Here is a 71651-nt window from a genome sequence, read left to right on the forward strand (position 1 = left end):
TGTTTTTTGAAAAGGTCTATTGATTGGGTATCCATGAAAGAAGTCGATTCCTTCGGGAGGGATTTGCTACAAGAGCTTTCCGCTGTTCATGAGCAGGCTCGAAAAGCCATGTTGAGTATGATCCGAGCTTTATGGCTGGACCAAGTGCCGCCAAAAGGGATGGCCGAACTATCCGAACTATTCAAAAGAGCCAAGAGCCTTTTCAAACTATGGAAGATTTTAGCCTGTCGAGAAGGAGCTCGGGAAGCATGGGCCATGGTGAAGACCCGCTTCGACCGTCTTGGTCCCGAACACATGGCCCAAGTTGGTCTAGCAGGCCCTGATGGTGCCGAGTTACCACTACACCTCGTGTACGACCAAGTGATGCCAATTGCTCATCTGTCGCAGGAAGACTGTGCATTGGATACTATAATAGATGATATCAACCAACCAAGGGGGTAACCATGTGTAATTTTTATATTTTGTGTACCAAGACACTTCCCTTCAAATTTGTAACGTTTGTCATAAATCGTCCATCGGCTTCTACCTCCCGTGTTTAAATAACCCGGGAGTGTTTCATACTTCATACCCGATGATAGCAGGAATCAATTTACAAGAACAAGGCAATCCGGCCATGTGGTACGAACAGACAAACATGGTATGAGGGGATTATGTTATATTACGATGAAGCGTAAGAAACATCTTCCAAAAAATAGTTCCTTTATGGGTTCCTTTTTCCAGGTTGCTACATAGTCTGTAGTTGTTGAGAATGTATTTTCGACTAACACGGATGTGCGATGGCGAGGACTGCCAATTAAATTGACCTCATTCACTGCCGACCAAGTTGTATATTAAGATCGCTAGCTTTTGGCTTCTCCCGTATGAGGTACGAGTCCAGGCGAACTGGTCATATCAATCACAGAGGTGCTCCCTTTACTCCCTAGCCAAATAGATCGGGAACGTAGAAAGTAAGCACATGAGCGAGGCAACCCAGCTTTGCAAAGATCTTAAGTCCAATTGATGCATATCATGACGTGAATTTACTTTGAGTCGAGGTTTATACGAGACGGGTATGTTTAAACAAATCCGATTGCTTCGTTACGAAGCCTTGAGGTGTTATATTTGAATAGTCAAATTTAGCCTAGTATTCACGAAAATCAGAGTGTTCGATTAAACTGAACTCACCTCGAGATAATCTAGGAAGATCCTACAAAGAAAGGAGAAACATAAATGTTCGAAAAAGAAAGAGACAGGAAAAAAAATAGGGAACGATGCTGGTCTAGCCGTCGAAACATCGAAGGCGAGCCGCGTTCCATGGTTTTGGCTCCACGTGATTGTCTCCTGGATTGCGCAGACGATAAGGTCCTCCCATTAGAACTGCGTCGATTATGAAGGGGCCTTACCATTTCGGGTGAAGTTTATGTTTCTGCTTTTCTAGGAGGCAAAGCACTAGTCCGCCCGCATTGTATGTCTTTGTTGGGGAACGTTGCATGGGAAACAAAAAATTCCCTACGCATACGAAGACCTATCATGGTGATGATCATCTACGAGAGGGAGATCGGATCCACATACCCTGTAGATCGCTAACCGGAAGCGTTAATAAATGCGGTTGATGTAGTGGTACGTCTTCAGGATTCGTCCCATGATCCGTCCCGCGAACCATCTCATGATCCATCCCGATCAAGTGCCGAACGGACGGCACCTCCGCGTTCCGCACACGTACAGCTCGATGACGATCTCCGCCTTCTTGATCCAGCAAGAGAGGCGAGGATGTAGATGAGTTCCCCGGCAGCGTGAGGTGCTCCGATCGTGGTGGTGATCTATTCCTGTAGGGCTCCACCCGAGCTCCGCAGAAAACCGATCTAGAGGAAGAACTACGATCTAGAGGAGAGGGCGGCACTTGGCAAAGTTGTGTCTCAAAAAACCCTAAACCTCTAGTACATATAAGAGGAGGGAGGAGGCATCCTTGGTGCCACAAGGGAGACTCCCTTGGATCGGCCTAAGTGGAGGAGGGAGGAGTCCTCCTCCAATCCCACTTGGATTAGGACTCCTTCCTTAATTTCCCACCTCTTTTGGATTTTCCACTTTTTCCTCATGGGCTTTCCTTGGATGACTTTGTCAGTCCATTATGCCTTATTGCACATCCAATAAACCCACGCGGACCCCTTGGGGCGTGGTGGGCCCACCCAGTGGGCCCTCGGAACCCATTCGTCACTCCTGGTACACTGTCGGCAATAACCGAAAACCTTCCGGAATCCAAATACCAACTTCCTATATATCAATCTTCATCTCCGGACCATTCCGGAACTCCTCATGATGTCCGGGATCTCATCCGAGACTCCAAACAAAACTTTTGTTACCAACACATACAACTCAACTATACTGAAACGTCACCAAACCTTAAGTCTGCAGACCCTGCGGGTTCGAGAACTATGCAGGAATGACCTGAGACACTCTCCGGTCAATAACCAATAGCGGGACCTGGATGTCCATATTGGCTCCTACATATTCTATGAAGATCTCTATCGATTGAACCTCTATGTCAAGGATTCATATAATCCCGTATACTATTCCCTTTGTCCTTCGGTATGTTACTTGCCCGAGATTCGGTCGTCGGTATCACCATACCTAGTTCAATATCGTTACCGCTAAGTCTCTTTAATTATTCTGTAATACAAGATCCCGTGACTAACTTCTTAGTCACATTGCTTGCGAGGCTTATTGTGATGTTGTATTACCGAGTGGGCCCCGAGATACCTCTCGTAACACGGAGTGACAAATCCCAGTCTTGCTCCATGCCAACTCAACAGGCACCTTTGGAGATACCTGTAGAGCCCCTTTATAGTCACCCAGTAACATTGCAACGTTTGATACACACAAGGTATTCCTCCGATGTCTGGGAGTTGCATGATCTCATGGTCATAGGAACAGGTACATTGACATGCAGAAAAACAGTAGCAATAAACTAACACGATCATATGCTACGTTTATAGTTTTGGTCTTATTCCATCACATCATTCTCCTAATGATGTGATCCCTTTATCAAGTGACAACACTTGCCTATGTCCAGGAAACATTGACCATCTTTGATCAACGAGCTAGTCAACTAGAGGCTCACTAGGGACAGTGTGTTGTCTATGTATCCACACATGTATTTGAGTTTCCAATCAATACAATTATAGCATGGATAATAAACAATTATTATGAACAAGGAAATATAATAATAACTACTTTATTATTGCCTCTAGGGCATATTTCCAACAGTCTCCCACTTGCACTAGAGTCAATAATCTAGTTCACATCACTATGTGATTGTAATGAATCTTACACCCATATAGTCCTGGGGTTCGATCATGTCTTGATTGTGAGAGAGGTTTTAGTCAACGAGTCTGAACCTTTCAGATATGTGTGTGCTTTTACAAATCTCTATGTTATCCTGTAGATGCTGCTACTACGCACCATTTGGAACTATTCCAAATGACTGCTCCACTATACGAATTTGGTTTACTACTCATAGTTATTCAGACTAGTGTCAAAGCTTGCATCGACGTAACCCTTTATGACGAACTCTTTAATCACCTCCATAATCAATAAAAATTCCTTAGTCCACTAGTTACTAAGGATAACTTTGACCGTTGTTCAGTGATTAAATCCTGGATCACTCTTTGTACCCCTTGACAGACTCATGGCAAGGCACACATCAGGTGCGGTACACAGCATGGCATACTTTAGAGCCTACATCTAAGGCATAGGGGATGACCTTCGTCCTTTCTCTTTCTTCTGACGTGGTCGGGATTTGAGTCTTACTCAAATTCACACCTTACAACACAGCCAAGAACTCCTACTTTGCCGATCTATTTTGAATTCCTTCAAAAACTTGTCAAGCCATGCATTTTATTGAAAGTTCTATTAAGCGTCTTGATCTATCACTATAGATCTTGATGCTCAATGTTCAAGTAACTCTATCCAGGTTTTCCTTTGAAAAACTCCTTTCAAAGAACTCTTTATGCTTTACAGAAATTCGACATTACTTTCGGTCAACAATATCTCAACCACATATACTTATCAGAAATTCTATAGTGCTCCCACTCATTTCTTTGGAAATACAAGTTTCTCATAAACCTTGTATAAACCCAAAAGCTTTGATCATCTTATCAAAGTGTATATTCCAACTCCGAGATGCTTGCACCAGTCCATAGAAGGATCGCTGGAGCTTGCATACTTATTAGCATCCTCAGCATCGACAAAACCTTCTGGTTATATCACATACAACCTTTCCTCAAGGAAACCATCGAGGAAACAATGTTTTGACATCCATCTGCAAGATGCAGCAACTGCTAACATAATTCCAACAGACTTTTAGCATCCCTACAAGTGAGAAAGTCTCATCACAGTCAACTCTTTGAACTTGTCGGAAACATCTTTTCGATAAGTCAAGCTTTTCTTAACGGTGATGTCGTGGGTATAAGTCTGATAGTAGATGTGTAGGGTATGAAAGGATGGGCAGAGCCTTAGCTACGGCGAGGTTGTATGAGTTCAGGCCCCTCTACGGTGGAGGTAAAAGCCCTACGTCTTAGTGCTCTTGGGAGCTTAGTGTCGAGTGGAATATAGGATTTCAGTAAATGCCAACCCCTGCACCTGTGGGGAAGGGCCGCTTATATAGAGTGCGCTGCCCTTCATAATGGCCCGGTGGACAGGGGTGGAATAGTGGCGAATAAATGCCTACGTTACAGGTAACGTATGCCTTAAATGTTAATAATGGTGTAGGAAAATGTATGACCATTGCCCTCCTGGGAGGTTACGATGTACAGAGTGGAATCCAGTCGGTACGTTAAATACGCTCCGAGTGTTCATCACCGACTGGATGATGGGGGAGTCCTTAGTTCAGTCGGAACTTTCTAAGGGCCTTGTCCTCCATGAAGGATAGTCCTTGGGTAGGACCTATAGGGCAGGCCTATGACCCTACCCTGGGACTATAACCCCATCATTAGTCCCCGAATGGATCGGGGTTGGAACGACGAAGTGATGCCTGGAGTACGGATCCGACTGGTATGGATGTGACTTTGGCGTTGTTTGCCTCGATCCATTTTATCCTTTCAACCAGTGATCCGAGTGAATATACCAGTGAAACGAACTATCAGGGACCGAGTGCTTCCGTGGAATCTTTCGATGTGACCGGTCAAACTGACAGCGGCGGATTTTCTTGGGTCCTCAAATTTCGGTTGCCGCGCGCTCAGCGGGTATGACGACATCGCCATCAAGTAGTGTCTGCCGCCTCGATTACCGCGCCTTTATCTTCTCCACTAACATTGCAGCAGCCAGTCGGGGGGATAAGATTTCGGGGCCACCTGCTAGTGACTCAGTCGGAAGCTTATTTAAGCCCCTCCGGCGGGGATTTCTTGTTGCGCTGCTCTTCCTCACATTAACCTCGCTCCTCCCGTAGCTCCCTGCGCGCTCCAAGCCTCCTCCTTCCTCTCCTCCTCTGCAGATCTGTTGCCTTCACCATGACGAAGGGGCAGACCAGCAAACTCGAGTCACAGAAGAAGAAGAAGAAGAAGGGGGCGGCCCCTGCTCAGCGGCGACAGCGGGCACTGCCGGCAGGTTGGATCCAGGGGGATTTCCTACCCTCCACGGTGACGGCGGACGACTTGCTGGAGCTAGTGGAGCACGACATGATCGCGAACAAGTCATGGAGGCTGCCGGCGGAGGGCGAGACGGAGCCGGCGCCGCAGGAGGGGGAGCGCGTCCTGCTGCTCAGCCATGTGTTCAGGGGCTTCTCTTTGCCTCCCCACCCCTTCTTCCGAGGTATTATGAATCACTTCGGGGCACAGCTCCATCATTTTCCTCCTAACGCGATAGCCCATCTTACCGCATTCGTCACCCTTTGCGAGTGCTTTACTGGATGTCCCCCCACTGGGGCTCTTTAAGTACATCTTCTCCGCTAGGTCCCAAACCGTCAAAAAGCTTAGCCAGTCGGACGATAAAACCCATCTCCTCTAGTTCTGCGGGGTCTTAGGCTTCCAGAAGAAAACAAAGAGTAGCTACCCCCCTCTCAAGTTGTCCGAGTCAGTTAGGAACTGGCAGTCGACCTGGTTTTATTGCCAGGGCATCGCTTGTCCGAATGCTGCGATTGGGTTGCCACCTTTTAGGCTAGACCGTCCGGCCCCTCCCAGGCAGCTTGCGCTCTCAAAGGTGGAAAAGATCCAGATCCAACCTCTGGTCGATGCGCTGATAGCTGTCGTCCGCAAGGGAGTCACCGGCACGGATTTGCTGGAGACTTTTCTGGGTCGGCGCATCCAGCCGCTGCAAGCCCGACACCACGCCATGTGGCACTACGAGGGGCCTGAGGATTCCACTCGGACTCATCCAGAATGTGTGACTGGGGAGGTCGTGACAGCGTGGGTCCGCGGCATCACAGGCGCATGCGACAACCCCCAAGGAGCCCGGCGGGTGAAGCCCTTCCGCGCCGATAATCCTCCTCCGAATGAGGTGAGCACCTCTTGTCCAGTGCTTTCAATCTTATTAGATTTATCACTTTTCTTGTACCGCCTCCTGCCGACTGTGTTTTGTGCAGGAGTGGACCAACTGGCATTCTCCCGTCTCGAACGGGAATCCAGCTGAGGAAGAGGAGGGCAGCCAGGAGGGCAGCATGGATAGCGCCGAGTACGTCTCCGACAGTGGGGAGACGGAGGAGGAGACTGAAGAGGAGGAGGGGGAGGTTGGGGAGCAGAGCTTGCCACCTCCACCATCAGAGCATCAAACTAAGCGTCGTCATGAACCCGCGGCTCCGCCGGCTCCTCCAGCGGCCCCGAGTGCTCCGTCAGCCTCTCCCATGGCTCCGAGTGCTCAGAGCGTGAAGAGGACTAGGGACGCTGCTGCCGAGCCCACGGACCAGCCGTCCAAGGTGGCCAAACCTAGCGGGCCCAAGCCTCGGAAAACTTTGCCTCGGATGAGGATCGTTGTTCCAGTCGCCTCAGGGTAAGTGTCTTGTTCTCCCATCTTCCTTCAGTCTCTAGTTGAACTCATGCTTATCCGTCGAGTGGATTTTACTCGACAGAGCTGCTACCTCCGCCACCTCTCTGTCGCGCCAGGACGATGATCCCATGGATACGGATAATGCTGCCACATCCCAGCAAGGTACGTTGTCCCGACTCCGAGAGTTTGTATTATTGTTTCGCGAGTGTTGTCTTTAATCTTGCCCTTTTTCTGTAATTTCATATTGTTCAGTCGGGCTTCCTTCGGAGGTGATTCATCTGGAGGACGACGACCAAAGGGGGTCAGGGCCAGCTTTGGCGCCTGTCCTTGAAGTTGTCCCATCTGCTGCTGCTCCCACCACGAACGTGCCGCCGACCGAGACGATGCCGCCGACGGAGCTGGTGCCCCTCGCGGCGGAACCGACTGGAGCGGAGCTTGGGATTCCCAAGGAGTCTTCCGTCCTGCCGGGTCCGTCAACCGTTCAATATGACGCTCGACACCTCCCGGAAGACCAGGTGGGGGCCGCCAAGGAGGCCATGGTGCAGGTGGAGTTGATGGTGGGTGACGCCAAGGGAGCGTATGACTCCATCACGTCTTTGTACAAGAAAAGCTTGGAACTCCGGGACGATATTCGAGTAAGTGCGCTAGTAAGTGTTTACTTTCCTCTTGTTACCCACTGGGGGTTTCAGTGATAGACTCGAATACAGTAGGATGTTTTTTGCAGTGGGTTCACTCCGAGTGAACCCAGTGGGTGTAGTCCCCAAGACTTCTGTCGAGTGCTTGCACCGGCAGTTGTCTTTATATGCATTTTCCGTGACTTGATCAGATCGGAGCTGATCTGCCCGAATGGTACTAGTGGGGGCACTCTGAGTGCACCCACTGGGTGTAGTCCCCGAGAGTAGTTTTACTCAGGTCGGGTAATAGTAGTCTCATAGGCTTGTCTGTTTGTCATGTAGCTCAATAGGGCCGACCTGTTCGAGCTTCATGCCTGTGGGGTCACTCTTAGTGAACCCACTGGGTGTAGTCCCCGAGACCGCTGTCGATTGCTTGCATCGGCAGGGGTCTGAAGAACTTTGAGCTTTGATTGTTTTCCTTGTTGAATGTGTCTGATCTTCCCTTTGCACTTATTTGGTAGAAGACTTGCGAAATGGGATCCGCGTACAATGCTTTGAAGGCTGAAAAGATTCAGCTTGCTGCGGACTTGGATACGGCTGTGAATGACCTGGTTGGTGTGAAGGGGGCTCTTGCGGACCGAGAGAAGTCTTTGGAGGAGTCTCGGGAGACCAACAAGGCATTGGTAGCCGAAATTGAAAAATTGAAGAGTCAAAGAACCGAACGGATGGCTCAGCTGAAGTTGATGAACAGTCGGTGCATGGCGCAGGAGAAGTACGTCAGCGACTGGGCAAGGAAGATGGTTGCACTGCTCGGTGGTAAGCTTTTTGCCGAGTGCTTCTTGACTTTGGAGTTCATTCTGCGCTTACTTTCTGCTTGTCTTTTCTTTGCAGATTTTTGTCTGGACGCTGAGGCTAAAGCAGCCGACATTGAACGGTCGGTTGTTCCGAATGTTCCACTCGGCGACGAAGCCAACCGGGACTTGCTCCGAGCGCATATTCGCCTTGGCAGAGTGGGACCTTTCATTGGCCGCCTGAGAGAAGTCATCGGCCGGATCGACAAGGAGCTGTGGCCCGAAGACGATTCCCGACGAGAAATAGAAGGGTTGATGACTCGGCTGGAGGACATCCCGAGCAGAGTGCAGGCATGGAAGAAGTCTGCTGCTCGTTGTGGTGCTGACGTGGCACTATCTGTTGTCTGAGTGCATTGCAAGGAAGCTCGCGAAGAAAAGCTGAAGGCCTTGCAGGTCGCCAACACCAAGAAGCTTCGATTCGAAGATTTCATGGAGACCTTCATCGACACAGCCACTCGCATCCAGACGGGATCGACCTTGACACCTTTGTGGAGCCTGCCAGTCCTGGAGACGCTTGAAAATTTTTATGGTGAACGCACTTTTGCCTCGGAATGCCGAGTGTTATCTATATCAAACTTTGGCCACTGCTGTTGGCCGTCACATTCGTGGTTCGGTGTGGATAAGCTTGATCCACACCGAGCCGACTGATCGTCGATCCAACTTTAAATTCGAATCGAATATTTTGCTCTTCTTTCGCCAAGTTTTTTTGACATGATTTTGGCTCGTGGTTTTTGTTTGGCGTTTCTTGGTGAAGCCAATGGAAACATGCGGAGCATGTAGTTGTCAGTTGTCTTCACATCTACATGAGCCTCAATGAGGGTCTGCTAAGCCTCTGAGTGGATCTCGAGGATACACTGGAAGTAAGCTTTTTACTTAGGCGATTCTGGATCGTAGCTAAGTCCTCGAGTGCGGCTTTTAGTGCGCACTCGGAGCAAGTTTGTACTTAGGAGATTCTGGGTCGCAGCTAAGTCCCCGAGTGCGGATGTAAGCTCGCACTCGGAGCGAGTTGCTACTCATGTAGTTGTCAGTTGTCTTCACATCCACATGAGCCTCAATGAGGGCCTGCTAAGCCTCCGAGTAGATCTCGAGGATACACTCGAAGGAAGCTTTTTACTTAGGCGATTCTGGATCGCAGCTAAGTCCCCGAGTGCGCCTTTTAGTGCGCACTCGGAGCGAGTTTGTACTTAGGCAATTCTGGGTCGCAGCTAAGTCCCCGAGCGGCTATAAGCTCGCACTCGGAGTGAGTTGTTACTCATGTAGTTGTCAGTTGTCTTCACATACACAAGAGCCTCAATGAGGGTCCGCTAAGACTCCGAGTGGATCTCGAGGATACACTCGAAGGAAGCTTTTTACTTAGGTGATTCTGGATCGTAGCTAAGTCCCCGAGTGCGACTTTTAGTGCACACTCGGAGAGGGTTTGTACTTAGGTGACTCTGGGTCGCAGCTAAGTCCCCGAGTGCGACTTTTAGTGCGCACTCGGAGAGAGTTTGTACTTAGGCAACTCTGGGTCGCAGCTAAGTCCCCGAGTGCGACTTTTAGTGCGCACTCGGAGCGAATTTTTTAGAACGGAGTCTGCAAACGAGGAAGAATTTTGAACCTACAATAAATCAATCTACTTTGTATTACTTCAATGATACTTGTTCTTTACATTGCCCCCGTCGGCGGTCACGTGTAGAAGCGCTTCAGGAGATCTCCGGTCCATGCTCGCGGCTCGTCCGTTTCCCTTTCGAGGTTGTAGAGTCGATATGCTCCGTTGTTCAGCACCTTAGAGATGATGAAGGGTCCTTCCCAGGCGGGAGCTAACTTGTGAGGCCTCTACTGGTCCACTCGGAGCACCAGGTCGCCTGCTTGGAATGTGCGACTCCTGACGTGCCGCGCGTGAAATCGCTGCAGATCTTGTTGATAAATTGTTGAGCGAGTCAGTGCCATCTCGCGCTCTTCTTCTAGGAGATCCACTCCATCTTGCCTGGCTTGCTCTACTTCGGCTTTGGAGAAGAGTTCGACTCGTGGAGAGTTGTGAAGCAAGTCACTCGGAAGGACCGCCTCTGCTCCATAAACGAGGAAGAACGGGGATCGCCCTGTAGATATATTCGGAGTTGTGCGGAGGCCCCACAACACTGAAGGCAGTTCGATGACCCATGCGTCGGCGGCATGTCCAACTTCTCGCAGGAGTCGAGGCTTCAACACTTGAAGAATAAGTCCATTCGCCCGCTCTCCTTGCCCGTTTGTTTGGGGATGCACCACAGATGCAAAATCCACTCGGATACCTTGGCCCGTGCAAAAACCTTTGAATCTGTCTGAGTCAAAGTTTGTGCCATTGTCGGTGATTATGCTGTGTGGAACCCTGAATCTGGCGATGATGTCTCTGACAAACTTGATGGCCGTAAGGGCGTCAAGCTTCTTGATGGGCTTGGCTTCAATCCACTTGGTGAACTTGTCGAGTGCTAGCAACAGATGAGTGAATCCCCCTTGGCCTGTTCTGAATGGTCTGACTGTATCTAATCCCCACACTGCGAACGGCCAAACAAGAGGGATTGTCTTCAGCGCAGATGTTGGCTTGTGGGACTTGTTCGAATAGAACTGACAGCCTTCGCATCGGTCGACCATATCTTTTGCCATTTCATTCGCCTGCAACCAGAAGAAAACAGCTCTAAATGCTTTGGCGACGATTGCTCTTCAGGAGGCATGATGGCCGCAGGCTCCCGAATGAATTTATTCCAGGATTAACTGTCCCTCCTCAGGGGAGATGCACCACTGAAGGACGCCTGAAACACTTTCCTTGTACAACTGACCATCAATGATGGTGAAGGACTTCGACCTGCAGACGATCTGCCTCGCTTGGACTTCGTCTTCTGGTAATTCTTGCCTCAGGATGTACGCAATGAACGACACAGTCCAATCAGGGATGAGAGCAAGAATCTCCATGATCAAAGCAACCACAGCAGGGACCTCGACTTCAGTCGGATCTGTTGAGCTCTTCGGTTGTGCTGGTTCCTCTGTAAAAGGATCTTCTTTCACCGTGGGGAGATGTAGGTGATTGAGGCAGACATCACTCGGGACTGGTCTCCGAGTGGATCCAAGTTTTGCCAATTCATCAGCTGCTTGGTTTTTCAGTCGTGGAACATGGTGAAGTTCCAGACCTTCAAACTTCTTCTCGAGCTTCCTTACTGCGTTGCAGTATGCAGTCATGGTGGGGTTCCTTACATCCCACTCCTTCATCACTTGATTAACCACCAGATCTGAATCGACATAGACCATCAGGCGACCGACGCCGAGTGTGATGGCCATGCGCAATCCATAAAGGAGAGCTTCGTACTCTGCCTCATTGTTGGAAGAATCGAAATGTATCTGCAACACATACTTAAGTTTATCACCTTTTGGCGATGTGATCACTACACCAGCGCCGGAGCCATTCAACATCTTGGACCCATCGAAGAACATGGTCCAATGAGCCGAGTAGATGTGAGTCGGTTGCTGTTGTTCTACCCATTCTGCTATGAAGTCTGCCAGAGCTTGAGACTTTATAGCCTTCTTGGCTTCGAACTTGATGTCGCAGTATAACATCTCCATTGCCCACTTCGCCACTCGGCCTGATGCGTCTCGATTGTGGAGGATTTTCGACAACGGAGCATCAGAAATGACAGACACCGAGTGGTCTTGGAAATAATGAGCCACCTTCTTTGCAGTCATGTAGATCCCATACATAAGCTTTTGATAATGGGGATACCTCTCCTTGGAAGGAGTGAGGACTTCGGAGACATAATATACTGGCCGCTGAACCTTGTACGCTTTGCCTTCTTCTTCGCGTTCGACTGTGAGAACAGCGCTGACGACTTGATTTGTAGCCACGATGTACAGAAGAAGGGGTTCTTTACTGAGCGGGGCAGTAAGAACCGGTGGGTGGAAAGCAGGGCTTTGAGGTTGTCGAATGCAATTTGGGCTTCGTCTGTCCACTCGAAAGTATCTGACTTCTTCATGAGTCGGTACAGAGGTAGCACCTTCTCGCCGAGTCGAGCGATAAACCTGCTCAAAGCCGCTAGGCAACCTGTGAGCCTTTGAACATCATGTATTCTGACCGGCCGCTCCATTTGGACGATGGTCCCGATCTTTTCGGGGTTGACATCGATCCCTCGTTCGGAAACAAAGAAACCGAGTAACTTTCTGCTGGGAACACAGAATGAACACTTGGTAGGGTTGAGCTTGATATCGTACCTACGAAGGTTGGCGAATGTTTCTACCAAGTCAGTCAGCAGGTCGGAACCTTTGCGTGACTTGACCACGATATCGTCCATATATGCCTCCACATTTCGACCGATCTGGTCAAGGAGGCATTTTTGGATCATGCGCATAAAAGTTGCTCCTGTATTCTTCAAACCGAATGGCATAGTGATGTAGCAGAAACACTCGAATGTGGTGATGAAGGCTGTTTTTAATTCATCCGGACCATACAGACGGATCTGATGATAGCCCGAATAGGCATCAAGGAATGATAAACGCTCATAGCCCGCAGTCGAATCAACAATTTGATCAATGCGGGGGAGTGGGAAATGATCTTTCGGGCAGACCTTATTGAGATGCTTGAAGTCGATGCACATACGGAGAGACTTGTCCTTCTTGGGCACCATGACAACATTGGCGAGCCACTCGGAGTGGTGTACCTCGCGAATGAAGTTGGTTGCCAAAAGTTTAGCCACCTCCTCTCCGATTGCCTTCCTTTTGTGCGCGGCGGACCGACGCAGGCGTTCTCGGACGGGTCGAGCAGCAGGATCCACATGCAGTTGGTGCTCAGCCAACTCCCTGGGTACACCTGGCATGTCAGTGGGCTTCCATGCGAAAATGTCCCAGTTCTCACGGAGGAATTGGATGAGCTCGGCTTCCTATTTTGGATCAAGGGTAGTGGAGATGTTTGTCGGGGGCAGTGGTGTCGTCCGTCGGGTGGATGCTGACTTTCTTCGTGTCTCCCGCCGACTGGAATGCGGACTCCGAAGCTGGCTTCTTCGAACACATCAAGTCAGAGGGGTCGGCTGTCTTCTTGTACTCATCCAGCTCGAGGATAGCCATCTGTTGATCGGCAATCCTTGACCCCTGCTGCAGACACTCCTCGGCCCGCTGCCGATTTCCTGTGACCATGATCACACCTTTGGGACCCGGCATCTTCAGCTTCAGATACACGTAACGTGGATGGGCCATGAAACGCGCATACGCCGGACGACCCAGAATTGCATGGTACGCACTCTCGAAGTCCACTACCTCGAATGTCAGCTTTTCCTTGCGGAAGTTCTTGTCGGAGCCGAAAACGACGTCCAACGCGATCTGGCCTAGTGACTTGGCCTTTCGTCCATAGACGACTCCGTGGAACTGCATGCTGCTCTCGCTAAGTTTGGACAATGGAATTCCCATCCCCTTGAGAGTGTCGGCGTACATGATGTTCAAGCCGCCGCCGCCATCCATGAGGACTTTGCGCAGTCGGACTCCTTCCACCACCGGGTCGACGACCAGAGCCTGCCTCCCTGGGTGGGCACGTGTGCTGGATGATCCGACTGATCGAAGGTGATCGCAGTCTGAGACCATTTGAGGAACGTGGGGTTGGTTGGGGTTGCCATGTTCACCTCCCTCTTCATCAGCTTCAGTCGACTCTTGCTTTCCACGTCAGCAAAAATCATCAATGTTGCATGGACTTGGGGGAATGGATCCTCCTTGTCCTCATCATCCTGCTCGTTGTTCTTTTCACTCGGCTGCCCTTCGCCGAACCCTTGGATCAGGAGGCGACATTGCCGAGTGGTGTGCTTCGGGAATATGGTGTTGCCTTCTTCGTCCATCTTCGTGTGGATTGGACATGGCTGATCCATGATGGAATTCCCGAACTGTTTCTTCTTGGGGGTGTACTGAGCTTTCCCCTTGCCCTTGAACTTGGCATTGGTAACGACTGCTGCCTCTGCCTGCGGAGTGGACGGAGCTTTCTGCTTCTGCTTCCGATTGTTGTTCCCATCTCCATCGGCGACTGCCTTATGCTTGCCGCTACGTATGCGGTCCTCTTCTTCGCCATTTGCATAGCGTGCGGCTATCTCCATCACCTTGCTCATGGAGATGTCGCCTGTCCGACCAAACTTCAGGTATAGATCTCTGTACCGCACGCCTGCCTTGAAGGCGCAGACTGCTTGGTGCTCTGTGACGTTCTCCACCGTGTGGTAGAGGGTCGTCCAGCGCTGGATGAAATCGCGGAGGGGCTCATTCTGCTTCTGGACACAGTGTTGGAGCTCCACGAGACCAGCAGGGCGTTTGCACGTGCCCTCGAAGGTCCTGATGAAGACTCGGGACAGATCTGCCCAGCTATAGATGCTTGATGGAGCCAACTGGTTCAGCCACGCTCGTGCCGAGCCGCCGAGCATCAGGGGGAGATGTTTCATGGCGACCTGGTCATCTCCGCCACCGATCTGGACCGCCACTCGGTAGTCGTCCAGCCACGTTTCTGGCTTGGACTCTCCTGTGAACTTGCTGATCCCCGTCGCCAATCGGAAGTTGGGAGGGATGTCAGCTGAACGGATGGCCCGACTGAAGCACTTGGGGCCAGAGACGATGGTCCTGCTTCCACTCGGACGGTCTCTATCGTGACCATCACGGTGGGCTCGACTCCTGTCGACCTTCCTCTGGGCGATGTACCCTCTTGCGTCGGGCCTTGGATCAGACGCGTCACCGACTGAACGCCGATCATCGTGATGCCGGGGCCCGTACTGCCCACCCCACGGAGGAGTGCGTGAACGGCGACGATCTTCAGGATTCATGAAACGGCTGCCCCCTCTGCGTCGCTGATGAGAGTCGGGGCTGAAAACCGACCGATGCGTGTTCACGTGAACAGAACTGTTGTGGATCCTGTTGTGCGACTGGGAGACAGCCGAATTCTGCTGTCGCGCCGTATGCAACAGGGCGCGGATCTGCTCGATCCCTCTACCAGCCTCTGAGTCAGTCGGTTGGAGGGAATCGACTATCTTGGCAGCGGCAGCCAGGTTGAGGACGGGTGTGCGGAACACCTCGACGTTGCTCTGACGAGTGCGTCGACTGGCAGAATGGTGGTGTTGACGACGAGCGCCGGATGATTCGCCGATCTCATGCTCGTTCCGACCAGTTCGGCGGGGACTTTAATGGGAATCGGCCATGAGAACTTCGGCTGCAAGCCCGCGACCCGAGTACTCGGAAGGTAACTCAGTCGGAACTGAGTCCAAGCACTGGGACGGCGGCGTGACCGCAACCGACTCGAGGACCGCCACTTGAGAGGACGCGTTCTGTCGCGCTGGGCGTGTCGCACCCAACGCTGGAGCCGCGGACGGGGGGACCGCTTGTTGCGGCGCGTGACGGTGGCGAAGATCGACACCGGGGCCGATTGCTGGAGAAGAAGGACGCCGCGGGCACCGGCACGGAAGTGTGTAGCCCCGCGACTGGGGAGCGCCTCGACGTCGAGAGGCGCATCCCGAAGCCATGCCGAATCGTCGACGATGAAGGAGAGTGCGCCGAAGAGGATCTCATGACCCATGCACAAATCTCCGCCGGACGACATGATGAAAAGATGAAGTTGCAAACTCGCCGGAAGTCGCTTAGACGCCTGCCCCACGGTGGGCGCCAACTGTCGTGGGTATAAGTCTGACAATAGATGTGTAGGGTACGAAAGGATGGGCAGAGCTTTAGCTACGGCGAGGTTGTATGAGTTCAGGCCCCTCTACGGTGGAGGTAAAAGCCCTACGTCTGAGTGCTCTTGGGAGCTTAGTGTCGAGTGGAATATAGGATTACAGTAAATGCCAACCCCTGCACTAGTGGGGAAGGGTCGCTTATATAGAGTGCGCTGCCCTTCATAATGGCCTGGTGGACAGGGGTGGAATAGTGGCGAATAAATGCCTACGTTACAGGTAATGTATGCCTTGAATGTTAATAATGGTGTAGGAAAACGTATGACCGTTGCCCTCCTGGGAGGTTACGATGTACAGAGTGGAATCCAGTCGGTACGTTAAATACACTCCGAGTGTTCGTCACCGACTGGATGATGGGGGGAGTCCTTAGTTCAGTTGGAACTGTCTAAGGGCCTTGTCCTCCATGAAGGATAGTCCTTGGGTAGGACCTATAGGGCAGGCCTATGACCCTACCATGGGACTATAACCCCATCAGGTGACTTTCACCATCATCGTCTGTCTTCCTTTAAAAGATCCATCCGTAGTTAACAGTCTTACGACCATCAAGTAGTTCTTCCAAAGTCTACACTTTGTTTTCATACATGGATCCTCTCTCGGATTTCATGGCCTCCAACCATTTGTCGGAACCCGGGCCCACCATCGCTTCTCCATAGCTCGTAGGTTCATTGTTGTTCAACAACATGACCTCCAAGACACGGTTATTGTACTACTATGTAGCAGTATGTGACCTTGTCGTCCTACGAGGTTTGTAGTAACTTGATCCGAAGCTTAATGATCACTATCATGAGTTTCCACTTCAATTGGTGTATGCGCCACAGGAACAACTTCCTGCGCCCTGCTACACACTCGTTGAAGTGACGGTTCAATAACCTCATCAAGTTCCACCACACTCCCCCTCAATTCTTTCAAGAGAAACCTTTCCTCGAGAAAGGACCCGTTTCTAGAAACAAAACACTTTGCTTCTGGATCTAAGATAGGAGGTATACCCAACTGTTTTGGGTGTCCTATGAAGATGCATTTATCCGCTTTGGGTTCGAGCTTATTATGCTAAAACTTTTCCACATAAGCATCGCAGCCCCAATCTTTTAAGAAACGACAGCTTAGGTTTCTCCAAACCACAGTTCATATGGTGTCATCTCAACGGAAATATGTGGTGCCCTATATAAAGTGAATGCGGTTGTCTCTAATGCATAACCCATAAACTATAGTGGTAATTCAATAAGAGACATCATAGTATGCACCATATCAAATAGGGCGCGGCTATGACGTTTGGACACACCATCACACTATGGTGTTCTAGGTGGCATGAATTGCGAAACAACTTCCACATTGTCTTAACTTTGTACCAAAACTCGCAACTCAGATATTCATCTCTATGATCATATCATAGACAGTTTATCCTCTTGTCACGACGATGTTCACTCTGCAATAGCTTTGAACTTTTCAATATTTCAGACTTGTGATTCATCAAGTAAATACTCTTGTATTTACTCAAATCGCCAGTGAAGTAAGAACATAACGATATCCACTACGTGCCTCGGCACTCATTGGACTGCACACATAAAAAATGTATTACTTCCAACAAGTTACTTTCTTGTTCCATCTCACTGGAATACGAGGCCTTCAGTCATCTTGCCCATGTGGTATGATTTGCATGTCTCAAGTGATTCAAAATCAAGTGATTCCAAACGATCCATCTGCATGGAGTTTCTTCATGCGTTTATACCAATAGGTATGGTTTGCATGTCTCAACCGTTTCAAAAATGAGTGAGTACAAAGATCCATCATCATGGAGCTTCTTTATGCATTTTATACCAACATGACTCAAGTGGCAGCGCCACAAGTAAGTGGTACTATAATAACTACTTTGTATCTTTTGGCATCAATATTATGAACATGTGTATCACTATAATCGAGATTCAATAAACCATTGAAGGTATTTATTCAAGCAAATAGAATAACCATTATTCTCTTTAAATTAATAATCATATTGCAATATACACGATCTAATCATGTTCATGCTCAACGCAAACACCAAATAACAATTATTTAGGTTTAACACTAATCCTGATGGTAGAGGCAGTGTGCGATGTTTGATCACATCAACCTTGGAAACACTTCCAACACATATCGTCACCTTGCCTTTAGCTAGTCTCCGTTTATTCCGTAACTTTTATTTAGAGTTACTAACACTTAGAACTGAATCGGTATCTAATACCCTCGTGCTACTAGGAGTACTAGTAAAGTACACATCAATATCATGTATATCAAATATACTTTGTCGACTTCGCCAGCCTTCTCATCTACCATGTATCTAGGGTAGTTCCGCCTCAGTGACCGTTCCCCTCATCACAGAAGGACTTAGTCTCGGGTTTGGGTTCAACCTTTTGTTTCTTCATTAGAGCAGCAACTAGTTTGCCGTTTCATGAAGTATCCCTTCTTGCTCCTGTCCTTCTTGAAACTAGTGGTTTTACTAACCATCAACAATTGATGCTCCTACTTGATTTCTACTTCCGTAGTGTCAAACATTGCGAATCTCTCAAGGATTATCATATCTATCCTTGATAGGTTATAGTTCATCACGAAGCTCTAGTAGCTTAGTGGCAGTGACTTTGGAGAACCATCACTATCTCATCTGGAAGATTAACTCCCACTTGATTCAAGCAACTGTTGCACTCAGACAATCTGAGCACATGCTCAGCGATTGAGATTTTCTCCTTTACTTTGTAGACAAAGAATCTTGTCCGAGGTCTCATACCTCTCAACAAGGACACGAGCATGAAATCCCAATTTCATTTCTTAGAACATCTCATATGTTCCGTGACGTTCAAAACGTCTTCAGCGCCTCAATTCTAAGTCGTTAAGTATTACGCACTGAACTATCACGTAGTCATCGAAAACGTGTATGTCAGATGTTCGCAACATCCAAAGACGACGCTCGAGGTTCAGCACACCGAGCGGTGCATTAAGGACATAAGCCTTCTGTGCAGCAATGAGGACAATCCTCAGTTTACGGACCCAGTCCGCATAATTTCTACTATAATCTTTCAACTAAATTTTCTCTAGGAACATATAAAAACAGTAGAGCTGCAGCGCAAGCTACAACATAATTTGCAAAGACCTTTTGACTATGTTCATGATAATTAGTTCAATTAATCATATTACTTAAGAACTCCCTCTCAAATAGACATCCCTCTAGTCATTCGAGTGGCGCATGATCCAAATCCACTAACTCAAGTCCGATAATCACGTGAGTTGAGTATAGTTTCAGTGGTGAACATCTTCGTGTTGATCACATCAACTATATGATTCATGCTCAATCTTTCGGTCTCTTGTGTTCCGAGGCCATGTCTGTACATACTAGGCTCGTCAAGTTTAACCCAAGTGTTCCGCGTGTGCATCTGTTTTGCACCCGTTGTATGTGAACGTTGAGTCTATCACACCCCATCATCATGTGGTGTCTCGAAATGACAAATTGTCGCAACGGTGCACAGTCGGGGAGAACACAATTTTATCTTGAAATTTTAGTGAGGGATCACCTTATAATGCTACTGTCGTTCTAAGAAAGATAAGGTGCATAAAAGGATTAACATCACAGGCAATTCATAAGTGACATGATATGGCCATGATCTTGTGCTTCTTGATCTCCATCACCAAAGTACCGGCATGATCTTCATCGTCACCGGCACCACACCATGATCTCCATCATCATGATCTCCATCATCGTGCCGCCATCAAGGTTGTCGTGCTACCTATGCTATTACTACTGAAGCTACAACCTAGCAATATAATAAACGCATCTGCAAGCACAAACGTTAGTTTAAAGAAAACCCTATGGCTCCTGCCGGTTGCCGTAGCATCAACGTGCAAGTCGATATTTAACTATTACAACATGATCATCTGATACATCGAATATATCACATCATGTATTTCGCCATATCACATCACATGCATACCCTGCAAAAACAAGTTAGACGTCCTCTAATTTGTTGTTCCATGTTTTACGTGGCTGCTACGGGTATCTAGTATGATCGCATCTTACTTACGCAAAGCCACAACAGTGATATGTGATGACCCACAAGTATAGGGGATCAATCGTAGTCCTCTCGATAAGTAAGACTGTCGAACCCAACGAGGAGCAGAAGGCTCTGATAAACGGATTTCAGCAAGCTGATAACTGCAAGCACTGAAAGTAGCGGTAACAAGTGATTGTGTAGCGAGGTGAAACGTAACAAGCAAAGAGTAACAAGTAACAAGTAGTAGCAATGGTGCAGCAAGTGGCCAATCCCTTTTATAGCAAGGGACAAGCCTGAACAAAGTCTTATAGGAGGAAAAACGCTCCCGAGGACACACGGGAATTTCTGTCATGCTAGTTTCATCATGTTCATATGATTCACGTTCGTTACTTTGATAGTTTGATATGTGGGTGGAAGGACGCTTGGGTACCGCCCTTTCTTGGACAAGAATCCCACTTATGATTAACCTCTCTGGCAAGCATCCGCAACTACAAAAGAAGAATTAAGACAAAGTCTAACCATAGCATTAAACTAGTGGATCCAAATCAGCCCCTCACGAAGCAACGCATAGACTGGGGTTTAAGCTTCTCTCACTGCAGCAACCCATCATCTACTTACTACTTACCAATGCCTTCCTCTAGGCCCAAATGTGGTGAAGTGTTATGTAGTCGACGTTCACATAATACCACTAGAGGAAAAACAACATACAGCATATCAAAATACCGAATGAATATCAAATTCATATGACTATTATCAGCATGACTTATCCCATGTCCTCAGGAACAAATGTAACTACTCACAAAGCATAATCATAATCATGATCAGAGGTGTAATTAATAGCATCAACAATCTGAACATAAACTCTTCCACCAAGTAATCCAACTAGCATCAACTACAAAGAGTAATCAACACTACTAGAAACCTTACAAGTACCAATCGAAGTTGCGAGACGAAGATTGGTTACAAGAGATGAACTAGGGATTGGAGAGGAGATGGTGATGATGAAGATGTTGATGAAGATGCCTCCCCTCCGACGAGAGGAGTGTTGGTGATGACGATGGCGATGATTCCCCCCTCCGGGAGGGAAGTTTCCCCGGCAGGATCGTCCTGTCGAAGCTCTAGATTGGATCTGCAAAAGTTCCGCCTCGTGGAGGCGGCAAAACCACGAAAAAGCTCTTGATTGATTTTTTTTTTCCAGACCAAAACCCTTCATATAGCAAAATAGGGGGGCTAGTGGGCCGTCCGGCAGCCCACAAGCTTGCCCTGCGCCACCAGGGGGGTGGTGACGGAGTGGGGGCTTGTGGAGCCCTCGTGGCCCCCCTCCGGTAGTTCTTTCGCCCAATATTTTTTATATATTCCAGAAAAAATCCACGTAACTTTTCACGGCATTTGGAGATGTGCAGAATAGTGGACTAGGATTTGCTCCTTTTCCAGTCCAGAATTCCAGCTGCCTGAATTCTCCCTCTTCAAATAATCCTTGCAAAATAAGAGAGAAAAGGCATAAATATGGTACCACAAGTAATATAACAGCCCAAAAAGCAATAAATATCAACATGAAAGCATGATGCAAAATGGACGTATCAACTCCCCCAAGCTTAGACCTCGCTTGTCCTCAAGCGAAAACCAAGTTCCATAAACATGTCCACATGTTGAAGGACGAAGGTGTCGATAAAACATAATACGGACATGAGGGCATCATGATCGCACATAGAACAACAATATATCATAAAGATTCTTATGGGAAAGTAACAATTCCTTCACAAAGCAAAGCATGAAGCAAAAACCTTACCGAGAAGTAACCAACAATAGTCCATAGTCATTGAAGAAATTGCAATTTATCACAACATCAGAAAGAGTCAAATAAGAGCTTGTAAGGCAAACCCACATACTCAATCATCTCTTTCGTTTTCCACAATTGTTACAACTCACGTGGTACTCATGGTGTCAAAGTTTCAGCTGGACACAGAGGAAGATAGGGGCTTATAGTTTTGCCTCCCAACGGTTTATCTCAAGGGTAAAGTCAACAACAATAAAGCATAAGTACTCAACTCCAAGTTGATATATGAATATAGATCTTTCCCAAGCATGTGACGGTAACCAAGACAAAGGCAAAAAGGGAATTGGTGAAGATCACCATGACTATTAAAAGGGTAAAAAGTAAAGGTACAAGATAGGCCCTTCGCAGAGGGAAGCAGAGGTTGTCATGCGCTTTTGAGGTTTGGATGCGTGTCCTCTTAGTGTGGAGGAATGTCACTTTATATTGCCTCCTGTGATAAAGAACTTTATTATGCAGTGTGTCGCTTTTATGTCTTCCTCATCACAGGTTCATACAAAGCTTATTTTCCACACACTAATAGATCATACATATTAGAGAGCAATTTTTATTGCTTGCACCGATGACAACTTACTTGAAGGATCTTATTCAATCCATAGGTAGGTATGGTGGACTCTCATGGCAAAACTGGGTTGAAGGTTTATGGATGCACAAGTAGTATCTCTACTTGGTGCGGGAGTTCTGGCTAATATGAGGTGGAAGCAATCGTCACATGCTAAGGGATCTCTAATCATATAACATTGTTTGGAACCAAGCAAACACAATTCATTATGTTGTCTTCCTTGTCCAACATCTACTCCTAGGCATGTAATAGTTTGGTGAGTGCTCACAATTGTAAAAAGTGTCTAAGATTATATATTTATATGTAAACCTCTCTTTCCTTATTACTTCTTATTAATTGCAACAATGACTAATGTATGTGTTGATTTATTCTCAACAAGTTTCAATCATCATACGTGTCATAAGTGAAGTTATCACTTTCCATAAGATCATCTCATGATCTTTCATGCTATCATTCTTTTCATACTTTTTGATCATGGCACAAAGCAAAGCCCTTGACTAAGAAACTCTTTATTATATAGCTCGTAAGATAGAATACATCGGGGGAGAGGCAAAAGCAAAAGACTCAAACTAAAAACTAAAGACTTATTCCTCTAAGAGAAGAAATAAAAACTGAAAAGGAAAGAACTAAAACAAAGGTAAAAGCAAAAGATATAAAGGTGATACGATACCAGGGCAACTCCCCCAAGCTTGGCAGAAGCCAAGGGGATTGCCCATACCAATGCTTAGTTGTCTTCCTTTGGTGGTGATGGTGGTGTTGTTGGAGCAGTCTTGAGCTTGTCTAATTTCCACTTGAGCAAAAAATTCTGCTCCCTTAGATCGTCATTTTCCTCCTCAAGTTTCAAAACTCTATGGCAAAGCTCCTGCTTACTCTCCTGCAAGAAACGAGAAGGGATAAACAAGGTCTTAGGCTTCTCCCTATGGTCAAGGAGGCTTGACTTCTTGAACTCCACATGGGTGTTTGCAGGTTGGGGTAGAGGAGCCTCCTCTTCATCGGAACTCGTTTGCTCCTTCCCTTTGGGCTCATAGTCCTCTTCCTCATAAGTGGTCCAGCCATATGATTCCATGTCCCCATAGACCTTGGGGTTAGCAAGGTAGTCAGCCACATAGCTCTCTCCCTCTGAATCTTGAGAAGACATCTTGACCTAGATCTACGGCAGAACAAGCTCGAAACGAAAACAGAGGAAAACTGCACGATACGGAGATCAAAACCTTCGGGCAACTATATATTGATTTTTTCTAGGCCAGAAGGAGTCCTCCGCAAGAAGACGGAGTCCGGGAGGCACACGAGGTGCTCACAAGCTTGCCCTCCGCCACCAGGGGGTAGGGGCGGTGGCAGGGCTTGTGGCTTCCCCGTTCGCTCTCCGGACTGCTTTTTATTTTTCTAATATTCCAAAAATTCCAAAACGGAAGAAATTTCCTATTGGGAAAGTATCGGAGTCCAATTTTTGCCGAAACAGATACATCTTCGTTTTCAAGGTCTAAAATAGGCTGATAAACATCCCTTATGTACTCCTCTGGAGTTATGACATTGATGATATTGGTCTCAACATTTATGGGAGTACCAAAGATGTAATGCTTGATTCTTTGCCCATTTAGCACTCTAGGACAATTCCCTTCCGTGTTATTGATTTTGATGGCACCGGAACGATATACTTCCTCGACAACATAGGGACCTTCCCATTTAGAGAGAAGCTTGCCTGCAAAGAATCTCAAACGAGAATTGTATAGCAAGACATAATCACCTACATTGAACTCTCGTTTCTGTATTCGTTTGTCGTGCCATCTCTTAACCTTTTCCTTGAACAACCTGGCATTCTCATATGCCTCGGCTCTCCATTCATCTAACGAGCTGATATCAAACAACCGCTTCTCACCGGCAAGTTTGAAATCAAAATTGAGCTCTTTGATTGCCCAATAAGCTTTGTGTTCCAGCTCAAGAGGTAAATGACAGGCCTTACCGTAAACCATTTTATACGGTGACATGACCATGGGATTCTTATGAGCAGTCCTATAAACCCATAGTGCATCATCAAGTTTGCTAGACCAGTTCTTTCGAGATCTATTGACGGTCTATTGTAGGATCAACTTGATCTCCCTATTACTCAACTCCACTTGACCACTAGACTGAGGATGATAAGGAGATGCAACTCTATGGTTGACATCATACTTAGCTAGCATCTTGCGGAAAACACCATGAATGAAGTGTGAACCGCCATCAGTCATCAAGTATCTAGGGACTCCAAATCTTGGGAATATGACTTCTTTAAGCATCTTGATAGAGGTGTGGTGATCAGCATTTTTAGTGGGGATAGCTTCTACCCACTTAGTAACGTAATCACAACAACTAAGATGTGAGTGTACCCATTGGAACTCGGGAAGGGTCCCATATAATCAAAGCCCCAGACATCAAATGGTTCAATGACAAGTGAATAGTTCATAGGCATCTCTTGACGCTTACTGAAGTTCCCTATCCTTTGGCATTTGTCACAATACAAGACAAACTTACGGGCATCCTTGAAGAGAGTGGGCCAATAGAAACCTGATTGCAATACCTTATGGGCAGTTCTATCTCCAGCATGGTGTCCTCCGTAGGCTTCGGAATGACACTTCTGCAGGATCTGTCCCTGTTCATGTTCAGGCACACAACATCTAATAACACCATCTACTCCTTCCTTATAAAGGTGAGGATCATCCCAAAAGTAGTGTCTCAAATCAAAGAAGAATTTCTTCTTTTGTTGATAGGTGAAACTGGGTGGTATGTATTTGGCTACGATATAGTTTGCATAATCGGCATACCACGGTGCACTAAGTGAAGTGCGGATGACATTTAATTGCTCATCAGGAAAGCTGTCATCAATAGGTAGTGGGTCATCAAGGACATTCTCTAGCCTAGACAAGTTATCTGCTACAGGGTTATCAGCACCCTTTCGGTCAACGACGTGCAAGTCAAATTCCAGTAGCAGGAGAACCCATCTGATCAGCCTAGGCTTAGCGTCCTTCTTCTCCATAAGGTACTTAATAGCAGCATGATCAGAGTGAATAGTGACTTTGGAGTCAACTATGTAAGATCTGAACTTTTCACATGCAAACACGACTGCTAAAAATTCCTTTTTCGCAGTGGCATAGTTTCTTTGGGCACTGTCTAGAGTTTTACTAGCGTATTGAATGACATTCAACTTCTTGTCAACTCTTTGTCCTAGAACAGCACCAACAGCATAATCACTAGCGTCACACATGATTTCAAAGGGCAAGTTCCAGTCAGGTGGTTGAACAATAGGTGTAGTTATCAAAGCCCTCTTAAGTATTTCAAAGGCTTCCTCACAATCCTCATCAAAAACAAAAGGAACATCCTTCTGCAAGAGGTTGGTAAGAGGCCTAGAAATCTTAGAGAAGTCTTTAATGAACCTTCTATAGAAACTAGCATGACCTAGGAAACTTTGTATACCTCTGATATTTGTGGGGCAAGGCATTTTCTCAATTGCATCAACCTTAGTCTTATCAACTTCAATGCCTCTTTCAGATATTTGTGTCCTAAGACGATACCTTCATTAACCATAAAGTGGCACTTCTCCCAATTCAAGACGAGTATGGTTTCTTCGCATCTCTGTAAGACTCGATCAAGGTTGCTGATGCAATCATCAAAGGAAGACCCGTAAACGGAGAAGTCATCCATGAAAACCTCAACAATCTTTTCACAAAAGTCAGAGAATATAGCCATCATACATCTTTGGAAGGTGGCACGCGCATTACATAAGCCAAAATGCATACGTCTATAGGCAAAGGTACCGAAAGGGCAGGTGAAAGTGGTTTTCTCTTGATCAGATTGTGCAACAGGTATTTGCGAGAAACCTGAATAACCGTCTAGAAAGCACAAGTGTGTGTGTTTTGATAGCCTTTCTAGCATTTGGTCGATGAACGACAAAGGATAATGATCTTTCCTGGTTGCCTTGTTCAGTTTTCGAAAGTCTATCACCATTCTATATCCGGTAATAATCCTTTGTGGGATCAGTTCATCCTTATCATTAGGAACGACGGTGATACCTCCCTTCTTAGGTATGCAATGTACTGGACTTACCCAATCACTATGAGCAACAGGATAAATGATTCCTGCTTCCAGAAGATTTAGTATTTCTTTTCTAACGACCTCTTTCATCTTAGGATTTAATCTCCTTTGATGATCGGCAACTGGTTTAAAGTCAGGATCAGTTTTAAACTTGTGCTGACATAGAGTAGGACTAATACCCTTAAGATCATCAAGAGTATATCCAATAGCAGCGCGGTGCTTCCTCAGAGTTTTTAGTAACTTCTTCTCTTTGCGCTCTGAGAGGAGAGCACTAATAATGACAGGGTATATCTCCTTCTCATCAAGATAGGCATACTTAAGAGTATCAGGCAACTGTTTAAGCTCAAACACAGGATCACCCTTTGGTGGGGGAGGATCCCAAAGCAGTTCAACAGGCAGATTATTCTTGAGAATAGGATATTGTTCTAAGACAATTTTATCTATCTCATCTCTCTCCTCCATATGCATATCATTTTCATGCTCAAGCAGATATTGCTCTAAGGGATCCGTAGGAGGTACGACAATAGAGGCAAGAGCAATGATTTCATCCCTACCAGACGAATCTCTTTCATGGGGTTGTCTTCCAAACTTGGAGAAGTTAAATTCATGAGACACACCCTCGAAACCTACGGTGACAGTCTGCTTAATGCAATCAATGTGAGCATTGACAGTGTTGAGAAAGGGTCTACCAAATATGATGGGACAAAATCTATCCTGTGCAGTACCAAGGACGAGGAAATCGGTAGGATACTTCGTCTTACCACACAGGACTTCTACGTCTCTCACAATTCCCAGAGGGCAGATAGTGTCTCTATTAGCTAGCGTAATGGTGACATCAATGGGTTCTAACTCAGTAGGTGCAATCTCATCTTTGATTTCATCATATAGAGAATGGGGTATTGCACTAACACTAGATCCCATATCACATAAACCATGGTAACAGTGATCTCCTGTCTTAACAGAAACAACGGGCAGGCCAACTACAGGTCCGTGTTTGTCTTTCGCGTGAGGTTTAGCAATTCTAGCGGAGTCCTCACAGAATTTGATAACATGCCCATCTATGTCTTCGGCTAATAGATCTTTGATAATAGCAACACTACGTTCAACTCTAATCTCCTCAGGGGGTGCAAGTGATCTAATGTAACCCCTACGTATCACAGTTGGAGCTTTAGAATAATCCTTTATCCTAGCAGGGTATGGTGGTTTCTCAGTGTAAGCACAAGGAACAACAGGATCACTAAAAGTAATGACTTTCTCCTCAACTAGATTGGTTTTGGCTATGTTGCTTTCTACAGGAGGATGATATTTAAACCACTTCTCTTTGGGAATATCAACATGAGCAGCAAAAGATTCACATAGAGAGGCTACCATCTCAGAGTCAAGTCCATACTTAGCGCTAAAATCTCTAGAAGTGTTTGTCTCAACAAAAGATTTAACGCAATCAAACTGGAAATTCATACCTGACTCCTTACCTTCCTCCAGCTCCCAATCTTCAGAGTTGCGTTTGATTCTCTCCAATAAATTCCACTTGTGATCAATATCCTTCTTCATAAAAGAACCGGCACAAGAAGTGTCAAGCATGGTACGATCTTCATGAGAAAGCCGAGCATAAAAGTTTTGAGTGATGATTTCTCTCGAGAGCTCATGATTGGGGCATGAATATAGCATTGATTTAAGCCTCCCCAAGCTTGAGCTATGCTTTCCCTGTCACGAGGCCAAAAGTTATAAATAGAGTTCCGATCACGATGTACTAAATGCATAGGATAGAACTTTTGATGAAATTCCAATTTGAACCGATTGTAGCCCCATGATCCAATATCATCACATAGCCTACACCATGTCAACGCCTTATCCTTCAAAGATAAAGGAAAGACTTTCTTCTTTACCTCATCCTCGGGCAAACCTGCAAGCTTAAATAAACCACAAACTTCATCTACATAGATTAGATGCAAGTCTGGATGTGAAGATCCATCTCCTGTGAAAGGATTAGCCAGCAGTTTCTCAAGCATACCCAAAGGAATTTCATAAAAGATATTTTCAGTAGGTACCTCAGGTTGAGGAGCAACTCCTCGTGCTTCCGTTCTTGGTGAAGATACTCCGAACAAACTCCTCAAAGGAACAGTTTCCATAGTGACAAGTGACAATAAATTTCAGCACAGTATATAAATGTTTCCTTACCAATTTCCACTTACCAAAGGCGCTTCACTCCCCGGCAACGGCTCCAGAAAAGATTCTTGATGACACACAAGTATAGAGGATCAATTGTAGTCCTTTCGATAAGTAAGAGTGTCGAACCCAACGAGGAGCGGAAGGCTCTGATAAACGGATTTCAGCAAGGTAATAATTGCAAGCACTGAAAGTAGCGGTAACAAGTGATTGTGTAGCGAGGTGAAACGTAGCAAGCAAAGAGTAACAAGTAACAATTAGTAGCAACAGTGCAGAAAGTGGCCCAATCCTTTTTGTAGCAAGGGACAAGCCTGAACAAAGTCTTATAGGAGGAAAAACACTCCTGAGGACACACGGGAATTTCTGTCATGCTAGTTTCATCATATTCATATGATTCGCGTTCGTTACTTTCATAGTTTGATATGTGGGTGGACCGGCGCTTGGGTACTGCCCTTACTTGGACAAGCATCCCACTTATGATTAACCTCTCTCGCAAGCATCCGCAACTACAAAAGAATAATTAAGACAAAGTCTAACCATAGCATTAAACTAGTGGATCCAAATCAGCCCCTCACGAAGCAACGCATAGACTGGGGTTTAAGCTTTTGTCACTCCAGCAACCCATCATCTACTTACTACTTCCCAATGCCTTCCTCTAGGACCAAATATGGTGAAGTGTTATGTAGTCGACGTTCACATAACACCACTAGAGGAAAAACAACATACAACATATCAAAATACCGAACGAATATCAAATTCACATGACTATTATCAGCATGACTTATCCCATGTCCTCAGGAACAAAAGTAACTACTCACAAAGCATAATCATAATCATGATCAGAGGTGTAATTAATAGCATCAAGGATCTGAACATAAACTCTTCCACCAAGTAATCCAACTAACATCAACTACAAAGAGTAATCAACACTACTAGCAACCTTACAAGTACCAATCGAAGTTGCGAGACGAAGATTGGTTACAAGAGATGAACTAGGGATTGGAGAGGAGATGGTGCTGATGAATATGTTGATGAAGATGCCTCCCCTTCGATGAGAGGAGTGTTGGTGATGACGATGGCGACGATTCCCCCCTCCAGGAGGGAAGTTTCCCCGGCAGGATCGTCCTGCCGGAGCTCTAGATTGGATCTACTCAAGTTCCGCCTCGTGGCGGCGGCGAAACCACGAAAAAGCTCCCGGTTATTTTTTTCCAGACCAAAACCCTTCATATAGCAAAAGAGGGGGCTAGTGGGCCGTCAGGCAGCCCAAAATCTTGCCCTGCGCCACCAGGGGGTGGTGTCGGAGTGGGGGCTTGTGGAGCCCTGGTGGCCCCCCTCCGGTAGTTCTTTCGCCCAGTATTTTTTATATATTCCAGAAAAAATCCACGTAACTTTTCAGGGCATTTGGAGATTTGCAGAATAGTGGACTAGGATTTGCTCCTTTTCCAGTCCAGAATTCCAGCTGCCTGCATTCTCCCTCTTCAAATAATCCTTGCAAAATAAGAGAGAAAAGGCATGAATATGGTACCACAAGTAATATAACAGCCCAAAAAGAAATAAATATCAACATGAAAGCATGATGCAAAATGGACGTATCAATATGCAAATTGCTATTTAACCTTTCTCCAATGACTGCCTCGGTCAAATCTGATTCAACTAAAGTTTAAGAAACACACACCCGCCATTCATCTTTATGCCACAAGTTGCATGTTAGTCGATGAAACCGGTCTCTCGTAAGCGTACGAGTAAGGTTGGTCCGGGCCGCTTCAATCCAACAATACCACCGAATCGAGAAAAGACTAAGGAGGGCAGTAAAAAGAACATCAACGCCCACAAACTCTTTTGTGTTCTACTCGTGATATCATCTACGCATGAGCCTATCTCATGATGCCACTGTTGGGGAACGTTGCATGGGAAACAAAAAAAATTCCTACGCACACGAAGACCTATCATGGTGATGATCATCTACGAGAGGGAGATTGGAACCACATACCCTTGTAGATCGCTAAGCGGAAGCGTTAATAAACGCGGTTCATGTAGTGGTACGTCTTCACGAACCGTCCCACGGTCCGTCCCGCGAACCCTCTCATGATCCGTGTCGATCAAGTGCCGAACGGACGACACCTCCGCGTTCGGCACACGTACAGCTCGATGATGATCTACGCCTTCTTGTTCCAGCAAGAGAGACGAGGATGTAGATGAGTTTCCCGGCAGCATGACGGTGCTCCGGTGGTGGTGGTGATCTATTCCTGCAGGGCTCCGCCCGAGCTCCGCAGAAAACCAATCTAGAGGAAGAACTACGATCTAGAGGAGAGGGCAGCACGTGGCAAAGTTGTGTCTCAAAAAACCCTAAACCTCTAGTATATATAGGAGCAGGGAGGAGGCAGCCTTGGCGCTGCAAGGTAGACTCCCTTGGGTCGGCTGAAGTGGAGGAGGGAGGAGTCCTCCTCCAATCTCACTTGGATTAGGACTCCTTCCTTAATTTCCCACCTCTTTTGGATTTTCCACTTTTTCCTCATGGGCTTTCCTTGGATTACTTTGTCAGACCATTATGCCTTATTGCACATCCAATAAACCCACGTGGGCCCCTTGGGGAGTGGTGGGCCAACCCAGTGGGCCCCCGAAACCCATTCGTCACTCCCCGTACACTGCCGACAATGTCCGAAAACCTTCCGAAATCCAAATACCAACTTCCTATATATCAATCTTTGTTACTGGACCATTCCGGAACTCCTCGTGACGTCCAAGATCTCATTCGGGACTCCAAACAAAGTGCGGTTACCAAGCATATAACTCAACTATACCGAAACGTCACCGAACCTTAAGTGTGCAGACCCTACGGGTTCGAGAACTATGCAGACATGACCTGAGACACTCTCCGGTCAATGACCAATAGCGGGACCTAGATTTCCATATTGGCTCCTACATATTCTACGAAGATCTCTATCGGTTGAACCTCTATGTCAAGGATTCATATAATCCCGTACACTATTCCCTTTGTCCTTCGGTATGTTACTTACCCGAGATTCGATCGTCGGTATCACCATACCTAGTTCAATCTCGTTACCGGCAAGTCTCTTTACTCGTTCTATAATACAATATCCCGTGAATAACTTCTTAGTCACATTGCTTGCAAGGATTATTGTGATGTTGTATTACCGAGTGGGCCCCGAGATACCTCTCCGTCACACGGAGTGACAAAACCCAGTCTTGATCCATGACAACCCAACAGACACCTTTGGGGATACCTGTAGAGCACCTTTATAGTCACCCAGTAACGTTGTGACGTTTGATACACACAAGGTATTCCTCCGGTGTCTAGGAGTTGCATGATCTCATGGTCATTGGAACAGATACATTGACATGCAGCAAAACAGTAGCAATAAACTGACACGATCATATGCTACGTTTATAGTTTGGGTCTTTGTCCATCACATCATTCTCGTAATGATGTGATCCTGCTATCCACACATGTATTTGAGTTTCCAATCAATACAATTATAGCATGGATAATAAATGATTATTATGAACAAGGAAATATAATAATAACTAATTTATTATTGCCTCTAGGGCTTATTTCCAACAGTCTTGGCCCGAACTACTCTGCTTTGATAGCGCCGAGCTTGGTGCTGGTAAAAGGCTGATCAGGCCCGAGCTATGTCACCCTCGCCTTCTAAGGCGTCCAAGTCATCCTGCCGATCTAGCTCGGCTTCCTTTTCCTCATACATACGCATGTGGGGTGCGTCGTGGATGATATCATAGGGAAGGACCACTTTGGCCCCGTATACCATAAAAAACAGCGTGTATCCTGTAGAACGGTTTGGGGTGGTATGCAAGCCCCGCAGTATGGAATCAAGTTCCTCCACCCAATGACAGTCAGACTATGTAAGAGAGCGTACCAGACATGGTTTAATACCACTCGTGATGATACCATTAGCTCGTTCGACCTGTCTGTTGGTTTGTGCATGGTAAACTGAGGTGTCATCGAGCTTTATGCCCAGATTTGCACACTAATCCTTCACCTCCTGGGCGGTGAAATTGGATCCATTGTCAGTTATTATGCTATGCGGGACACCATAACGGTGTACGACGCTAGATATGAAATCAATGACTGCCTTGGATTTGGCGGAACTAATCGGCTTTGCCTTGATCCACTTGGTGAATTTGTCAACCATCACCACGAGATATTTCTTTTTCTTGGTCCCACTTTAAGTGGGCCGACCATGTCCGGACCCCAGACCGCAAAGGGCCAAGTGATCGAAATCGTCCGAAGGGTTGTGGGGGCATATGGATTTTATTCGCGAAGATTTGGCATCCCGTGGAGCGTTGAACAAGTGTGTGGGAGTCTTCTCGAGTTGTTGGCCAGAAGAAACCAGCCCGGAAAGCCTTGCTGACCAAGGCTCGGGCTGCTGCATGATGGACGCACATGCCTGAATGTACTTCAGTCAATAATTGCTTCCATTCGTCTTCGGATATGCACCGTTGAAGTATTGCGGTGGTGCTCTTTTTATATAGGTCACTCTCATGAACCTTATATGCCTTAGATCGGCGGATAATGCGCCATGCCTCAGTTTGGTCCTCGGGGAGCTCCTTGCGTAATAGATAGGCAAGGAATGGTTCAGTCCATGAAGCGATTACTGCCATGACCTCATGTGCTGAGGGTGTTTCCTCAATGGAAGGCCCGCTGATGACTTGATCGTCTTGCTGGGCTATGGAGGGGGTATGGTTTGCTCCGCACCATTGACTTTTGTGCTCCCAGACTCGTCTTGCCATACCACGGATGGCTTAAAGAGCCTTTCCAGGTATATGTTATAGGGGACGGGCTCGCGTGCCGCACCTAAGCGGGCAAGGACGTCTGCAGCTTGATTGTTGTCTCTTGAGACGTGATGGAATCCCAGTCCTTCGAGTCGTGTCGATATCTTGAGTACAACGTCTCTATATGATGCCATCTTCGGGTTTTTGGCATCGAATTCGCCGTTAATTTGCAATATGTCTAGGTTGGAGTCTCCTCATACCTCAAGCCGTTGTATACCCATTGAGACTACCATCCGCAGACAAATGAAACAATGCTTCGTATTCGGTTGCGTTGTTGGAGTCGGTGTACATAATCTGTAGCACGTACCGGACATTGTACCCGGTAGGAGATGTGAGGATTACCCCGGATCCTAGACCGGCAAGGGTTTTGGATCTATCAAAGTACATGATCCAATGATCATAGGAGCTATACTCCTTGGGGAGTTCGGCCTCCGTCCATTCCGCAACGAAGTCGGCCATCACTTGAGAATTGATAGATCTTCATGGCTTATAGGTGATCTCAAACGGCAGGAGCTCGATGCCCCACTTGGCTATCCGGCCGGTGGCATACTTGTTGTTAATTATATCGTTCAGGGGTACTTCCAATGTCACCGTGACTGCGCACTCCTAAAAATAGTGTGTGAGTTTGCGTGACACCATGAACACAGTGTAAGCGATTTTCTGGTAGTGTGGGTATCTGGTCTTGCATGGGGTGAGTCCCTCGAATACGTAGTAGACATGTCTTTCTATGTATAACTGGTGACCCTCAGCTTCTCGTTCTACGACGAGGACTGCGCTCGCCACTTGATTAGTGGCTGCGATTTATAGCAGCATCGGTTCCCCTAGGTAAGGTGCAACGAGTATAGGGTTACTGGCGAGTAGTGTTTTAATTTCCTCCAGGGTCGTCGTGGCCTCCTTGGTCCATTTGAAATTTTTAGTCTTCTTCAACAACCTGTAGAGTTGGAGGGCCTTCTCGCCGAGGCGAGAGATGAACCGGCTTAAAGCTGCCACGCAGCCTGGCAACTTTTGGACGTGCGGTAGCTCTGTTGGAATAGTGAGTTCGGACAGAGCTCGGATTTTGGCCGGATTAGCCTTGATTCCATGTTGTGACACTATAAACCGAAGAAGTTTGCCAGCTGGGACTCGGAAGACACATTTGTCCGGATTAAGCCGTATGTCGTATGCCCGTAGGCTGGCAAACGTTTCTCTCAGATCGTCTACGAGTTGGCTGAGATGGCGGGTCTTCATGACTACATCGTCCACGTATGCCTCCACGGTTTTGCCGATTTGTTTTTCCAGACATGTCTGGATCATGTCCTGGTAAGTGGCGCCTGTATTTCTTAACCCGAAAGGAACTATGTTAAAGCAGGATGGCTCATATGGGGTTATGAAGGTAGTTGCTGCCTGATCAGATTCCTTCATCTTGATTTGATGGTATCCGGAGTAGGCATCAAGGAAGCTCATGGAGTTGTGTCCGGCTGTTGCATCGATGATTTGATCTATTTGGGGTCAAGGAAAAGGGTCCTTTGGTCATGCTTTATTGAGGTCTTTAAAATCGACGCATAGCCGCCAGGATTTATCCTTCTTTGGTACCATGACCAAATTTGCTAGCCAGTCAGGGTGTTTGATGTCCCTGATGAACCCGGTCCCCATGGCTTAACGCTTAGGTTCACATAATTGTCACAGGGTTTGTTTAATCGGTTTAAAACCTGCTATTATGTTTAGGCTGTGCTCGGTCAGCCCATGGGGATCCCTAGCATATCCGAGGGATGTCAAGCAAACATATCCCAATTCTTGCAAAGGAAGGTGCATAGTGTTCCAGGTGGGCTCCCATGGATGCGGTTTTATTTGGGTCCGTTGGATATACCTGGAATTTGATGGTTTTGTCCGCCGGCTTGAAAGGCATGGATTTGGGTCGCTTGCCGAGGACTACGTCATCTTTGTCCACCATGGCATGCAGGGTTGTTAGTTCGTCTGTGGTCAGGGTTTCGGCCAGTACTTCCAAGGCTAGGGATGATGTCTTATTTTCGACTTGGAGCGCCATGTGGGGATCACTTTCTATAGTGATTATACCATTTGGCCCTGGCATCTTCAGCTTCATATACCCGTAATGTGGTATGGCCTGGAATCTTGTGAAGGCCTCCCGTCCTAATAAGGCGTGGTAGCCACTATGGAATGGCACGATGTGGAACAGGAGCTCCTCGGCTCGGTAGTTATCGGGGGTGCCGAACACGACGTCGAGTGTTATGCGTCCTATGCAGCGTGCCTCTTTGTCGGGGACAATGCCTCAGAAGGTAGTTGAGCTTTGCCTGATCCGATATCGGTCGAATTGCATTTTATCCAGAGTATCCTCATAAATGAGGTTGAGGCCGTTGCCCCCATCCATGAGTACTTTGCTTAGTCTGAAGCCATCTACGATGGGGTTCAGAACTAGGGCGGTAGGTGTCCGGCCAGTGTTCGTTACTGGCTCGTCATCTTGGTCAAAGGTAATAGGTGTGTTTGACCAGGGGTTTGTCTCCACTACATGGTTGATTTGACTGAGCTCTCGGAAGGCTCTCTTTCGCGGGCGTGCGGAGGAGAATGTTTCATAGACCGTTAGGATCTCCGTACTGTTGCTTGGCGGTGCCCCAGACCCTTCATGTCTTGATGTCTGGAGGATTACATCCCCACTTTTCGCGACTTGTCGGACAACCCAACAGGCTCCAAGGTTGTGTGTGGAAAGTGTGTCCCACGGGACAAAGTGTATGGGGCATGGTTCGTCCAGTAGTGTGTCGAGGATCGTCTTGTCCCTTGATTTTGACTTATTTATCTTTTTCGAGTGTTTGGAGGTAGCCTATCTCATAAATGGGGGTGACTGCCTTCTCTGAATTCGCCTCTTGTGCTCGATGTGATTAGGCTCGCTGCACATCTTTTGCATTTGCCAGGTGCTCTCCATGGCTCAGTACTTGAGTACCAAGTTTGATAGTTCCGTGAAGGTTTGAACCTGACGACGGGCTAGGGCATTGGGGATGCCCTCGTCCCTACAATGTGTCCAGAAGGCGCCTCTTATCTCATGGTCGCTGCGTCCTTCCTTCTTTTCAATAAGGAGGAATCTCGCCCAAAAGTGGTGCACTGACTCACCCGGTCTTTGGATAACCGCGGACGTGTTTGAACCGAACCCTGTTCTCAAGGGATGTTCAGGTTGGGTGGTGGTTGGGTTTAATTTTTCGATTCCCATTGGTTGTGTTCTCATGAGTTCGGTCGCTGCGTCCTTGACGGGACCGTGTACCAAACCAGCCATCGGCCCTGAATCGTTCCCGGAGCTAGATAGGCGCTCCGGGTCATTGAGCTTGTCCGCGCGGTCGGCGAGTGGAATGCGTACCATTCTGAGTTCCGGTGATTGGTACGAGGAGCCCTCCACATGGCATTCGAGAGTACTAACCAGATGTGTGATGGGCGGGATGTGGATATCCGTGTCGTCGGGTCTGATCCCGATCCGATCATAGACCGTGCCCTGATCATTAGTCAAGCCCAAATCTTGGATCCAGTCGAGTAACATGTGCAATGTTGGGGTTTTGGCGGTGCTTGCGCCGTTTGAGTGCTCGGGGGCAGCTGGTGTTCGTGATCCCTCGGCGGTACTTGAAATCGTCCTTGGGGAGAGCTCGGTTGACGCGAGTTCGGACGCCCCGAGCCTGTTGGGCTTTAAGGCCGGATCAGGGATGAAGTTTATCTCGATGATTGGATTCACGACCTCGGTGGACAAAGCCCTGTTAACACAAGGTATCCCTGGGGGTCGGCGGTGAACTCTAGGGCCCCGAACCTGACTTCCTAACCGGGAGAAAAAATTCTAATCAGACCGAGGTGGCCGGCCGGATCGGTGTGCAGAACGATGCTTCCGAACGTGAAGATCTGTCCAGGGACAAAGAAGTCCCTATTGCGGACCTCCTCGCTGATAACCAGACGTGCCATCGAACCTTATGGCGATCACGTAGTGGAACTCTCAATGAAAGCACGAATGTCGGTGTCAAAACCAGCATATCTCGGGTAGGGGGTCCCGAACCGTGGACCTTGGATCGATGGGTTGTAGGAAGAAGGGGAGACAACAGTTTACCCACGTTCGGGCCGTCCTATGAAGGTAATACCCTACGTCCTGCTTGATCGGATTGATGAGGATGATTACAGAGTAGATCTACCTCGAGATCGTATATGCTCAACCCTAGATTATTTGGCCTCCTCTACACGGATAGGGGTCTCTGGTTTATATAGATACCAGGGCCCCTAGGGTTTACAAGTTACCAACTATAGTCGGGGGTGGATGAGCCGACCTAGTATTTACAAGCTTGGAGCCCACGCTAGTCTTCGGAGCCTTCCTTCCCGCATACGAGGTCGTCGACTATCCGGGCTTCGATGATACGATCCATGGGCCCGCTTTCCAGGGACCCCTTAATCCAAGACTCCCTCACTCATCATGCTCAACTACTTAATAATCGCCATCGCGCTGCTCCCCGTTTCTTCGCTTTCATGCCTAAAAGACAAGGACACACATATGCATCCAACACACCTGCACCAGCCTTCGCCATGTGCGGCTTTGAGTGCCGATGTATGTGCCCCTTTTAGATGGAAGATAACTAGGATCCGGTTTTGGCCCCGCGGTAAATTGTCCGGACAAAGCAGGATACCCCTCGAGCAGCAACACAAAGAAGAAGGAAGAAACACAGCAAGATATCATACCGACGCTGAGGAAGAAGAATCTTTGTCTTCACACACTCATCACCCATTCGAGGACCATCGAGGTTAGTGCCGATCGACCTCCAAACACCATCGCTTGCGATCTCGACGAGATCCGGGGATCCCCACCCTGCTGGCTCCTAGACGAAGGCAAAAGTTGTGCCTGACCACGAGCGTAGCCCGAAGAAACTTATTCAGACGTGACGCCGTTGTGACGGCCTTGGCAACGACCCTCTATGTCCTAACCCTACTGAGAACCCAGCCGACACACAAATCCAAGGTTGCCCGTCCATCCCACCGCCGAAACAGCCGATGAAGGGAGAGGGAACCATAGCGGCCCTCGCAAAGGGAACCAGTTGTCGCCTCCTTTCCGCCTCGCTCCATCCAATCTTTTTCGGAGGCACCGCGATGGTTGTCTCTTGTTATGGTCCTATACTTCCTTTTTCCTCTACTACAGAGTAATATTGTTTATACTTCCTTTTTCCTCTACTACAATTTTTAGAATTCTACGTTATCAGCTTAAGAGAAGATCAATTTAGGAACTTGAGTATCAAGTGGCCCGGTTCTCTGGCTAGTAGCACTCCTACATTTCAGCAGAATACGGAGCACTATCGAAATAACTTTTGTGTATCCACGCAGGCGACCATGGCACGCTAGTTGAACGCAGCTCCGCCGGTACGACCCCTATTTCCCGGGGCCGTTCTTGTACTCAGCACCGGTACAACACGGCCAAAAAACATCCAGCAGCATCAGCACTCCATGTTTTGCGTGGCCAAACCAAACCAAACCAAACCAAACAGCCGATGATTGCCAATAATAACTCGTGACAGCCAAGCAACGCCATTTCCTTTCTTTGACCCGTGCTACTAGCGATCGAAAGGACGTTTGGTCATGACGAGAAAAACTTTGGTTAAAAGGAGCACGGAAGGGAAGCCATCGTTTCGCCGGGCCGGAGGAGGAGACGGGACAAGAGAGCGCGGCGCGGTGCTATGTCGTCGTCACGTGGCGCGGCTCCTAGTCCTAGGTATAGGCTGGATGCGTTTTATTTATCCCGACGCAATCCCACACGGCCCTTGTCACTAGCGCGGTTCTCACATGCTTGTCACGGTACCTAGTGACCTCCCGTACACGCGGGGAGTAGCAGCATTTTGAGGCACAAACGTTCCTTTTTTTTGAAAAAAAACCTTCCTATCAATTAATTAATAACATTCATACCATCATCTGTTATAACTTTGGTCACGCAGGGCATAACACTGTTTATAAGCAAACCATCGACCTATTATCTAGTCTGAACTTTGCTATCTCGTGCGCCATTTTATTGGCCCTTCTGTTGATCTTAAATATCTTGAGACTAATCATTATCTTTGAAATACTCAGTGGTTTCATCTTAAGATCAACGATGGGCGACCTATCCAAATAAACATTTTCAAGAAAAGACACCACAAAAATGCAGTCAGTTTTTAAAATGATAGGCTTACGAAGGATAATACCGATATATAGCTCCTCAAGTAATTAGTGGATTTATAAAGTTAAAATGAAGTACCAACGGGATACAGATAGAATGATCACATGTCCGACTTCCGTTATGATGTAAATAGCTAATACTAACACACGAAGAATTACACTTGCAAATAACAAAGACATACACGACCGACGTTATGCCTTGGTGCAGTGAAAAGTTTTTCCGAATCGATCAAAACAATAATTAGCAAGTTGCAATGATAACCTACCCACACCAATTATTCATTGACATCACAAGTATGATGGAAAATGTTTTGTGGCAACAACACCTTTGGAAAATGAACGATGCTCTAGCATCAGTGTCGCCAGATCGAATCGTCGAAGTCCATGAAGCGCGTGTTTCGTTCATTGCCACTTCCTTTTTCGACAGGATTACAATTGTTCTTCCATCCTTCCTAGCTCCTTGAGCTTGCACATGATGGACGCCTTTTTCATTGCTCCGCTGAAATGTAGAGGTACCGACGAGACACGGAATTTCTAACCTTGAGCTCAAATGCATCCTTGTAAACAGTCTAATATAAAATTATATTGCAAAAAAAGGACTCAAAAATTCCGAAGTTAACAACCATTGTCAAATGTTATACATGTGTATTTTGTATGGGAGAATATCATGTAGAAACCAACATTCAATTAAAATTTCTTGGAAACGATGTTTGAAAGTTTTGTAAAATCTGAAAAAATAGAGGATGTTAAGAGTGTATGTTGTCATGTGAAGTTTTAAGTTCAAACACACTACGGGGTGTGAACTATAAAAAAAACAAATTAGCAATAAATAGTCTGTTACTGTTTGAAACTATTCAATGTTGGTTTTGTTTAGAACTATTGATTGCTATTTGTTTCTATTTTCATAGCTCACACCCTATAATTTATTTGAACCTGAAACTTTGCATATAAATGAAAGGTCGTCCTCTTAACATTTCGTATTTTTAGTTTTTTTAACTTTAAAAAGGAAACTCGTCGTGATTTTCATCAATTTCCACTGAATGTTGGTTTTCATGTGATATTCTCTCATTTTTGTGAAGAACAAAAGTGCTTGGTATTGTGGGAAAGTATGACATGCAAATCAACATTCGGTAAAGATCAGTAAAAACCATGAGAAAATGGTATTTTCATGTTTTGATTTTTTTAAATTATACACACCACATGATGTGAGCTATGAAAATAACAACACCATCATGGAATAGTGCCGAATAGTAGCATCACTATTCATCGCTGAATTTATTTTCTTCATATCTCACATCTTGTAACGTGTTTTAATTTAGAATTTGGGATATCAATACGTCACCCTCGTAACATCTTATATATTTTTTGTCAATTCTTTTTAAAACTTTAAAACTAGATTTTCATAAAGTTCTCTTTGAATGTTGCTTTCCATAAGATTTTTGGTATTTTTCATCCAAATTATTAGAAACACATAAAATTGCGCTCCATGAGGTCCTTTTTACTCCGTATATAATAGTTTTTGAAGTTGAGCTTAGTAAAGTTTGACCATATTTATATGAAGAATATCAATATGTACAACATCAAAATTTTAAAATTAAATTCATGACACATCTAAAGATATTAATTTCATATTGCAAAATGGTGATGTTTTTGTCCATAAAGTTGATCAAATTTTATAAAGTTTGACTTTATACAAATCTTACATGTGAAGTAAAAATGACATGATAAAGTATGTACAAGATTCAACACTGTTTGCTGCCAAAAATGATTCTGATATATTATTATTAGTTTACTATTTTGAGACCTGTTTTACGGGGGTGTGTATACGATTAGAGGTTACGATGAGGGATATTTTTACCCAACATGAATGACAACATGATCTTAGAATTGATGCACCTCCGCTTTAGGCATTATACGGACTTTACCTGATTTATGTATTTCGTCTTCTTATTTTTATTGTTTTATCGGAGGATCTTGTTTGAGTGTGTGCGTCTTAGTATGCAGAAGTCGAAGGTAATGCTTATTTTTTTTAATTAATAAAGCATTCTTTTTCAAAAATTATGAGTTTACTATTCATAAAGGTAAAATGCAATCGAGCTCTGGAGTAGAAGAGTAGTTTCACTTTCGACGGAGTTTTCCATCAAGAATGATTGCAGGAAAACAAATGCTTGTTGCTATTGCTAGAGGCAAGCAAGACGAGACGAAACTTGCAATTAAACAAGTGCACATTACCGGCTAGGCTTTAGCCCCCGACCTACTCACTCGAGGAGACCATCCGTAGCCACCATTAAGTACTTGCCGCTCCCAAGACCAGGACAAGCGAGGTTTTACCACCACTAACCCCAATTCAAGGGTTTAAGCTAACCCAAAGATAAAAATACAGCCGAAGAGAGAGAGTGTGCGTGCCTCACTGTCTGTGTTCAAAAGAAGTGAAGAGAGAGGCAGACAGGGAGCAGCGTCTCCGCTCCCGGCCTCCTCCTCCATATGCGTCTTGGGTGCGGCTCAAGCAAACACCGGCTCAAAGCAAAGCTCCCCCGCCACCTCACTGCCCCGCGCTCGCCTCCTCCTCGCACTCCACTCCCACATGCCTCGCCATCCCCTACCTCCCGCCTCCTCCCACTAGCAAGCGAGAGGGGTTTCCGGCCCGGTCCCATGCGGCGGTGAGCTCGCCGTGCCGCCGCTGATCGGATAGGTGGGGAAGAGACACGCTCGTTTTTTTTAAACCTTTTTCGGTGGGTTTCTTGATCGCCGGGATGGGAATGACGCACCGGCGCGGCGGGTTCTTGGTCGCCGCCGTCCCCGTGGTGGCACTTTTGGTGGCCGCGCTGGTGCTCCGGCCGGCCGCGGCGCTGTCCCCGGACGGCAAGGCGCTGCTGTCGCTGCTCCCGACGGCGCCGTCGCCTGTGCTGCCGTCCTGGGACCCGTCGGCGGCCACCCCGTGCTCGTGGCAGGGGGTCACCTGCTCGCCGCAGAGCCGGGTGGTGTCGCTCTCCCTGCCCAACACCTTCCTCAACCTCTCCACCCTCCCGCCGCCGCTCGCCTCGCTCTCCTCGCTCCAGCTGCTCAACCTCTCTACCTGCAACATCTCCGGGACCATCCCTCCGTCCTACGCGTCCCTCGCCGCGCTCCGTGTGCTGGACCTCTCGTCGAACGCGCTCTACGGCGCCATCCCCGGCGAGCTCGGCGCGCTGTCCGGGCTCCAGTACCTGTTCCTCAACTCCAACCGCTTCATGGGCGCCATCCCGCGCTCCCTCGCCAACCTCTCCGCGCTCGAGGTGCTCTGCATCCAGGACAACCTCTTCAACGGCACCATCCCGGCGTCCCTGGGCGCGCTCACCGCGCTCCAGCAGCTCCGCGTCGGGGGCAACCCGGGGCTGTCGGGCCCTATTCCGGCGTCTCTCGGCGCGCTATCCAACCTCACCGTATTCGGCGGCGCGGCGACCGGTCTGTCTGGCCCCATCCCTGAGGAGCTCGGCAACCTCGTCAACCTCCAGACGCTGGCATTATACGATACCGGCTTGTCTGGCCCCGTGCCGGCGGCGCTCGGCGGTTGCGTGGAGCTGCGCAACCTCTACCTCCACATGAACAAGCTCTCCGGGCCGATACCGCCGGAGCTCGGGAGGCTGCAGAAGATCACCAGCCTGCTGCTCTGGGGCAATGCCCTCTCCGGAAAGATCCCGCCGGAGCTCTCCAACTGCTCGGCATTGGTGGTGCTCGACCTGTCGGGCAACCGTCTATCAGGCCAGGTGCCCGGGGCGCTCGGGCGTCTCGGTGCGCTCGAGCAGCTGCACCTGTCGGACAACCAGCTCACGGGGCGCATACCGGCGGTGCTGAGCAACTGCAGCAGCCTCACCGCCCTGCAGCTCGACAAGAACGGCCTCTCCGGGGAGATACCGGCGCAACTCGGGGAGCTCAAGGCGCTGCAGGTGTTGTTCCTCTGGGGCAACGCGCTGACCGGCTCGATACCGCCGTCGCTGGGCGACTGCACCGAGCTGTACGCGCTGGACCTGTCCAAGAACCGGCTCACCGGCGGCATCCCCGACGAGGTCTTCGGGCTCCAGAAGCTCAGCAAGCTGCTCCTGCTCGGCAACGCGCTGTCGGGGCCGCTTCCACCAAGCGTCGCCGACTGCGTGTCGCTGGTCCGGCTCCGGCTCGGCGAGAACCAGCTCGCCGGCGAGATACCGAGGGAGATTGGCAAGCTTCAGAACCTGGTGTTCCTGGACCTGTACTCGAACAGGTTCACCGGACACCTCCCCGCCGAGCTCGCCAACATCACGGTGCTGGAGCTGCTCGACGTGCACAACAACAGCTTCACGGGGCCCATCCCTCCGCAGTTCGGGGCGCTCATGAACCTGGAGCAGCTCGACCTCAGCATGAACAACCTCACCGGCGATATACCGGCGAGCTTCGGCAACTTCAGCTACCTCAACAAGCTCATCCTCAGCAGGAACATGCTGTCCGGGCCACTGCCCAAGTCGATTCAGAACCTGCAGAAGCTGACCATGCTGGACCTGAGCAACAACAGCTTCTCCGGCCCGATACCGCCGGAGATCGGCGCCCTGTCAAGCCTGAGCATAAGCCTGGACCTGAGTGGGAACAAGTTCGTCGGAGAGCTTCCGGAGGAGATGTCCGGCCTGACACAGTTGCAGTCGCTCGACCTGTCAAGCAATGGCCTCTACGGCAGCATCTCGGTGCTCGGGGCGCTCACCAGCCTGACGTCCCTCAACATCTCGTACAACAACTTCTCCGGCGCCATCCCCGTGACGCCCTTCTTCAAGACGCTGTCGTCAAACTCCTACACCGGCAACCCCAGCCTGTGTGAGTCCTATGACGGCCACATTTGTGCGTCAGACATGGTTCGTCGGACCACACTGAAGACCGTCAGGACAGTGATCCTTGTCTGCGCCATTTTAGGCTCGATCACTCTGCTGCTCGTGGTGGTCTGGATCCTGTTCAACAGAAGCAGGAGGCTCGAGGGCGAGAAGGCGACGAGCCTGTCGGCCGCCGCCGGCAACGACTTCTCGTACCCGTGGACGTTCACGCCGTTCCAGAAGCTCAACTTCTGCGTGGACAACATCTTGGAGTGCCTGAGGGACGAGAATGTGATCGGCAAAGGCTGCTCGGGAGTCGTGTACCGAGCCGAGATGCCCAACGGCGACATCATCGCGGTGAAGAAGCTCTGGAAGACGACCAAGGAGGAGCCGATCGACGCCTTCGCCGCAGAGATTCAGATATTGGGTCACATCAGGCACCGGAACATTGTGAAGCTGCTTGGTTACTGCTCGAACAAGTCTGTCAAGCTCTTGCTCTACAACTACGTCCCTAATGGTAACCTGCAGGAGCTCCTCAGCGAGAACAGGAGCCTGGACTGGGACACACGGTACAAGATCGCGGTCGGGGCGGCGCAGGGGCTGTCCTATCTGCACCATGACTGCGTCCCGGCGATACTCCACCGGGATGTCAAGTGCAACAACATTCTGCTCGACTCAAAGTATGAGGCCTACTTGGCTGACTTTGGGCTGGCCAAGCTGATGAACTCCCCCAACTATCATCACGCCATGTCGCGCATCGCCGGTTCTTACGGATACATTGCTCCAGGCAAGTGACTTTTACTCACTTGCATTCACCTTCTCTTATTTTGTACTGTTTCTTACCATCTTCAGCATTTGTAACCGTAGACAGATAGTGTACACTCATAACTCATTCACCAATTGATCCCACAGCTCAGTGACTTGTTGGGGTAGTGCTGTTACGTTACCTAAGCAAGAATCTTTGACCTGTGGTTGCTTCTAGTAAGCTTAACATGGTTCTTCATCCAGGACCATGTCGATATCTTGTAGTCTAAGCGGGTGACTATAGGTATTAACTGACATTGTCCTTCCTTAGTAGTACTCGCACTGCTAGAGTTTCTCACATCACAAGCATCCTTCTTCACTGAAGCACGTTGACTCCATGCTGCTGATTCCAATGCTTAGCACATCACTCTGTTGATTTGCGTAATTATACTGAAGTGTAGCAATACAAAGTAGTACTCCCTCCGTCCCAAAATTCTTGTGTTAGATTTGTTTAGAAATGAGTGTATCTAAATACTAAAATGTAACTAGATACATACATTCATATCTAGACAAATCTAACACAATAATTTTAGGACGGAGGGAGTAGTACAATTATTGTTCTACTAACCACTAGTAAATAAAATAAAAGATGATTTCAGTTTCATGGCGCAATGGTTTGACATTTGCCTTTTCTTCGTTTCAGAGTACGGCTACACCTCGAACATCACCGAGAAGAGCGACGTGTACAGCTATGGCGTGGTGCTCCTGGAGATCCTGAGCGGGCGGAGCGCCATCGAGCCGATGGTCAGCGACAGCCTCCACATCGTGGAGTGGGCCAAGAAGAAGATGGGGAGCTACGAGCCGGCGGTGAATATCCTGGACGCGAAGCTGCGTGGCATGCCGGACCAGCTGGTCCAGGAGATGCTGCAGACGCTGGGCATCGCCATCTTCTGCGTGAACCCGGCGCCGGGGGAGCGGCCGACCATGAAGGAGGTCGTGGCCTTCCTCAAGGAGGTGAAGAGCCCGCCGGAGGAGTGGGCCAAGACGTCGCAGCAGCCGCTCATCAAGCCTGGCAGCCAGGAAGGCTGACGAGAGCATTGTTAGCGGCGGACTCAGGAGATCAGGAGATGATATGCGAAAGGAAAAAGGAGTAGGATTTTTGATAATTTCCTAGCTAGCTTTGGTTAGGGGTATCTTGTACAGTTTCAGATGACGTTTGTAGCTCATTCTGGGGAACTTGAATGGGAAATTTCCCGGTTATTAGTGTTTGTTCCCGACGCATCATGCGCCTCCCAGTTTTACAGTTTGCTCTTCATTTTGCAGTTCGTTTGTATGTGATGTGATTCTGAATAGTTCCACCGGGCTAATATAAGAACATCTCATGTGGAAATTCATTTCGCTCCCAGGAGCGTAAAAATAATATTTTAAATGCCAACAAGTTTTTTATGTATTCATAGTCACATTCAAATACTATCTCCAAAGTTTCAAAAAAAAAAAAAACAAGTTGAATATCAAATGTTACCCAAAATGTCATCCCAATTTTTTTTCATGGACGAAAACCTACCGCTCCGTTCACACGAAAATTGTCAAGCATACTTGCGACCCTAATACAAACATCCACACAAAAGAATCAGTTTTTTTTGGAAAAATAATAATACATTTTGAAGTTATTGTTTACCCAGGAGCATTTCCAAAAAGTCTACCACGTCCATATAGTTTCTTTCTCTTTCGGAAAGGATGATCACCCCTGCTTGTCCATTGTGATATATACACAACCATATATTAAATAATATGAGTCCAGCAGACAAATAACATCGACCCAAAAAAAGAATAAAAATAAACCCGAGGCCAAAATGACTCATGACACTCACTCAACGACAAAGCCTACAATAAAGGACAAACCCAAAACGAGAAATATACAACTTTACACAACTTCAATCCAGGAGCGAGAGACTAAACATGACACCTCCATGAGAGCCATCGTGTAAGACGTTGACACTAGGCATGACTTGAGGGCTCCGCATGAGCCGTCATGCATGTCGGGGAAGCAGCCATCATTGGCTTCACCTGTCGATGACAAGCACTACGTGACGTCTACGAAAGAGACGCATGTGTCACCCGTCGGACCGCATCGAACCTGGTCTGTTGGTGGAGGAGGCATCCCATACCGTCACCAGTCTCATTGAGGTAGTCACCCGTCGGACCGCATCGAACCTGGTCTGTTGGTGGAGGAGGCATCCCATACCGTCACCAGTCTCATTGAGGTAGTCACCACCGCGGGACCCAGCCCCTGCGTCACCACATGATCACGGAGGCCTATGTCGTCGAAGAAGCCGGGCTGCAGCCCCATCGCCCAAGTCCTACGGCTCCATCAGACGACGCCACATATAGTTAGGATGTGTGTATAGTTGGGCGAGAGGCATGTTCCTCTGTTTTCCACACTCCTATATAGTTAGGATGTGTGTAAGTTTATACACCCTTATTTATTTTATCCATGTATATTGCCTATCAACACTGGATTTTCATCTGTAGAGAACAAAATGCCCCGAGATTTGTATCTTAAACCGGCCAAATACGAGTAGGACGATAATCCAAGCATGGTGTAAAGGAAAAAAATCTCATGAACATGCACAAACTAAGGATTGCAAATGAGAGTACAATTCAACCACTAAAATTCTAAAAATTTCAATTTAAGAAAAGAACAAGAATATATGAATAGTCCTAACTTTAGAAGTAAACTTGAGTATCACATATCCCCTATTCTCATAAAAAATTAGGTGAAATGGAATATGGAACATCAAAAAATGGGATACTCGCAACTGCCATTCAAAGCATCTACAACCAAACTTTTCACTTCCCCCTTGTATGTCCGAATGGATGGCCGAGTAGGGCTCGATCAAGAGCAAGAAAAAAAATCCTACCCAACCAAGCCCTTTATTTTCTTCCGATATGTCCAGGTTGTATGACACCCCTCACACCCACACTTTCTCCCTATATGTCTGGACAACTAACCCGAATAAGGCAGAGAGAGAGAGATAGAGAGCGAGAACGAGAGAGAGATATAGATAGAGAGAGAGAACGGGTGAAACTAGTGTCTCAATAGGGGCGCCCCTCACATATATATGGAGAAGAATATGAGTGACATTCTATTGAATTAGAAGAGCCTTGAGGAGAGAGAGAGAAAGAGAGAGAGAACAGGTGAAACTAGTGTCTCAATAGGGGCACCCCTCACATATATATTAAGAAGAACATCAGTGACATTCTGCTGAATCAGAAGAGCCTTGAAGAGAGAGAGAGAGAGAGAGAGAGAGAGAGAGAGAGAGAGAGAGAGAGAGAGAGAGAGAACGGGTGAAACTGGTGTCTCAATAGGGGCGTCCCCTCACATATATATGGAGAAGAACATGAGTGACATTCTGCTGAATGAGAAGAGCCTTAAGAGGATTGTGGAAACAAAGTTTCATGACCTAGACGTCAAGGTGACTGAACTCGTCACCACGGTCAACCAATTGAAGCAGGAAGTAGATGGAGTGCCTTCTCCCAGCTCTAGTGATGATGATGAAAATCCACTCTAGACTCGCACTCAGTTCAGGACACATGCTAGATCTTCTACCGTACCAGTTCGAGAGACGAGACCATCTTCATCAGCATGTGCATCAGCTCCATGAGCTCCTTCACCACCTCAAGTGTCTACACCACCACCTCAAAGTACATCAGCTGAAGCATTCGTCGACGCTCTCTTATCAACTCCTTCCACGACTACCGAAGCAGCTTCATCGCCCCTGATATGTCTCCAACGTATCTATATTTTTTGATGGTTCTATGCTATTATCTTGTCAACTTTGGATGTTTTGTATGCATGATTATGCTATTTTATATCTTTTTTGGGACTAACCTATTAACTCAGTGCCAAGTGCCAGTTTCTGTTTTTTCCGTGTTTTTGACCTTTTTCAAAGAGGAATATTAAACGGAGTCCAAACGGAATAAAACCCGCGGAATGATTTTTTCCGTAACAGAAGATACGCATGGAACTTGAGAACCAAGGCAAAGGACCCCGGGGGAGGCCACAAGCCCCCTAGCCGTGGCCTGGGGGCGCCTACCATGCTTGTGGGCCCCACGTGGCTCCTTTGCCCTACTTCTTTTGCATATAAATTCCCTAAAAATCCAGAACCACCAGGGAGAGCCACGAAAATACTTTTCCGCCGCCGCAAGCTTCTGTCTCCGCAAGATCCCATCTGGGGACCGTTCTGGTGCCGTGCCAGAGGGTGATTCGGACACGGAGGGCTTCTTCATCAACACCATTGCCTTTCCGATGATACGTGAGTAGTTCACCACAGACCTTTGGGTCCATAGCTAGTAGCTAGATGGCTTCTTCTCTCTCTTGGATCTTCAATACAAAGTTCTCCATGATCTTCATGGAGATCTATGTGATGTAACCTTCTTTTGCGGTGTGTTTGTCGAGATCCGATGAATTGTGGATTTATGATCAGATTATCTATGAATATTATTTGAGTCTCCTCTGATCTCTTATATGCATGATTTCATATCCTTGTAATTCTCTTCGAGTTGTGGGTTTCGTTTGGCCAACTTGATCTATAATTCTTGCCATGGGAGAAGTGCTTGGTTTTGGGTTCATACCTTGCGGTGTCTTGACCCAGTGACAGAAGGGGTAGCGAGGCACGCATCGTGTTGTTGCCATCAAGGGTAAAAAGATGGGGTTTATATCTATTGCATGAAATTATCCCTCTACATCATGTCATCTTGCTTAAGGCATTACTCTGTTTGTTATGAACTCAATACACTAGATGCATGCTGGATAGCGGTCGATGTGTGGAGTAATAGTAGTAGATGCAGAAAGTATCGGTCTACTTGTCTCGGACGTGATGCCTATATGTATGATCATTGCCTTAGATATCATCATGACTTTGTGTGGTTCTATCAATTGCTCGACGGTAATTCGTTCACCCACCGTAATACTTGCTATCATGAGAGAAGCCTCTAGTGAACACTATGGCCTCCGGATCTACTTCACATCCTATTTTCAGCTCTACACTTTTACTTTCTTGCACTTTCCACCTTTAGATCTCACCTTGCAATTAATCGTGAAGGGATTGACAACCCCTTCATAGCGTTGGGTGCAAGTTGTTTGTTTTTGTGCAGGTACATTGGTGACTTGTCTTGATACTCCTACTGGATTGATACCTTGGTTCTCAAACTGAGGGAAATACTTACTGCTACTATGCTGCATCACCCTTTCCACTTCAAGGGAAAAACCAACGCAAGCTCAAGAGGTAGCTGTAACGACCAAGATGCGGTCCTTTCCAATCTGGGGGTCGAGGCCCCGAATAGGAAAGAAGCGCATCTAAGTGTTTTGCAAGCAAGTAAACATAGCACATAATAATAAATAAAGTAGACAATCTGGGATTCAACTGTCTTCTTATTAATAATACAGAGTACAACGCAGATACAATCAATGTAGTTCCGGTACGGACTACAAAACAAGGAAAATGCTATGCTACCCGCTGCAGGCCCACGATCACGACCACGGCTCAGTCCTCTGGATAGTTCACGTAAAGGCGGTCTGTCTCCTCGTCGTACTGCCACGCCAGCTGGGTGCCGTCGGGATCATCTGCCTCTGGGTACCTGTACCTGCTGGGAGTTTCGGAGGAATCCGTGAGCCACGGGGACTCAGCAATCTAAGACCTTGGTGCCAAAACTAGTCATGTTATTGGGTAAGGAAGGGGTGAAGTGTTTCAGGCTGCTGCATCCTAAGGTTGAATAAGTGGCTAGCTTACGCAAAGGAGAAGTGACAGTGTTCTATACTAACGATCGTGAATACTTGATCAGAAAGTGATCCTGAACACCTACCTACGGCATTCATAACCCTACCGTGTTCCCGATCGAAGAGAGATCTTCGAAGGGACAGTCACGGTTACGCAAACAGTTGGCATGTTTTATTAGTTTATGTTTAAGTTTTCTAATACCGGATGTTAACAAAATATTCCAAGTTGCCACATAACCACGGGCACGGCTTTCCGAAAGATTAAACCCTGCAGGGGTGCTCCAACTAGTCCATCACAAACGAACACAGGCCGCAAAGGCATCCTCTATCACGAATCTCGTGATCTCGTCGGATTCCTTAGAGGAAAACCTCAACTCTGGGGAAAACCAAAGCCTCACCGGGATTCCTATACGCAAGATATACCGCTAAGGCAAGACAAGGCTAGCAGGACCTCCCGTCGTGTCGACGTCCCTGACAAGAGCCGCGTATCTCAGTCTCAGGACACGACAGATGAGCTAGACGTCGGGATGGCTAAACCTCTGGGTGACCAGTGGGGCCCCGGACATCGCTCAGGTGGGACCAACACTCATGGGGAGCACTGGCCCGGGTTGTTGATTAAATTCCTCGGGGTAGCTATTCCCTATGCAGATTATTATGTGATTAGCAGATTAAAAACCAAAGTTGGGTCCTGCCGGACAAGCCTTAGCACCACGCGATTTATCAAGGGGGTCCCCATAACAACCCCGAACGTGTTAGGAGCGATCATTATGGAATCAAACACCGGTAACCGGTAACTAAGGCGGCAATAACGGAACAAGACACCCGGCAAAAGGCTAGGCCTCCCGTCATTTACCAAATATATAGATACATTAATTAAATAACAGAAATTAAGATAATGATATCAAGCTCATGGCAACTCATGAGTTATAAACACCTGCAACTAACAATGCTAACTTAGTAGCTGAGCAAGCCTACCTAGCCATGCAAGTTTGCTAGGAAAGAGTAAGGTGTTTAGGCTCATGGCATATGAAGAGGCAATATATTTTCAGTGGTAGGCAGCGAGCAAAATGACATGGAATCGAAACTAACATAACAAGTCTAGATATGGGATCAAGGTCATGTCATCTTGCCTGTGATATCCTCAGCTTGGAAAGGTTCTGGATTGTCCTGCACGTACTCTCCTGACTCCACGTAATCGGTCTCCGCTCCCGGTGCTACCCAACACAAGAATAACAGCCAATGAACAGAAGCACCACAAAATGCAACAATCACATGATGCATGAGATGAAAGTTGAGCATGCACCACTATTTCTAACACTAGCACAAGCAAGAATAACTACAACAAGTTCCTGGACAGAACTTTGCACTAAACTATTTGGACATGCATGGGAATGATATGAACAGATGCATCTCGTAAAAACGGTGCAAAACCATATAAAGAACTTTGCAAACGGAGCTATGGATCAACGGGAATCAACGAAACACGATATGAAGCCCTACGTGAAAGATTCATCACCACTCACACAATTGGCACAAATCTGGTGTTCCCAGGTTGCCAAGACATATATTAACCCAACATGAATGAAATGGAGCAAGGTAGAACACCCCAACAACAATTAAACACAAACTTTGAACAAAATGGCAAAACTATGCAATCTGCCAGTTTCTGCATCCTAGCTGTTTGTGAGCCACATGCAACATAGCTACAGGTCTTAAAATATGACAAATAATATATGTGGCTGTTGCCAACCTAGAACACTACAATCTACAGCAATAATCACCAAAAGGAATTAAACTCTAGAAGATACAAGGCCACAAACTTTCCCAAAACCATCAGTTCTCAGGGACTTAGTGAAATTTCCTGCACCTGAGATTCTGTTTCTGTTCTGAAGCCTTTTGGCAGCAACCAAAACACAAGCTACTAGACTCCAAATGACTTTAAAATTGACAGGAAGCTTCACAAACATACCAGGTTCAAACCACTAGCACTGAACTAAGTCCAGTTCCCAACATAATGACCAGAACAACCTTATATACAGGGGAAGAAAATGTTTTCAGCATCCCAGACTTAGTGAAATTTTCAGAGTTCAAAAATCTGGAATTTTTCCAACCACATGCCCACTTTGTCTAGGCATAGTTTGCACACACAAGTTCCCAAGAGGTGTTTGACACCACTATGGTATTGAGCACAAACCCCTACAACTAACACACCAAGATCCATGCCTTTGGGCTCCATCTATATCATGGAAACAAAGCCCAAACTTTCAACAAAATAAAAATGCAAATCCATAAGGTATTCTTCTAAGATGACAATACATAGGAGGGTTTCATGTGCACAATGACAAAGTGACATGGGGGTTTGAACCCCATGTTTGTGTCATACACATCAACAACACCAACACACATGAGCCAACCCCACACACACAATATGCCCTCTCTCATATTAAACATGAGGAGGTGCACCACTTGTAAAGGTGGGGAGGTCCACACCACCCACATATCTAGCATGACACAAATCTAGTCCTACTAGAACTAGTTAGAGCATACAATAGCTACACTCCCTAAATGAATCCAACACCACCACACACTACTACTCATGAGCACATCAATGCTCTTCATGCCTTGCCATGGGTGAGGCTTTCACACACATATCTATACTAGAGCTACCACAAGCTAATGCACACACATCACAATCTACTAGCCCCACATGGTGCAAGAGCCCACTCCAAGCACAAGGGAAACACACTCACATGCACATCTCTCACAAGCACAACCACACACACTACATCACCTAGCACAACTATAACAGCAAGGGAAAAAAATACATAATTCCATGGCCACCTTTGGTAGGCACAAGATCAGCAATAGTAAGAAGGGGGTTTTAAAAAAAATGTAGCAGAAGAAAAAAAAACAACAACAGGGAGAGAACACAATAGCAAGAGGGGTCAGGATTTGAACCCTGAACCTCCTGATGCTCTCTACTGGCCCCACCCACTCTGCTATGCCCATGGGGCTCGACAGAGAAGGAACCAAACAGAGGTTAAACTCTGTTGTGCTGCCCTACTGCAAATAAGGAAGGAAACAGGCAAGATAAAAAAAGGGGGGTGCAACACATGGGATTCGAACCCTGCACCTGACGATAACACAAACACACATCTACCGCTGCGCTGCTGTTACTGATGTTAACAGGAGAAGGGAAAAAGGCAAGGTAATCTACCAGCAACATAAATCAAAACAAAATATCAAAAGGGCGCTGAGGGGGGGACTCGAACCCTGGACCTCTCATCAGGCGCATGCATATGACAGAGAGATACTACCATCAGGCTACGATGTCATTACTGACAGAGGGGGGATACACACGAAGGTAAAGCTACAGAAACCGACTCCTGTCTACAGCGAGAATAACAGCGACAGAGAACTGCCAGCTACGCACTTGCCGGCGTTGCTAAGCTACGCTGCCGGCAACGAGGGGGGTCCTCTTACCACGGGGCTGCTGCCGAGAGGGGGGAGGAAGCCCTCCTCCTACTACCACGAGACTACCTATGAACTGCACTAGCAGGATCCCAAGAAAGCTTCGGGCTTGGGTTCCCACGGCAGCAACTCCCGTCAGAGAAGGAGGCGCTCGTCCTCCTGACGAAGCGGACCCTCGCGCTGGGTGGAGGCGCTGCTCCTGCAACCTCTACCTACCAGCAGCAAGGCCCACCACATCACCACACAACCCTCGCCCGCTAGCTATACGACGAACAGCAGCAGAGAAGGACCGAAGCTCCTACTGCAGACCATGACCGAACCGCGGAGGGGGAGGCAAGGGCGAAGAACCTCACCTTGGGGAGAAGAGGGGGCGCCGAACGGGGAGGAGGAGCGCCGGAGAGGAAGAAGACGGGCCGACGAAGTCGTTCCGCCGAAGACCGAAGAAGAGGATGTAGTTCGCCCGGTTCGCCCCGTTGACGAGGACGAGCTCGACGGGAGGGTCGCTCCCCGGGGCTCCTAACGCCGGGAATGGGACGCGGGGAGCCGCCCCGAGCCCCCGGACATGGCGGCTGGGCCGCCCGATGACGCCCGCGGAAGACGCCGGCGACTCTCTCCCTCTGCACCCTCTGCTATCTTACCTGACAGAGAAGAAGGAAGAGAGATGGGAACGAGATGGGTTTGGGAGAGGTGGCTGCGGCGGCTGAGGGGAGGAGAGGAACCCTAGGCTTCGGGCACGGACGCCAACGCATCTTATAGGGGGCCCTCGACGTGCTGCTCACGGCGCCGTCATCTCTCTCTCACACACACGTGCTGACGGAAAGCAGACAGCGAGGGGATGAGGAGGACGCCGTCAGGAAAGGAGGAAAGGAGAGGCCTCGCGTGGGCTCTCTCTGGAGGGAGCAGCTGGGCCAGGAGGGAGGGAAAGAGGCCCATGCTGTCCAGGAAGAAGGGACAAAAAATATTGGGGAGGGAATTCCTATTTAGTATTTAGACACACTCAAGAAAATAACCCACAAAATAATCTACTATGGCAAAATGCAAAAGGAAAAATTCTACTCGACTTAAGGAATTTTTGGCCCAATAGGGAAAAATAGGAATGCAATATTTGGAGATGTTTGAAATAAATGCAAAACAGTCATTAAGCTACTGTTTTGAATTTATTTGCACCACTAAAATCAAAGAATCAAATCAGAAAAATTGCACCCCCTCATAAGCACATTTTATCTACCTACTAGACATTTTAGAATCATCTTTGGGAAGAAGGAATTTTGACAAGAATAAAAAATAGGAGGGAAAAGGAGTTTAAAAGGCAAGAGCTTAAAATGACTAGCACTCACCCCTACATCACCCGCACCATTATCACATGCATCACAAGGTAGTGCAAAACCACCACTTAACCCTAGCAAGATCACATGCACTCACAACACCACAACACTACTCCTATTAAACTCAAATGCAACATGACCATGGCATGCAATCATAAGTATGGCAAGGAATGATATGTAATGCATGCATGCAAGGGAAGTAAGCACTAGGGAACACACATGAAATCATGGCACAAAAGGATAGCATCAAGATCTCTGACAAGGTGGCCCCACTTGGAAGGTTACAAGAAGGGAAAGTTCTACACTTGGGGCATTACAGTAGCAGCCCCATGTAGGAGACTATGCTAAGAGCAACGCTTAGCTCTATACCTTCGACGTTTTTGGTAACTTTTTGCCAAAGGGAGAGAGAGATAGAGATAGATAGATAGATAGAGAGAGAGAGAGAGAGAGAGAGAGTTGCATTTTGGTTGTTCCCTTTGGTTTTGAAAAACATTTGGTTTATCGTGCGAATGTTCTTAAACTTCGTGATGTTTGATCATGAACTTTGTGATTGTTGATATTATATCTATGTGATGATCATTCACTTATGTTTGGTGTTATGTGCATTGTAATCCATTCATATCATTTATGCGCACCACCATGATCTATGTGACATGGAAGAGTGACCCACGATCCTAATCCATTGTGCATTTGCATTCAAACGCAAATTTAAAATAATGCACAAATTTAGGGGGAGATATTTCTTATCACATACTTCTCAAAGCGACGAAGCTATTCACTCTTTTATCCCTATCGAAGCTTTGATCTACATGTTGTCATCAATTACAAAAAAGGGGGAGATTAAAAGAACAACTTCACCCTAGCTGGTTTTGGTAATTAATAATAACATATATTTCATTGGACTAATGATTCTACCAAGTATATTTCAGGAAAATTTCAATGAATGGATTGGTAAAGGATTATGAGGAAACCCCCTCGATTAAAGGAACATCTATTTGCAACAAGCTTCAAGACTCTACATTTTGCATTTTGTGAGAAACCACATTGAGTCCATAGGAAATCTAATACTATTAAAAGGGGATAAGAGGCATCTATGATGATCTGGTTGCTAAAGTGATTAGAGTTAGCCACCAAAATCCTCATGAAATTCTTCCTCAAATATTCTGCCAAAGCCTAAACACTCAAATTCGGTGCCACCAATATTTCCAAATCGGCCCTACCGAGTTTTACCCTCTACAGAATCCAAATCCAACCCAACAATCTCGGTACCACCAAGTCTTGATTTCGATGTAACCAAAAACCAGTGACCAACTCCCTGGCTAACATTTGCTAAAAATCAGAATTTCTGATTTTTGCAAATTGGCACCATCGAATTTGGGTAAGTGCATAGGTCAGCCAAATCGAACTCATCGAGATTTATATATCGGTCTCACCGAAACGCCAAAAGTTGCCACATTTTGCACTAGTCAGTGCAACCGAGTTTTTTTACTTCGGTTTCACCAAGTTGGGCGATAATGTTGTAAGAGTTGGATTTTTGGAGATGTCTATATATACCCCTCCACCTACCTTTCACTCGTAGAGGAAGCAGTCAGAAGAGACCAACACTTGCCCCCATCCATTTTCTGAGAGAGGACCACCTACCCATGTGTTGAGATCAAGATATTCCACTCCAACCATATGGATCTTGATTTCTAGCCTCCCCAAGTTGCTTTCTACCCAATCAATCTCTTGCACCCAAGCCAAATATGTGAGAAAATCATTGAGTGTTGAGGAGACTATCTTTTGAAGCACAAGAGAAAGGAGTTCATCATACTTAACACATATATTACCTTTTGAAGAGTGGCGTCTCCTAGATTGGTTAGGTGTCGCTTGGGATCCCCCGACTTCGTGTGGAGTTAAACCAAGAAGTTTATATGATCAAGGAGATCGTCTACTTCATGAAGATCAACCCCGAGTGAGGCTAGTCCTTCGTGGATGTAAGCCATGGTGGAATAGACAAGGTTACTTCTCCGTGGACCCTTCATGGGTGGAGCCCTCCGTGGACTCTCACGGCCGTTACTCAAAGGACGTGGATGTCGCCTAGAGGGGGGGGGGGGTGAATAGGCACTTTAAAATAATTACGGTTTAGCCTTGAACAAACGCGGAATAAAACTAACATTCAATTTGCCAAGCACAAAACCTAAAACGACTAGGCTCACCTATGTGCACCAACAACTTATGCTAAGCAAGATAAACAACTAAGTGATAGCAAGATATATGACAAGAAAAAATATGGCTATCATAAATTAAAGTGCATAATTAAAGGGTTCGGGTAAGAGATAATCGAGGCACACGGAGACGACAATGTATACCGAAGTTCATACCCTTGCGGATGCTAATCTTTGCTTGGAGTGGTGTGGAGGCACAATGCTCCCCAAGATGCCACTAAGGCCACCGTAATCTCCTCACGCCCTCACACAATGCAAGATGTCGTGATTCCACTAAGGGACCCTTGAGGGCGGTCACCGAACCCATACAAACAAGGTTGGGGCAATCTCCACAACTTAATTGAAGGCTCCCAACAACACCACGAAGCTTCACCGCAATGGCATATGGCCTCGAGGTGACCAAAAATGCTAGGGGCAATCTCCACAACTTAATTGGAGATCCCGACGCTTACCCAGAGCTTTACACCACAATTATTGAGCTCCGAGGCACCACCAAGCTTCTAGGATGCCAAAGCATCCATGAAGAACAATCTCTAGGTGTACCAAGTACCCAAGGGTAACAAGCTTCTCAACTTCTCACTTCCACGTATCACCGTGGAGAACTCAAACCGATGCAACTAATGCAATGGCAAGAACACACGAAGTGGTCAAGTCCCTCACACTCAAATCCATCCACAACAACAAAAGCTATGGAGAAATATGAGAGGAAGAACAAGGAACTCACAAAGAACTCCAAGATCAAGATCCAAGGGGTTCCCCTCACATAGAGGAGAAAGTGATTGGTGGAGATGTGGATCTAGATCTCCTCTCTCTTTTCCGTCAAGAACAAGCAAGAATCATTGGAGGGATTGAGAGTTAGCAAGCTCTAAGAAGGTCAACAATGAGGGAAGAACACGAGCTCAACGGATGGATAAGGTCCAATGGGGAAGAAGACCCCTTTATATAGTGGGGGAAAGAATCTACCCGTTACCCCCACTTTCTGCCTGAGCAAAGCGGTACTACCGTTGCCCGGTGTGGTACTACCGCACTCACGGTGGTGGCAGAGGGAGGTACTACTGCACGGGGCAACGAGCATAGAACCGCCGGAGTCGTACTACCGCGCGCCCTTATGGTACTACCGTAGGGTAGTATCCAACTCCATGGAAGTAAAAAACTACTTCCGTGTCTACTTCCCGTGAGGCTACGAATGTGAAAAAGTCCGACAGGGTAGTACGAGACACATTTGCGGTACTACTGCCTGATGGCGGTAGTAAAAAATTACGTCCGCTCTTACATAGCGGAAGTACCTCCCAAGCGGTACTACCGTGGTACCGAGCGGTACTACTACCTGTTTAGAGAAAAGCAGCTCTAGAACTGAAACTGCCATAACTTTCGCATACGAGCTCCGAATCGAGCAAACCAAAGTTTGTTGGATTGAGGACGACAAGAGCTATCCAAAAAGAAATGATAGAAGATGCATATGATATAGGGATGTGAAACCTCTATGAATGACAAACCGGCAAAAACTTCCAACATCGAAAACATCATAGAAGATGCATATGGACCCCGTTTTCGATGAACTCGGGCTTGCCATGAAGATGACCATAAGCTCTCTCACAAAAATAAACACCAAACAAGAACCAAGAAATATGATGCAAGGATGCAAATGGTTTGAGCTCTCAACGAACAATACGATCAAGCTACTCACTTGAGAGCCTCGTAGATAGTACGAAAATCTATCCTAAAATAGAAAAACCTATCAAGGGCAAACCTATACCTTGGACCTAGTCCTCTTGAGCTAGACGATGATGATCTTGGCTTCCTCAAGATGGACCACCTTTCTTGATTTCTCCCCCATACTCACTATGGGCGAGCCACCCTTCAGAACATCTTCACAAGTCCATTGCCACCACAATGGACGACAAGCTTCAAGCATGATATATTTGTGATGGTCCACTTGAACTTGAGATGACGAGATGATGTATATACTTCTCGCCCCTCGTTGGATACCCCAAGTGGAAGGTGGAGATGTAGTCAGCAACAAATTTCCCTCACATGGAACCGTAAGGTTTATCTAACCAGTAGGACTCCTAGCCTCAACAAGTAGGTGTCTTCCATCCTGGCGCTAGCTGAAGACGTGGACCTGCACACACAACAAATAACTTTGCTCCCAACGAGTACAGAGAGGTTGTTAATCTCTCCGACCTTGTAGTTTGCAAAGGATCAAAACACAAGCGGGGAGGTAATAGTGATTGCAACGGAAAAGTAAATGAAAGCGGTAAATGATGGAGGTGTAAGCAAGGATGGTGATATGGACCGGAGTCACATGATGTTCACTAGTGATGTCTCTCTCCCAACAGATGATAAACAACTATGCTAGGGTAAACAAATCAAAGTTGGGCAATTGACAGAATTATGATCGCACCGCAATGCTAATTATGCTCCTTGATAGTTAGAGGTTCAATAGTAATGGGCAGTACGCCAAGACAAGTAGACCGTTTATTCATCAACATCTACTTACTAATCATCCACCTTGAAATATCTATCTAGAACATCTCTCCGGTATTAAGTTGTGAGCCCCATCCAAAGTGTAAACTCAAAGCAACGGACAACTGCATTAACGAACTATGTGTAAGGTAAACATCCTTGCGACTGTGGCCACAAGCACCGTTGTTTTCTCCCTGGTGGCAACAAGCACATCCCCTAGTCTCATGTTTCTGTCACTCAAGCTAGACATCGAGGGGGCAAAACCCACAATCATGCATAACGCTCCCTCTTGGAGTCATGATCTACTACTTGGCCAAAGCAATAAAAAGCAACTGAGAACATGCATGAATTACTAAGGAACATAATATAAAAGGATAATCAAATATATAACTCATAACAATCTGAACATAATCCCATAATCCATCAGATCCCAACAAACCGAGCATAGCAAAAGCAAGAAGATTACATAGATGCCTTAAATCATGTAGGGCAGCTCACAAGGACTAACCATTGGAGCACAAGATTGGAGAGGAGACATCACATAGCTACTCGTCATGGACTCATGGTCCAAGGAGGACTACTCATGGCACGTCCGGGAGGCGTCCATGGCGGTGGAGAAGCTCCCAAAGGTCAATCCTCCCTCCGGCAGGGTGCCGAGAAGAGGTCTCCTCACGCTCCCGATCTTGGAAGTGCTGCGGCGGCGGAATGATAGAGAAATTCACGATTCCAGAAAGTCTACGAGGGTTTCCTCACGGAACACTAAATATAGGCCAAAGGAGGGCACCAGAGGAGGTGGGGCCCACCCAGGCGACCTCCTGGCACGACCTAGGGCCTGGCCGCGCCAGCAGGCTGCCTGGGAGGTCCCTGACCCCCCTCTGGCCCTCCTTCGGTGATCCCGAAGCTTCTGTTTCACTGATTTTTTATATATTTTTCTGGATTTTTCCGGGCTTCGGAAAATTGGGTAAAAGCCCCTGCAAAATAGACATCAGCACACAGAAACTGGCACTGGGTGCACTGAGTTAGTAGGTTAGTACAAATATGTGTAAAATGACATGAAAGTGTAGCAAAATATATAACATTGTCACCCAAAAGATCATGGAACAAACATAAATTATAGATACGTTTGGGACGTATCAAGTTGCACACCGCAATCTTGATGACGATCACCACTTGATGCCATCGTTCATAGGTTGAATGGGATCTTCCTCTTGACGCAAACCCATGGAAACACACCTAACCCCACATAGAACTCTCACGAAGACCATGGGTTAGTACACAAAAGCGTTATGGACAATGCTTACCATACCATGGGATCACTTGATCCTTCTCGGTACATGTTGTATGCTTTGTGTGTTGATCATCTTGATTTACTCTTTGTCTTAGTCTTGATCAACCTCGTGTCTTTATGACCATTCTTTGGATAATACCTTGAATACCACCTTGGTCATCATATAAACTCATTAAAACCAACAGATGGACTTCAAGAAGTGTCTATGGACAAATTCGTCGAATATAACTTAAGGATTGTCATCAATATGGACAAATCCATTAGTCCATAGGGATTGTCATCAATTAATAAAACCACATACGGAGAAATAGATCTAACAGTTACCCTCCGTGGGGTGAAGTCTCCATCAACATGGGCGTACAATAGCACCACCTATCGGAACCACGCCAAAAACCTCCGTATCAACTTTGCATTTGATCTTCTTATCCCTACCCTCTACTTACATGTGCATGTCTTTACTTTCCGCTACTATACTCGTAGACTTGCATGTGCTTGCAATAATTGCTAAAACTTGTCAACCATTAGAATAAGAAAAAAGCTAAGTTTTTATTTGATCAAGTAGTCTAATCACCCCCTCTAGACATGCTTCAGATCCTACAAAGAGAGAGAGAGAGAGAGAGAGAGAGAGAGAGAGACTACCCAGGCAGGCCCTCCCCCCCCCCCCGGGTCAGCCTGGGCGTTCAGGTATTTTTGTTATTTTGGTCCGGGTAGTTTGGGTTATGGGTAATTCAAGTACTTAAAATGAGAACCAAATTTTTTCCTGTTAAAAATATATGTGAACCTAAATTTTGGTATGATAGTTCATATAGTGTTGATATTTTGGATAGTATGGGTATTTTATTTAGTATGGGTTATATGTAAGTGTAATAATAGCATGAATAATTTAGCTAGTATAAATAATTTGGGTAATATGGGTATTTCGGGTTTTTCAGATTAGAACCAGAACTCGAAAACCGAATAGCCAAAAAATGAGAACCGAACCCTAACCTGATACCCATATCACTCGACAATTCGGATAATTCGGTTCGGTAGCATGTTAGGGTACCCAAATGCCCAGGATGACCCCCGGGTTTGAGGAGTGTCAGGTTGTCCGTACACGTCTGCCACGTTAGCCTAAATTTCACCCACTCACCTAGGCCCTATTTGTAAGGGAAATGTTTCGCCGGCCGAACATTCGGCAGGCCGCACGCGACCGCGCGCGCCCGCTGACTTGGCATGCAACATTTTTTCGTTTAAATTGTTGCAACCACCGTCATATTTGCTGCAAGCGTTTTTTGGCTACATTTGTCCAGTGAAAAGCTGCATATACGTTTGGTTGCAACTCCAGTTCGTCCGATTTTTTGTTACAATCGGTGTTTTTTACTTTTGCTATAACTCTGTTAATTTTTGCTACAACCGGCATAATTTTCCTGCAACCGTTCACTAAAAAAGTTGCATAGACGGTCACGTAGATATTTGTTACACCCGGCGTTTGACTTTTGCTACCACGCATCATCAGCCTCGTTTTTTTGCTACGATCACGTAGATATTTTTTTGCTACAGATTTTGTTTTCTGTTGCAACCGTTAAAAAAATTGTTGCATCGCGCCGAAATTTGCTGCATCGGAAAAAAAACGTTGCATGAAGATATAACGGTGCGGACGCGCGGGTGTTGGTAGATCGTGCGGCCCGCACGCGGTCGGTCAAAAGTTTCGACCGGCACGCCGGCGGAGAGCACTGGCCTATTTGTAATCTCATTTCCCCGTCTCTTCTCTGTTCTCTCTATCTCTCTAGATTCGGACGAGGGGTGCGCCTGCGCCCGCCTAGTCATGCCGCGCGTCACGGCTAGCTCCCCTCACGCGTCCACAAGTAAACTATTGGAGAGGCCACATACACAAAAAATCATTCATTACCCTAGTGAAACGACGTGGAGAAACTATGGTAGTGGCGTTCACAGTACACAGTCTACCTCAAGTAAACATATTATGTACCCCGATCCACCTAATCACAAACATCAAGAATGTATAAGTATCCAGCTAGGACTATGCTATAACATACTCTCTACATTCCAAAAAAATTGTCTTAAATTTGTCAAGATATGGATGTGTCTAGTCATATTTTAGTATTTAGATACATCTATTTCTAAACAAACCTAAGATAAATTTTTTGAGACGAAGGGAGTATTTTGCAATATACACATACCAATGGAAATTCTGAATTCAGTGGGAACGTTTTATGTGAAAATGCTATATTACCATGTGTGTCTTGCAAGTATACCTGGGCATCTCCGGGCCGGCCCGACCCCAAAATCCAGGGCCTAGGCCCTATGGGCTTGCCCGTGGGCCGTGCTTAGGCCTGAGTTTTAAGCCCACTAGCGGGGCCAGGCCTGGCTTGGGCTAGACATATTGAGACTTTAAGGAAGAGGCCTGACCCACGGCCCCAAGCCCGACGGGATTTTCAACAGATGGACCGGGATTGGGATTCAAAGTAGGCCCGATGACAGGGCCTGGGCTGAGCCTGGGCCTCAGTTTTATGTCGTGGGCTTTTTAGGGCCCGACCCGGCCCGGCCCATGGGTAGATATGCTTGCAAGCCATGAGGTGAATAATTTACCATTGCTTGGTAAACTTGAAAAACTCACACGCAATTGTAGCAACTCTATTATTTGGAGATTGAAACATTTGAATAATCTTCAAATATGATATTTAAATATGTACTATATCACTAAGCTTTCTAAAATTAGAGGCCTCTTATTCACTTGAGGTCATCAATTTGGAATCGGATCATCGATTTTAACGTGGTCAACAATACCTCACTCAATCTTATCTTATATTTACTAATTGAAGGCACATTTTAAGCCTTTTCATTAATCCACATCATAAAAAGTAATTACACCATTGGATTGAAAAATTTACGTACAAGATAAATGAAAACTTACGTAACACCCATCACAAAAAAGCATCTGACACGTCCAACGTTAGTGAAACAAAATAAAGAAAGAGATAAGAAAACAAGAAAGTATAGATCCGTTCCTTCCATGAAAACTCTGATGATTATTAAAAAGGAAAAAAGGTAAACCACGATCCGGTTGAGACCCATGAAACAATATCATAAAATATTTTAAGAAAAAACATCTCTATATGATGTCGTTGGATGAGACTTACTCATGGACAAGTCGTCGATGTTTCTCTGTGTACATGGTCGGATTCCTGCAGCTTACCGCACTCCTCTACTCCTACCTTTAGTCTCGACAAACAATACTATACGTTGACCATCTGCCTACAGTGCCTCAACAACCCATTACTGGGTACCATCTCTCCAGCGGCCACCACATCTTGGTAGGGAATGACATATGCGGCAGGGTATTTCTTATATTTGGACGAATTCAAGCTAGCAATTACGGCGATGCAAAATTTGGGCAACTTCTATTGCCCACTCACAATCAGGTTTGTCTTATTCTACTCCCTCCGTTCCTAAATATAAGGTATATTATTATTTTTAAAGTCAAACTTCTCTAACTTTGACCAGGTTTGTAGACAAAAATATCAAGATCTAGAATATGAAATCATTATCACTAGATTTATCATGAAATATATTTTCATATTTTATATATCAAGTATTGTAAATCATTATATATTTTGCTATAAAGTTGGTCACACATAGACAAGGTTTGACTTCTTTAAAAACTAATACACCTTATATTTAAAAACGGAGAGAGTAACTTAGACCATTACATCTTTGTTGTATTTTAATGGTACTTAATGCTTGATGGATGGAATTATTACATGGATGATGTTGGATGTACTCCCTCCGTCTGGATGTATAAGAGGGTGTTTGGATCACTAGAGACTAGAGACTAGAGACTAGTAGTAGTCACCTTTAGTCAGTAAACTTCCAAACACCCCTGACTAATGGGTGACTAAAACTAGTTTAGTCCCTAGTCACCCCACCCCCAACTTTTACTGACTAAAGTCTCTTCTCTAATTAATTGGCGGGCCCATCCTGTTGCGGGCTCATCCTCCCATGCGGGCACGCCAATGGAAGGGAGATAAATGAGGAGATAAATGGAAGGAAGAGAGAATAATTTAATACTGAGACATTTAATGCTGACTAGTAGTAGTCACCTTTCAAACAGGGCCTGACTACAAACTTCTAGTCTGACTACTACTAGTCACATGACTAGAGAGTATCCAAACACCCTCTAAGTCATTTTAGGTTGTGCACCGTGACTAAGACGGAAAGAAAAACAAGAAAAATCAATGCTAATTTGCTAATTAATACCATTGCATGCAATGAATTGATCAATGCATGTTGTGCTAGTTAGTCTTAAGTCATTAAAAATATACATGCCCCACGTCTCTTATTGGTTGATTCCTTTATTCATGTCAAAAAATAAGAAACGAGGTGAAAGTTAATGCATCGTCATGTGTTTTGGGATTATTTGGTTTTCATAGCATGATTTATTCACCGAGACGGAAGGAGTATGAAAAATAAAAATCTCGCTGGACCATGTTCTCACGTCAGTTGCCGACGCCCAAAGGATCCCAATCCCCACGCCCATGGCACGAGTACTAACCTATAGATTGATCGGATGGGCTCTATAGACCAGCACGTCACATGGTCTATGGACGTTTCATCAAAAAAGATGACATGCATGAAGGGCATGCACACACTAAGCTAACAAATTCAGATCTGCTTTCCCTATATGTTTTCTTTATATGTTCATGGAGCCTCTTATGTTGCATTCATATGGTTGCAAACAACGCTGACAACAAAAGCTAGCTAGATAGGTGTGCTCCAAAGACTTTGGTGCCGTGCTTTCATTTTCGAACATGGACGTGCATGTATAATATATGCATCCTACTTCTATATATTTCTCTCTTTTCGGTTGGCTCCGTGTAGTCAGCTAAATAATACTCGTACTCCGTATGTGGGTTCTATCAAACATCAGTATCAACGGCGGACACCAACAAAGGTTTGAGCTATGGTAGCAGTAGTACTATTACAGCGACAGTCGTGAGCACAAGTAAAACGAGGCACTTTTACTAGAACTCAGTCTACTTTACCATGTGGACACACTAATCTCGATATATATTGCGTTATTTCTCTCTACTATTTATGGGTGTTCAGTGCATAATACCTTATTATCGTGGAGAATGGCGTTTTGGCTCCCGGGAGCCATGGAGGCCGAAATGTTTGAAAAATTCAAAATTCGAAAATTTTAGTTTTAAAAAATCTGAAAAAAAATATACAACTAAACAAGGATGTGATTCGTGTGTGTGTAAAATTTCAGGTCGAAATACTTTGAAACGCGATATGTACAAAAAAGACAAATTCATGGTCTGAAATGATGAATAGTAACATGTGTTAAAAGGTTTCAGATTTGTCTTTTTTGCACAGCCCTCATTTCAACGTATTTTTTCTGAAAATTTACACACTTGTGTATTATACCTTCATCTATCTATGTATTTTTTTTCAGAATTTTTTGAAATATTAAAATACGAATTTTCACTGAATTTGAAGTTTGAATTTAAAGGCCTCCAGTGAGCTCGGGAGCCAACAACAATATTTGACGTGGGCTTACAAAATTTATGTAGTAAATTTTTGAACAGGTACCTCTGACTGTTTACTCTAAATTTGGAGGTTACTGCAGGAAGAAAATGAGTTTCCATTAGACCATTATGTTCAGCTTTTCCCGAATAATCATAGTAGTAGGACTAACTATATTATAAAATTATCTTGAAATTATTATTTTTGAAGATGACGTGTAATTTCTAAGAGTATTTTTTGTTTTCTTCAACACTTCTACAATAATATATGGTTTTTTGGAGAAGGAGGTTACACCCCGGCCTCTGCATCAATCGATGCATGCAACCATCTTATTAATTATTCCAAGAGGTCTAACAAGAGTATATATCAATTCACCGAAAGCCACCACACCTACAAACTCGATAATGTGGAGTGCTCTCACTCCACATATCTAAGACCGGTATTGTTTCCAATCCATCCACATAACGTATCGGGAACAACAGTCGGTGCAGCACACCTAAAACGCACACCTCACGCACACGTTTTACCAGCCGCCATCATCCTTGAATCACTGACCCATCTTCACGAAAGAGATCCGCATCATCCTTGCCAGTCCAATCATCCGTTGACGCCACCACGGCGCCCAGCGGCGCCACCGCCCAGCACTCATCCGTCCAGATGCGAAGACTCCGGGAGATCTGTCGTGCGTAGCACCTGCCAACCAGGCATGACTCAGCGTAGCACCTGTCGGCCAGGCATGACTTGACAACTCCACCCAAATTCCGTGCAAGACGAAGCCGCACACATCCTGCCTCAGTCTGCGAGCGCTGCTCCACAAACGATGCTCCCAAGAGAGAAACGGCACCGCAGTACCGCCATCGTTCGATCTGAAAGACCAGATCCTAGGGTTTCCCCCGAAGCAGTGCCCACCACCAGCAATCGTTCAGGACCCACACAGTGCCCACTACCACTCAGCCCTCAAGGCGACGCCTTCAGGAAGGTCACGACGCCAAGGACGCCGCCGCCGCCCACCGAAGTTAGGGTTTTCACCCGAGAGGCAAGGAAGGGGAGCATAGGAGCAGATGTATACGGACGTCTCCAAAAAGAATAACGGCGCCCTTGAGCGTCGTCGTTGGCGTGGTGGGCTGTAACGACCAAGATGCGGTCCTTTCCGATCTGGGGGTCGAAGCCCCCGAATAGGAAAGAAACGCATCTAAGCGTTTCGCAAGCAAGTAACATAGCACAAAATAATAATACAAGTAGACAATTCGGGATTCAACTGTCTTCTTATTAATAACTCAGAGTACAACACAGATACAAACAAGGTAGTTCCAGTACGGACTACAAAACATGGAAAATGCTATGCTACCCTGCTGCAGGCCCACGATCACGACCACGGCTAAGTCCTCTGGATAGTTCACGTAAAGGCGGTCTGTCTCCTCGTCGTACTGCCACACCAGCTGGGTGCCGTCGGGATCATCTGCCTCTGGGGTACCTGTACTTGCTGGGAGTTTCGGAGGAATCCGTGAGCCACGGGGACTCAGCAATCTAAGACCTTGGTGCCAGAACTAGTCATGTTATTGGGTAAGATAGGGGTGAAGTGTATCCGGCTGCAGCATCCTATGATTGAATAAGTGGCTAACTTACGCAACAGAGAGGTGAAGGTGGTCTACGCTAACGGTCGGATTTACTTGATCACTAAGTGATCCTGAACACCTACCTACGGCATTCATAACCCCACCGTGTTCCCGATCGGAGAGAGATCTTCGAAGGGACAGTCACGGTTACGCACACAGTTGGCAGTTTTATTAGTTTATGTTTAAGTTCTCTAAAACCGGATGTTAACAAAATATTCCAAGTTGCCACATAACCGCGGGCACGGCTTTCCGAAAGATTAAACCCTGGAGGGGTGCTCCAACTAGTCCATCACAAACGAACACAGGCCGCAAAGGCATCCTCTATCACGAATCTCGTGATCTCGTCGGATTCCTTAGAGGAAAACCTCAACTCTGGGTGAAACCAAAGCTTCACTGGGATTCCTATACGCAAGATATACCGCTAAGGTAAGGCACGACTAGCAGGAATTCCCGACGTGTCGACGACCCTGATAAGAGTCGCGTATCTCAGTCTCAGGACACGCCGGATGAGCGATGGTTACCACGCCAAAACACCGAGTTGCCCCGGGGAGCGTAATAAGCTGCTCTGGTTTGGACCAACACTCATGAGGAGCACTGGCCCGGGTTGTTGATTAAATTCCTCGGGGTAGCTATTCCCTATGCAGTTTATTATTAAGTGATTAGCAAATAGTACCAATGTAGGGTCCTGCCGGACAAGCCTTAACACTACGCGATTTATCGAGGGGGTCCCCATAACAACCCCAAACGTGTTAGGAGCGATCATTATGGAATCAAACACCGGTAACCGGTAACTAAGGCGGCAATAACGGAACAAAGCACCCGGCAAAAGGCTAGGCCTCCCGTCATTTACCAAGTATATAGGTGCATTAATTAAATAACAGAATTTAATATCATGATATCAAGCTCATGTCATCACATGATTTTAAAACACCTGCAACTAACAATGCTAACATTAGTAGCTGAGCACACCTACTTAGCCACACAAGTTTGGTAGGAAAGAGTACAGAATTGGGGCTCATGGCATATGAACAGGCAATTTAATTTCAGTGGTAGGCAGCGAGCAATATGACATGGAATCGAAACTAACATAACAAGTCTAGAGATGGAATCAAGGTCATATCATCTTGCCTGTGATATCCTCAGCTTGGAATGGTTCTGGATCGTCCTGCACGTACTCTCCTGACTCCCCGTATTCGTTCTCCGCTCCCGGTGCTACCCAACATAAGAATAACAGCCAATGAACAGCAGCACCACAAGATGCAACAATCACATGATGCATGAGATGAAAGTTGAGCATGCTCCACTATTTCTATCACTAGCACAAGCAAAATAAACTACAGCAAGTTTCTGGACAGAACATTGCACTAAGCTATTTTGACATGCATGAGAATGTCATGAACAGATGTGGCTCGTAAAAACGGTGCAAAAACATATAAAGAACATTGCAAACGGAGCTACGGATCAACGGGAATCAACGAAACAAGATATGAAGCTCTACGTGAAAGATTCAGCACCACACTCCCAATTGGCACAATTCTGGTATTCCCAGGTAGCCAAGACATGTAATAACCCAACATGAATGAAATGGATCAAGGTAGAACACCACAACATCAATTAAGCACAAACTTTGAACAAAATGGCAAAACTACATAATCTGCCAGTTTCTGCATCTTAGCTGTTTGGGAGCAACATGCAACATAGCTACAGGTCTTCAAACATGACAAATAATATATGTGGCTGTTGCCAACCAAGAACACTACAAGCCCAGCAAGAATCACAGCAAAAGGAATTAAACTCTAGGAGATACAAGGACACAAACTTTCCCAAAACCATCAGATCTCAGGGACTTAGTGAAAATTCCTGCACCTGAGTTTCTGTTTCTGTTCTGAAGCTTTTTGACAGCAATCAAAACACAAGCTACTGGACTCCAAATAACTTGAAAATTGACAGGAAGATTCACAAACATACCAGGTTCAAAATACTAGCACTGAACCAAGGCCAGTTCTCAACAGAATGACCAGCACATCCTCATCTACAGGGGAAGAAAATGTTCCCAGCATCCCAGACTTAGTGAAATTTTCAGAGTTCAAAAATCTGGAATTTTCCAGCCACATGCCCACTTTGTCTAGGCTTAGTTTGCACACACATGTCACCAAGAGGTAATTGACACCACTATGGTGTTGAGCACAAACCCCTACTATTAACACACAAAACCCCATGCCCTTGGGCTCCATCTATACCATGGAATCAAGGACCAAACTTTCAACAAAACTGCAAATGCAACTCCATCAGGTATTCTTCTAAGATGACAATTACATAGGTTGAGTTTCATGTGCACAATGACAAGGTGACATGGGGGTTTAAACCCCATGTTTGTGTCATGCACATCAACAACACCCACACATATATCACACTAACACTAGCATCAAGCACAACAAAATATAAATCCTATGCTAACAAGAGAGTTTGCACACCCTCACATATGGGCATGTGATGGTACACACTCTCACATGCATCACTAGGATCACTCTAGGAATCATGTCATCCTCAAGGTGCAACCCCCACAACAATCTACCCTTGCTTAACTAGTAAGCTCCCCCTTCACATGCTATCATAGCTAGCCACCTAGTGCATCACATCACATCAAATACATGTGGTGAGGGGGAGGCATCCACACCCCACTAAACCTATACAAGCAATTCAAACTACAATAAC

General features: G+C 46.5%; 1 protein-coding gene across 1 annotated transcript; it reads left to right on the plus strand.

The window, feature by feature from the left end:
- The first annotated feature begins 42123 nt into the window (after positions 1-42123).
- LOC123412304 (LRR receptor-like serine/threonine-protein kinase RGI5) lies at positions 42124-46539 on the plus strand. The gene is made up of 2 exons (XM_045105260.1): positions 42124-45301; positions 45962-46539. The coding sequence occupies exons 1-2, from the start codon at positions 42457-42459 to the stop codon at positions 46345-46347; spliced, it is 3231 nt and encodes a 1076-aa protein (XP_044961195.1). The 5' UTR covers positions 42124-42456; the 3' UTR covers positions 46348-46539.
- Positions 46540-71651: the final 25112 nt, after the last annotated feature.

Source organism: Hordeum vulgare, chromosome 7H (genome assembly GCF_904849725.1).
Source record: "Hordeum vulgare subsp. vulgare chromosome 7H, MorexV3_pseudomolecules_assembly, whole genome shotgun sequence".
In the NCBI taxonomy this organism is placed as follows: Eukaryota; Viridiplantae; Streptophyta; class Magnoliopsida; order Poales; family Poaceae; genus Hordeum; species Hordeum vulgare.

Excerpts from the sequence above, each read along its gene's own strand:
- LOC123412304 (XM_045105260.1), top strand. The coding sequence starts at position 42,457 with ATGGGAATGACGCACCGGCGCGGCGGGTTCTTGGTCGCCGCCGTCCCC. Across the intron at positions 45,302-45,961 it reads TTACGGATACATTGCTCCAG|AGTACGGCTACACCTCGAAC; the intron begins GCAAGTGACTTT and ends TCTTCGTTTCAG.